Below are 72,089 nucleotides of genomic sequence, written 5' to 3' on the forward strand. Positions count from 1 at the left end.
CTGGCTAAAGCTAAAGCTGCCAACTGAATGTCTGTTGAGGAAAACACAGCCTTACTTTTCTGAGCAACGGAAATTGTATATTGGGTTAGAGAAAGCAAAATGGCAAATTACTCTTTGCTGCAAGTAAGGAAAAATGAACCCAGAGCACAGTGAAGCCTGGTCTCCAAAAGCCCCTCAAGCATTTAAAGAACTAAACTTCCTTTCTCTCAGAAGTCTCAGCCACCTGTTGTACCACAAGCAGAAGTCTCTTGTGAGTCATGAGAACCCCCTGGAAAAATATTTACAATTACTATATTGGATCTACATAAAACCCTGTAATTAGCAAAGACTCAATGGGAAATAAACAAAAGAGATGTCCACACTCAAATGTCAAATCCAAAAACCTTGTTTAGGAAAGTCTTACCGAATGAAACGCAAGAATCACCAATTGGGAAGGAATGTATAATACCCCCAAATCAAATCATATTGTTATTTTTGTTAGGGAGAAATTCAGTAGAGGGAACAAACCAAGTATTGTGATGTACCCCGTGGTACTGTGTGAGACACGCCCTCAGGTCCACTGCTACATCATCGTTCTCCGTAACATTTTTTTTTGCAAAAATCTAATATATACTTTTATACCATAAATAATCGCAATCATCCAGAGAGACTTTCTTTTTTTTGCTGAAAGGTCAGCAAAGCTGAAAATAGTTTAAGACCTTTCAAAACAACATTTTCACAGTCCAAAAATGAAAAATAGTAATTGCAGGAGTCACTTAGCTTATTCAGTGTGGTCCAGGTGACTTTTGGTTTTGATATAAATAAAACCCACCAGTCTGAAAAGATTAATATAAACCGAGTACAAGTAAAACCTGAGTGTTGCCAGCAGATGTCATCCTAAGACACAAAATGAAAACCTCTTGCAGACTCAAATTCATCTTTCCCTCTTTCCTTTCTCCATCAAGCTGCAAGATGGTCAGAGAGGTAGAAAATCAGCTAAAAAAAAACAAAACAATACTCACTCTGCTCAAAGTTTAGTTTCTTTATTTATAGGAGAAACTGCATTTAAATTAAAATTCCACAAATAAACAGTTAAAAAGGCAAAGCTCATGACACCTCTGTGACTTCAACATCTTAAACATTTGCATCCTTGACACTGAATTCATCTGTGAAGGAAGAAAAGCAGCTCCTTTCCAGTCCCCTAGAGACAGATGTGAAGTCCAGGCAATTCCTCCCCATTTTCAAACTAAAATGACACCACCAGCATCTATGACAGGTTCTCACTCCCCACCCCAGCAAAACAAGGCTCCCAGAGAACTTTGACAGTCCCGAGTCCAGGTAGGTTGTCATCGTTCTGGGCCAAATATCGTTGGATTATATAGTAACACTATCCCAGCTTTTCTTTCCCTTTTGGAAGGAGGTCGTTCCATCATTCCTAGTTTTCAGTATTGACTTCTACATCATGTACAGAATGAGATACAACTTTGTGACAGTTTCTACAAACTGGATGAGATTGGAGCTAATATAGGTAATGATCAGGAGAAAGGAATATGAAATATGTTGATGGATGAGCTAATAACGAGTACTGAATTACTAAAATCAAATGTAAAGCAATGTAAGTATGTTTTATAAGGGGATAATACTCATGAAATTCTTCTTCAAACATCCAGTCTCACAATTTCCCATGGATGAAGACCCTGCCAGTCACTCACCCTAACACAGGAAAAAGATCGGGTGGGGCCATCAGCTTTTTTCTAGCTTGGACACAAGTTGCATGTGACCCTGGAAAAGGCGATTCCAGTGACTATATCAATCTCTTGATTACGCTAAAATATACAATGATAAAACTCTGCTTTAGCAAGAATAGAAGTTATAATAGCTTATTTCTATATCCCCTCTCTACTGCCGCATGAAACACCGGGAGTGGGAGGCGGCTCTTTGAAGGTGCTTATCCCACGTGCTTATTGCGAATGACTTCCCCTCCTTCTATTTCAATCTGCTCATACAACCACTTGCGGTCACAGCGACACTCCACTCCGCATTTGTTGGAGCCACAGCTGGGACAGGAGTAGAAGCAGCCCAGGCAGTCCTCATCCAGGCAGTCACAAAGGTCCATCCCACTGTACAGTAGCAGCCCGTGGTTATCGTAGACTTTGCTTTTAGAAGGCAGGGTTTGCCTGAAAAACCAGAACAGAGAGCCTAGTTTAATTTCCCGTACAGCCTCCTAACAACTCTAATAAGCAAATAAGTGGACTGAGCCTATGCCAAAAAGTTCTTGATCTCCAAACGTGTCATCAAGCCTCCATCATATGAATGATAAGCCCAGTACTGAATGACTTGAGGATTTAGAGGGTGGGACACTGCAAGTGAAAGCATCCTCTGGGTGGAGAGAGGGAGGGGGCAGGTGGCAAGAGTGGAATGTCCCCAGACTCAGAACCCCAAGAGACTGTCCTCAACTCATGCCCTGAGCTAAAGTTGTGGCTTATGAAACTTTTTCTCCTCAGAATGGTTTGACCGCTGCTTACAAAGGGTAATTATAGAAAACATGATCATGTGCGGTATGGATGAAACAGAGGAGGACTTCTCAAATATGTCTGTATTTTATAACATATATACACCAGGGTAAATTTGTACAGCAAAATTTGCAAGCTTTGGGGGCTGGAACATGAGTTGGTTTCATGATGGCACAGAGGTACCTAGGTTGTCTTTTTTAGGCTTACAATAGGGGCCTTTTTTAGATTTCTCACATGAGCTATATTCCCAAGTTTTACAATCACACTTCAGTGGACCATCTTTGGGCTGGTTTTGAACCTTGAATCCTGCTACTTTCTTTAACTGTGAAGCTGCTCAGCACAAGGGTGAAAAGGCTCCCCAAAGACTGTGGTATTTGGAAATGGAAGGGGGGGGGAGGGGGTAAGCTCTGTTCACAATGAAGAAAAGCAATCGATATCTGGTTTTTCTACTAGTTTCTTTTAATCACAAATTCAGTGCACTAACATTTCTAGGACAGTGTGGCAAGGCATCCCACCTGTCTGAATTCGCAGGCGTGCTTTTCGTTTGGAGTCTCCTCTTTTCCCTTTTACTTGTTTCTGGGGTGAACTCGGTCTGACGACCAGGATTAGCAAACTGCAAACACTTCAAGGCTTTAGCTGTTCTGCCCTAAGCAAAAGAAAAAGTTTTACTACAGGGATCTGCACAGTAAAAATACTTGTAAGAGGGTAATTTCAAGGAGGATACCCACTTGACCATCTCAGAAACCGATGACATTTTTTCAGGGGATATGTTTAGATCTCGAATGATATCCAAAGCTTTGAAGCATGATCTCAACTAGGTCCAGAGTTAGGGGCCCCTTTATTTGGGCCACATCTGCCAAAAGATTCTAAAAAGATGTGATATTTGAATTCAGGCTATGGACAGAACAGCTGGTCAACCTGATTGAAACCCACATTTCAGGCTGGATCCAAACATATTGCTCAGAACAGCAACAGATGGTAAAAATGTTTGTTGCGGAATGTGCAAATGCACGTTTGACTAGTCATGCCTCCTAATCTAGAAGCATCCCAGGGTTAAGAATTTAGGAAACGGAAGAAACTCCCCCCCCCCCCCCCCGCCCCACAATTTTTATTTAAACAATTTTCTATCCTGTTCTCCCAGGGGAGCTCAGAACAGTTTACATGGCATTTTTCCCTGTTTGTCCTTGTAGGCTCACAACCTATCTAATGTACCTGAAGCAATGGGGGGATTAAGTGACTTGCCCAGGGTCACAAGGCAACAGCATGGGTTTGAACCCATAACCTCAGGGTGCTGTGCTTTTTTGTTGATGAGAAAATGTTTGTGCACATTTTTAGCTTTCTGAAGCCATAAATCACAACTGTACATTATCCATCAGAAAGAAGAATTTTTAAGCTATAAAACTCACCTATTTACATTTTAGACCTGTTTTTCTTTTTAAGTTAAGAAAGAACCTCAAAGTTGACCAAATTGCTTACTTCGACATAACTTTATATTAGGAAGATTCTTTATATTCATCTCCACATATATCAAAGTTAATGCTTTTCTGTACTACACTAGATTTGGCGATACTCAAAAACGAGAAAGGACGTCAGAATCAGACAATCCAAAACATGTGTACATATCCTGAGTATTGCTTTTCTTTTAACAGTCCGGCCATTTTTTTCTTTTTCTCCATCTTTGTTATAGAAGATATCAGCTGCTTCTTTTACGCCAACGCAGCCAGTGTTTCGTGGTATTGTTTGTTTTACCACTGCCTCAGGGTATGTTCTTGGCAAAATGGCTTTCTGTCTATACTTTATCCAAACTTTCAAACTACCAGCTGAAAATTTGCATAACATTCTTGTCATCAATTCTGATGAAGCTTTACCTCATTAACAAAAAGCAGAGTGGGCTTAAACATTTCAGCGGCATCCATTGGCTATAGACTCTTCCATTTTCTGAATTCTTAACTCTGAGATGCTTCTAGATTACAAGAGAATGACACAGGGACAAAGTTTGTCTCTGTCCCGTCCCCGCAAACTCAGTCTGATCCCATTCGCAGAAGCCCTGTAATTATGATTGTATATTTAAATCATTTTATTAAAGTATAAAAAGAAAAAATGATATTTACTACAACTGTCATTTTATAAATCACAAATATAGAACAAGGATCGACAAAACCTGTCTCCCTTCTACTATCGGGAAAACTGAATGCTACATAGAAAATTCATCCTAACAGAATACTTTGGTTACACACAGAACACAAATGCCAAATACGAAGTTGACCAAAAAAGCCACACCTTGCATGTTGTACAACGCCAAAGAAATGAAAGATCCATTTCCTCCTATACTGTGCAAACTATAAAGATCACATAAGCCAGGGATGGGTGTTAGGCCAAGCACTGCAATTAGCCCTCCCCCACCCCCCGAGAAAGACATGGTGACCTGTCCCCACAGTAAACTGTGATAAAACTGCTGAAACAGGAAAAAGCTTTGATACTGTACTTAAAGAATGCATTTCTGCAGGTCAGCCTCTAGACGCCTTCCTCCCCAACTCCCCTTCTGACCTTGTGCCTATCCGTACTGGATGGAATTTTAACGTCCAAGATAAATTTTCACAGGTCTGCCTCCATGGCCTTCCTTTAGCTGCATCCCTCCTTCTGATTTAGGGACTTAGGGGGTCATAGGGACACAGAGAAGTGATACTGGACACAAGGGGATGTGCACTGATGCCTATTCTTGTCCACTTTCTGTCTTGACTAGATTGTAGGCTCTTTTGAGCAGGTACTGTCTCTTCTGTGTTGTGATGTACAGCATTGCATATGTCTAATAGCATTACAGAAATGATTAATAGTAGTATGTTAGGGACATAGAATGGTGATGATGATGAAGACAGGGAGAAGGGCATGGGGGAAATACTAGAAAGGGAAGTATAGGAAACAGAAGGGAGATGTCCCCAGACTCAGAACCCTAAGAGACTGTCCTCAACTCATGGCTGAAATCTCACTTTTGCCCTGAGCTATGGTTTGAGCAGAAGAATTTCTGGCTTATGAAACTCTTTCTCCACAGAATGGTTTGTGACCAACTTTGTTTTACCAACTTTGTGGCTGCCGAGTGATCCCACAAAGCATCTGTTGATGTTCTAAGCAGTATGTTTGGATTCAACCTAAAAAGTTGTCCTAGAAATCTGGCTTTCACCCTGGTTGACCAACTGTTCTTTCCACGTTGAATTCAAAGCTGACATCTTTTTAGCATCTTCTGCAGATAGAAGAATCTGGCCCAAATAAAGGGGCCCCTAATTCTGGACCTAGCTGAGATCATGCTCTAAAACTTTGGATATCTTCATTAGAGATCCCAACATTTCCACTGAAAAAAAAATGTCATGAATTTCTGAAATGGTCGAGCTCTGGACCACTTGACATGGAATGAGGGCACTATGGTATCTCTTTGGAAAAAGATCCCACTGCATTTAAGAAAAACAAACAAAAAACCCCCAAAATATGATTTATTTGAAACTGGCTGGACATTAATTTCTTGAAGGTTCACTTTTCTGTGTTGACAGGCTTAAATAACCATTCCACCCCATTATTTCATAAAGTTCTACCATATCCCTTCTAGCCTCTGTTCTCCAAGCTGAAAAGCCCTGTTTACCACCTCTTGCTAAAGGACTGGTTCCATCCCTCTTTTTCATTTTTTGTTACCCTTCTCCCCAACCCTCACTGGCTGATCCAGAAAGCTGATGCCATGCAATAATGTGTGGAATTTTAAAAATTCTGAGCTCATATTATATTGCTGCATTTTTAAAATAGTATTCTTAATTCTAAATAGTTTACACTGAATAGTAACCAGGCGCTCTTAAGTATTTTCCCCACTTGTCCTGGCAGGGTCATAATCTAACTGGCACCTGGAGTGATAGAGGGTTAAGTAACTTGACCAGAGTCAGAGGGAACAATTTTCACTGAGGCCCTGATGCACCAAAACTTTCCATAGCAGCATGACTTGTTAAAAGTCTTACTGTTGCAGAAAGCTCACCTCCTGATGCACAAAAAGGTTCTCTGTAGCTGCTACCGATCCTTGTAGCAGCCACTGAAAACCCTAAGCAAATGCATCACAAGGAGCTCATTCATATTAAAATGCAATGCACAGAATGTTTGCAGTTGTTCTGTGTGTGTTGTGTGAGGCACAGAACAGCAGTGTCCATTAAAACAAATCATATGTTGAGGCTGGCTGGGAGAGCAGGGGCTGCAACCTTGGCTATGGCTGGCTTTTTTTTTTTAATGGATACAGCTATTGTGTGTGTGCTGTGCCCTTCTTGCAAAAAAAAAAAAAAAGGCAAAGCTGATTGCGGCTCTGGAGCTGCCATCTGAAAGGAAAATGGTGGCTACAAGCAGGATCTGTGCCTAGAAGTGCTGCCCGATTTCTGATTCGATTCACCAATATACTTCGGGTGAATCGATTTGGGGTTGTTGTTTTTTTTAAATCAGCCTGGCTGATTCGGTGACCAACCCTCCTCCCTGTGCCTTCTAAAACAGGAGTGGCAGCGCTGCCTCTTGGTGGTTGTCCACTGCCGTTCCTGCATTAGGGAACTGCTGCAGCGTGCCACCGCTAACGTGTGCTTCCCCTTAGACAGGCACTGGGCGGCTGATGGCTTCCCATTGGTGGAGACCTCATGCGCCACTGCTGATGTGTGCTTTTCCTTGGCCTCCATCCCTGATCTGCATAGAGCCCCCTATGCCCTTGTTGCTTTCTGCCTCCTGTTTGCTTTAGGAAGTTGTTTCTGAAATGATGGGAGTGGCTGGCAGAGAACTGTGGCATGCTATTTTTCTTTCTATTGGTTTCTGTTATGGTGGTACTGGTGGCTTGAGCAGGCCTAAGGAAGTAGGTAAAGCCTTCTGAATGTTGCTGAAAATAAATTACAACAGGCTGGAAGCTGTAAAGTGTGGGAATAGGATCTGCAGGTGGTATCCTCGCTAACGTTTAGCCGCGATTGGGACAATTTTGCACTTGGCTTCTGCATCCCGTGAACTTTCGTTTTTGCAAACACCTACATCTTCCAAATCCTAAGAGGTTTAGAACGGGTAAATGTGAATCACGAGTTTTCTTCTTCCATCAAGTCCTACAAGTGACATTTTCAATTCAAGCTGTTGTTTGAATTAGCTATGGTCCCTGCCAGTCTTTTGCTATCAGTGACCAACGCTAGCTATCCCCAGCTGAAGAACCCACTCCATCAAGGCACTCGCCTAGGCCCCACTGCGTCCCCTCCTCTGCCTTTACTACATGCTTTGCAGGAGAAGACTCAACAGTTTAGGACCTGGGCGACTCAGCTACATGATACTGCTACGATTTGAGGCGAATCAAGTTTGAATTTTGCAACGGTTTTCTAAGGAAGGGGAGTCTGAAAGCTTCCTCCCAGAAGCACTTAGGCCGGGCTTTAAAGGGCGTGCGCGGATATGGACGTGATGAAGTCATAGGCAGAGGGCGGGGCCAATTCGACCGCTATTGCGCTGAGCATCACCCGCAGGGGAAATGACTGCGCAAGACTGTGGCCGGCGCATGCGCGGCAGCCGACCAATGGGCGTCGCCGCTCAGGCCGGCGAGCGTCGGCACGCAAGAAAGGACGCACGCAAAGCCGCAGAACAGGAGCTGCGCAGGCGCAGGACGACGCGACACTCTCGTAGCGAGCCGCCACGGTCGGCGAGCACGAGCTCGCGGGAGCGGCCGTCCCCCCCCCCCGACGAGCCGCCACTCACCTTGCTATGGCCTTTCTTCCGGCTTTGCAGGCCGCCGCCAAAGACGGCGGAGCTCGGCTCGCGCATAGCCGCCATGAAGGAGCCTGCTCCGGCGCCTGCGCAATGCCGGCTCCTGACGTACCTCCACGTCATAGGTCACTGGAGACCGGAAGGCTCAGAGCGACTGCGCCACGCCCCTTCCGTTTTCCTGCAAAACATAGCTAAGCACTGCTGGGCATCATATGCACTGTATTGCCCCCTCAGCACCTTCCCTGCAGCATTGGTGCAAACAGCAGTGGCCTCATTTGCATAAAAGTTGGACTAGGTTGGGGCTGAAAAACAGGCCACTCGTGCATTAAAACAGTGTTCTTCAACCTTTTTACACCTGTGGACCGGCAGAAAAAAAAGAATTATTTTGTGGACCGGCAAACTACTAGGACTAAAATTTAAAAACCCCGTTTCCGCCCCACCTCCGCGAGCTCAGTCCCCACAAATCATCTGATCCCATCCACACAAGCCTTAGTTATGATTTTATATTGAATGTATTTTATTAAAGTATAAAAAGAAACAATATTCTATACAATTGTCATTTTATAAATACAAATAATTCAGAGCAAGGATCAACAAAACCCCTGTCTCCCCTCCCCTTCACATATATCCCCTCTACTATCAAGAAAACTGAACAAGCCAAATTATTACAGAATGCTACACAGAAATATCATGCTAACAGAATACTGAAGTCACACATGACAGGAATAGTTTTAGGGGAGTGCAACTAGGGCAACTGCCCCCTGGTCAGAGAGCACCATAAGCTAGCTGGAAGCTAAAGAAGCACTGCCTGGGTTTTGCAGTCCCCAGTTATGTCTAACACCAGCTCTAGCAGGATATATATTTCAAATCTGATATATTCTAAACACAAAATAGAAATAAATTTTTTTTTCTACCTTTTGTTGTCTCTGGTTTCTGCTTTCAATCTTCTTTTCACTCTCTTCCTTCCAGCGTCTGCCCTCTCTGTCTCTTCAATCCAGCATCTGCCCCTTCCATCCACTGTCTGTCCTCTCCCCCTTCCATATGGTATCTGTCTTCTTTCTATGCCCCTCTCCCCTTTCCATCCAGCTTGTGCCCCCTCTCTCCTTTTTCATTCCAGCTTCACTGCTCTCTTCATTTTTATCTCTCCTACACCAGATCTATCATCGTTGTCCCTCTCTGCTTATTTTTCTGCTGACCCCTTCCTATCATCAATCTCTCTACTTTCTCATGCCTGTTTCTCCCCTTCCTCTCCTCTAATCTCTCTGCCAGCTGTTTCCTTCCTTTTTTCATTTTCCCATCCCTCCTCCTCCTGTCCAGCAGTAACTCTCTTCCCTTCCTCTCCTCCCAGCAGCATCTCTCCTTCTCCCTCTCCAGTAGCAGCTGTCCCTTTTTTTTCCTTGCCCAGCAGCTTCCCAGATTCCTTTCCCTCCTTCCCTCCCAGAAGCATCTCTCCTTTTCCTTATCCCTCTCCAGTAGCAGCTGTCCCTTTTTTCCCCTGCCCAGCAGCTTCCCAGACTCTGATAGTGGTTTTCTCCCCTCCCAGCAGCTCTTCTTACTTCCCAGCGCAGCGATTCACGAAGGCAGCCTCGGGTCCTTTGTTGGGTCGCGCCACCTCTGAGGAAAGAGGAAGTTGCATCATCAGAGGCAGCTGCGACTCAGCAAAAGCCCCGAGGCTGCCTTCGTGAATCGCTGCGCTGGGAAGTAAAGGAGAGCTGCAGAGAGGGGAGAAAGCCACTGTCAGAGGCTCCCCAAGATCTCTCCGGCCCAGCGCACGCTTCAGATGTTGATCTTGCCGGCCCTGCGCGGACCGGCAGGAAGTTGAAGTGAGTCAATCTTGCAGACCTGTGCAGACCGGCAAAAATTTCCTGCGGACCAGCGGTTGAAGAACTGCATTAAAATGTTCAAAACAGTCTTCAGTCTCCCATGCTAAACTCCCTCCTCAAAGTGCCCCACTTCCATCCCTCCTTCTCTCTCTTTCCCCAGGCTATGGCTGATTACTTCCATGACAAGGTCGCCCTTGAATTCACTACAAGGTCACATCCTTTGCCCCTATTCACCATCCATTCTCCTGAACTTCAAATTCGCACCACCATCCTGCACCCAAACAACTCGGGAAGCTTCTATCTCGTCCCACCCCATTGATCCTCCATCAACTACCGCTGACTTTTCTTCCTTGTGTGTCGTGACTGTTTTCTTCTTTGTGATTCTGCGAATGTCTGATACTACTATAGAAATAGTAGTACTAGTTGCTCTTCACAGTTTATAATCTAGTCAATGGACAAACAAGACAAGTAGAGGATTGGGAGTAGAGAATGACACGGTGACAAAATTCATCACCGTTCCCGTCCCTTCGGATAACCGCGGTAAACCATCTTCATGTCATTCTTTAAGGAGAGAGGGAAGAATCAGAGTATGAATGGCCACAACCACTGACCCTCAAGCTTTGCTTTGAAGAATGCTGGTGTAGAAGGCTGAAATAGACACTAGAAAATGACATAGGATTATTTCCCGCGGTTATCCGCGGGGACGGTGATGAATTTTGTCACCGTGTCATTCTCTAATTGGGAGTTTCTCAGGCAGGCATGACACACATTGACACACACACATATATCTATACATCCTCTTGTGTGCACAACTGGGGCCATAGTGAAAAACAATGCAGAGGATGCTTAAAAAGTCAAAGATCTCTGCATGAGGAGCCAGGGAAGCCACATACTTGGTTTCTCCAGTTGCTGATATTTTTGTAAAATCATTTTCTTTATTTCTTTCCCCCCTGATAGAATTCCTACGAGCATTGGAGCATTTAGCGTACCAGGCCACAATAGAAACCTCTACCACGTCTTAGTAAAAGAGGGCCTTTGTATTATATACGTTATTTATCCTGAGAAGTAAGATTTGCACTTCTGGGTGCACCTGAATGTTCTTTCTATGTTATCTGATTTTTCCTTACCTAGATTTAAGGAAACAAAACCAAAAGCAATTCCAGTTAATACAGGTTTTATTCATGTGATATAATGCCATCTAGTGGTGTTTAAATAGTAAAATCTGACATTCTCTACTGTTTGATAGGCTCTTTTGGACCTATACTGTATATTTCACAGAAGAATCTCTCAATTAATGAATAATGCCTTGTACTTTTTATTATATTACCTGCATAGACCTTTATTTATTTTGCACACTGTTAGCTAAAGTCATGATTAATGTAGCCATCTGATCCCACATACCAGACTGTTTCAGAGTCAGCTGCAATGTCTTTTATTGATCTATTCTTAACTTTCCTTTTCCTTGGTAAATAGTGAACTCGTACAATATTTGGAAAATAATCTATCAATAAAAAAAAGTTTCCTTTAAATAAAATTCAAACATGTTTTAGGTGACACATGTAATGTAAGGCCAAGCTGGAGCAGTAGAAGTTTTGAATCTGGGCTTGGAGACTTCAGGCCCGAACAATATATCTGGCCTTCATCCTTCTGGGCTCAATTTCAGCAGGCAAAGGAATCTATAGGACCTGATTTGTGTGGGAAAGAAACTGCAGAGAGTTTTGCCTTTAGTTCACTTTTTTGTTTCCCCATTTTGTGAAGAAAACCAGTAAAAAGCCAGCTAAAGAGGTTGATGTTGGACGGTGACTTTCATGCATCGGCCATCTTGGAAACTATACTTTAAAGTCTTTGTGACTATAGTACATAAGAACATAAGCAATGCCTCCACTGGGTCAGACCTTAGGTACATCGTGCCCAGCAGTCCGCTCTCGCAGCGGCCCAACAGGTCCAGAACCTGTGCAGTAATCCTCTATCTATAACCCTCTATCCCTTTTTCAAGCAGGAAATTATCCAATCCTTTCTTGAACCCCAGTACCGTACTTTGTCCTATTACGCCCTCTGGAAGCGCATTCCAGGTGTCCACCACATGTTGGGTAAAGAAAAACTTCCTAGCATTCGTTTTGAATCTGTCTCCTTTCAACTTTTCCGAATGCCCTCTTGTTTTTTTATGTTTTGAAAGTTTGAAGAATCTGTCCCTCTCTACTCTCTTTATGCCCTTCATGATCTTGTAGGTTTCTATCATGTCTCCTCTGAGTCTCCGCTTTTCCAGGGAGAAGAGCCCCAGTCTCTCCAATCTTTCAGTGTATGAAAGGTTTTCCATGCCCTTAATCATTCGTGTTGCTCTCCTCTGGACCCTCTCAAATATTGCCATATCCTTCTTAAGGTACGGTGACCAATACTGAACACAGTACTCCAGGTGCGGGCACACCATTTCCCGATACAACGGAAGGATGACTTCTTTCGTTCTGGTCGTAATACCCTTCTTAATAATACCCAACATTCTGTTTGCCTTCTTCGCAGCTGCTGCGCATTGTGCTGTTGACTTCATTGTTGTGTCCACCAGTACACCCAAATCTCTTTCAAGGTTACTTCCCTCTAATACTAATCCCCCCATTTGGTAGCTGAACATTGGGTTGTTTTTCCCTATATGTATAACCTTGCATTTCCCTACATTGAAGTTCATCTGCCATTTATTTGCCCACTCCTCCAGTTTGTTTAGGTCCCTTTGTAGGTCCTCACACTCTTAAACATGTCTAAAAACCTACCCAAGTCGGCCCTTGGACGACCTAAAAGACAGGTTGTCCAAGTGCCTCTAATCAAACCAACTTTCTGGACGTATCTCGGGACTTTTTATACCTGTGAATGCCGCTATGCGTCCAGAGCTGAAGGGGGTGTATCTGGCGGAGTGGTTAAGGCAGTATGTGGGCAGGACAGGGGCTGACCTAGACTTAGTCATCCTGCAGTGATAATGAAATGTTTTACTAGATATTCTGGACAAAACATAGATGTTGTGAGTTAGACAATGTAAAAACAGGTATAAGTGCCAAAAAGGTATCCAGAGTGACCAGATAACTACTACAGAGACAAAGTAAAGACCCCCACACACTCCCCCAGTGTTCACTGACCCCCTCATACCTCCACAAAGATCAGAATAAAAAAGTACATACCTGTATCCAGAACATCAGCACCTGGTATAGGAAAGCCGAGTAGATCTGCACAGAGGTGTCTTAAATAGCCTGGGGGGTGGACTAGTGAACCATAGAGAAGAGGACCCTGGCCCATAAGCCACTCTAACATCGCTGTAAATGTACAGTCTCTTCCTCTGTTAACCGCTCTGAATTGCCATGGTAGTGCGGTATACAAAAATAAAGTTATTGTTATTACATGTGGGTGAAACATATGCATCCCCCAACCCTACTCTACTGCCATATAGTTGCCACCTGTAGCCATGAGGGCTATTGGGGTTGTAGACAGGTGGGTATAGTGGTATAGTGAGATGTTTAGCTGGCACCCTATTTGGGAAGTTCACAGCAGTACCCTGCTCTGTTGCCATGTCTGGATGGCCAGTCCATTACAAGATTGGCCCCTCACACATCCAAATGGTCTTGTGGGTGTTTGGGACTTGGATGAAATTTTGGTCGAAAATGTGGTATAAAGGTTCTGGCAATCTGGACGAACAATAGTCTGGATGTCTAAATAGGTGATTTGGGGGGAAAAAAATTCTAGATATTTTTTATGAAAATGGGCATTTTCCCACTGCCGACTTTGGGCATCTAGTGCCATACTCCCAAATTGGACTTAGTATGTTTTGATTATGCCCCACCACGTGTAAGTGAGGAGGGTTGGTGGGTCAGCACCGCTGCTGCTGCTGCTTCGGGGGCTGGAGGGAAGACATTTTTTTTCTGCTGGTTGCTTGAGTTCCGGATAATCGGGATTCTACTGTATTTTGGAATCAGGTCAATAGATGTGCTCTGAGCCTCATTCCGTCCTCTCTCTCACCCCTGTCCTGGCACTGCCCCTCTCTTGCATATCCTGCAGTCTGATGATTCATTTTTTGACTGTTCCACTTCTATTTGCTGCACTGAAACTGCTTATAGTGCAGTGTTAGTTATATATATATATATATATATATATATAAAGTTCTGATTAACTTAAATGAATTACAAATTAAAGGAATAAACTAATTCACAGCTGCATCAGATGCAGTCAGTGGTTGTGTTTTTATTTATCCTCTGTGGAAGAAGCTGGATGATGTGAATTCTTTTTGCCCTGAAATTCAATCAGACGTTTCTAGCCTTGAAAGCCCTGCTGCTTGGTTGTCTCTGTGGCCCTGGACTTCTAAAATTTCATCAACATTTCACTCTTTAAATTCCCCCGGCTATAATTTATCTAGTGCAGCAAATAAGGTGATATTTTAAAAGGTTAAGCACAGCAGACAGGATGTCCTCTATACACTGTAATGACACATTTTGGCGTGATTCTGTTCTGCATCAGAGTTCACTGCTGGGGTAGACAGACATATGTGGTTATTAGCTAGCCAGTGATGCCCCACAATTCATACAAAATTACTAACCCAAAACGCACATTCAAACAGTTCTGAATTCCTGTTCTATACGAGCTATTACTGCCCTGACGAAATAGCAGTGTGGCTGAAGAAGGGTGACTTCACTTTCCAAAATGCAACTCTGTCAGTGAACTACAGTGAAGGCTACAAACCTCACCTGAGTAGTTGGAGTACTGAAGCTTCTGGATATGCATTTAGGATCCTCAGAATTCATCTGCATAGATTATATATCCTCATCAAGAATCCGCATGAGGCAGAAATAATGAGAATGGATTAGAAACAATGCTGCTAAGCTTGAATGTGAACCTTGTTTGTCCCATAACGTCACAGCCTGGTTCTTCTGCTCCCACAGTCGCACACGTATGAACTCATTCATCCAGACAATGAGACATCAGCTTGGCCCCCCATTGGTTCTCCTCACTAAAGCAGAATTTAATGAGGCTCTTTTCTTATTTTCAGAATTACTTTTGGAAAGTGCAGAGGCTGAGGAATCAATGGTACGTGTTGTCAAAACAACAACCCAGGAGAGCCACTAAAAATTTGCGGGTAACGTTTCAGTGGGATAGTGACTATATAACTTTATATGGATAACTATTCTGTATAAAATTATAAGTGCACAAATGCCAGAGTTGGATAAAGTTAAATCTGCTGTTTAGGTGCCTAAGTTACACGGAGAGCGGCTGTTTCCTTTGTACATTTTTTCTTGTCCATACATTTATTTTTTTCAAATTCTTGACATACCACTGAATGCTAATTGGCAAGAAATAAAAGGAAAACTTACCCATAAAGAGTAAAGGATGCCCTCAAAATGAGGGATAACATGTATGTCTGATAGTTGTAATGTTCAAGAAATCATACCTGCCTTTACATTCTCTCTGGAGCACATAGAAATGTAACATAGTAGATGATGGCAGATAAAGACTCGAATGATCCATCCACTCTGCCCAACCTGATTCAATTTAAATGGCCTATTTGTAAGTACGCATGTGCATTGATTCATTTTGTAATCTCCGTGCATGCAAACTCCACCCTGCACATGCTATCATGTCAAACCCATGGCATTATTGAAGATTAACATAACATAACTTTATTCTTCTATACCGCCATTATCAAACAATTTCTAGGCAGTTTACACAAAAGAAGGCTGGACAATCAGCGAAATATAATACAAATAATTAAAATACAACAAGTTTCTTAAATATGTTCAATGTAAAATTTTGTTAACAGTAATAGCCACATTTAGGAAATGAATTTATCAAACAACGCTGACTTAATTACTTTTCAAAATGCACCATAAGACAGCATAACTCCACCAATACAATTACCCCACCAGGACTGCTGCTTACTTGCTTGAAATGCAAGAGTCCTATCCAAAAAAGTCTTGCATCTGCAGCCAGTCATTTTTGGATAAGCAAATAGATTGGAATTCCTAGTTATCCTCGTTGGGCTGTATAACACGAAATGAGATAAAAGGTAAGTTGGGGCAAATCCCCAAACCAGCTTAAAACAGATGCAAAAGAATCTGAATAATACTCATGCCTCCACTGGGAGCCAATGCAACAGTTGGTAGTAAGGACTAATATGATCATTTTTCTTCAACCTAAATCGGACAGCCGTATTCTGTACTATTATCAGGATTTTCTTTGGAGCTCCCAAATAAACAATATTGTAGTAATCCAGTATGGATAAGACTAGTGTCTGCACTAATAGTCTAAAGGATAGATGATCAAAATATTTTTTAATGGTCTTTAGTTTCCATAGTGCAAAAAAGCACTTCTTTACCACTAAGTTCGTATGTTCTGCCATGGTTAGATGCGAGTCTAGTGTGACTCCCGATATTTTTATAGATTTTGAAATCGGATAATCATGACCATTTAAACAAAGCGATGGTCTGGTTATTTTGTGTTTTGGGCTGGCCAGAAAAAATTTAGTCTTTTCTGTATTGAATTTCAATTTAAAATTGATTGTCCATTGCTCTATCTTGGTCATGATATGAGAGATTTGTTTTAAAGTATCATTAGTTAAATCATTTAAAAGAATTAAAATAGAAATCTTGTCAGCATATATATAAAAGTTTAGATTTAAATTTTGCAGTAAATGTCCTAAAGACGAAACATAGAAATTAAATAGCGTAGGTGATAATGGGGAACCCTGAGGTACCCCGGATGGAATACTCCAAGAATGAGAGTAATTACCATCACAAACCACTCAGGATGACCTTTTCGTCAAGAAACCCTGAAACCAATTCCAAACTTTTCCTGAAAGTCCCACATGATCAAAAAGATGTGAAGAGAATGGAGTCGATCCAGAGAATGGCCACTAGGATGATCTCAGGACTTAAAGACATCACATAAGACTGCACTTATATTCTCTCGAGGAGCGCAGAGAAAGAGGGGACATGATAGAAACATTCAAATATATTACGGGTCGCATTGAAGTGGAGGAAGAATTATTTTTTCTTACGGGCCCCACGGCAACAAGAGGGCATCCGCTAAAACTTAAGGGGGGAAGATTTCATGGTGACACCAGGAAATACTTCTTCACCGAACGGGTGATTGGTCGATGGAATAAACTTCCACGCCTTGTGGTCGAGGCTAGTAGCGTGCTCGACTTCAAAAGTCAATGGGACAAACAGGTGGGGGTGCTACACAGTTATGCATAAAGGATGGGTACACCAGGGAGGGAGGGTCCTCGAGTGGGCAGACTTGTTGGGCTGCCGGCCCTCTTCTGCCGTCTTATTCTATGTTTCTATGTTTCTATTGCATCCAAGCAACTCAACATTATTTTATGGTCCACTAAATCAAAAGCACTGCTAAAATCCAATTGCAAGATTAAGGCACTAGTACCTTTACTAAAAAGAACATGAAGATGATCAAGGATTGAGGCTAAAACTATCTCTGTACTAAAACCTTTTCTAAATCCTGACTGATGTTCATTAAGGATATTAAATTTATCTAGATAATTCACCAATTCTAAATTAACCAATCCTTCCAAAAGCTTGGTAAACAAGGGATTGCTCGTTATAGGTCTATAATTGGATTTCAGTGATGTGATTTTAACAGGTGCATGTTCAGATCACACCAAACAAGCCTGTAGACATCTAGAACCCCGAATGATACACCAAACAGCCAATCATTTGTCACAGTGCCTGGAGCAGCTGCAGAACCATCTAAGAAAGGCAATTTCCCCAGACCATAAGAATAACCATACTGGGTCAGATCAATAGTCCATCTAGCCCAATTTCCTGTTTCCAACAGTGGCCAATCCAGGTCTCAAGTTCCTGACAGAAACCCAAATAGTAGCAACATATCTATGGAAAATTTACTGAGTAAAACTCATAGCCTATTCTGTCTTGCTGCTTGATATGCATGTTCAGGTAAATGATTTTGAAACTAATTCTCATATAATAAATCTTAATCTCAACCTTGAAGCAAAAGGTCAGCGTTGTCCTACTGCAATACATCTGTTTACGATACATATTTTATTGTTTGGGTTAGATTTCGTGCTGCCCCTGAACCAAATGTCAGCGCCCACAATTAGATCAGTTTCCAGACATCCTAATCCTCTGCTTAAAGGGTGCTCAGATGCTAGAGACTGGGAGATGTCCTCTCTCTCATATATGTGCTGTGGAGACTGAGCTCTAAAGCTAAGGAAATCTTGCTGAAGGATGTTTGTTGCTGTCTTATAAGTAAGATGCAAAAGGTTTAATTTAGTAGTTGGTTTGTCTTCTTATGGATCTATTCAGCTTGTCCTTGAGGATGGGGGAGGCTGGTGAGGACTGGAAGAAGGTAAAAATTATCCTGATACTCAAAAAACCTGCAGACAAACACAGACCATGGGTAAAACTATGAAAATCTTATAGGAATTGATAGCCCAGCCTCCTGGTGCTGGTACTTGTACGAGAGAAGAAACAGGAAGTGTAACAGAAACTTTCAAAACACCTGATGGGTTTCAATAACGTATATGAACTCCCACCCCAGGTGCTGAGAAAAGAAAGGCGGAGGCTATTGCTGATGGCTGGAATAAACTGCCAGCTCAGGAGAGCAGAAGATCCATCAATAGGCAATTGCTGTGCCCACTGTGGAGGGACTGCAAGAGGGTGGGAGATGCAAAGAACCCACATACCACTATTATGGACATGCTAGGCACATGCAGTCATTTGCAATGGCCTAGGAAATGCTCAAGGCCGTTTCAAGTGGCTGTGGTGTCCTGAGCTAACTTATGCATCAGTGCCCCCTCCCCCCATCATCTAGTACCTCCCCCTTCATGTCAAGTCTCCACCCCTAGTGCCTCAAATGCTGAATTTCAATTCAGCATCTCTCCCTCCCTGCCTGCAGAAGGGAGGAAAGAGAGAGGGAGAGATGCTGGATTGGTTTTTGGTGCCCTTTAATGCTGGCGCCCTGGGCCAGGGCTTCACCTGGTCCGTAGGCTGAGTCAGCCCTAGAAATGCCAATGACATATCCCATGTTTTTTGCTCATCATTAACAAATGAAAAGAAGCAGAAAAGAAGCACAACATTTTGTGTTTTTGACATTACAGCAAATCAAAATGAACAATGATACAAAAAACACATGATACAAAACAAATGAAAAAAATTTGGGGCTGCCCGTCTCTATTACAGGGACAGACTCCTGCATGGGTCCTACTGGACTCAGGCCCAGGGGACCAAAGGACTGGGGTGGGTGGGGAGCCTTCTCATTACTAAGGTTGGCTTTCCATAGCGGCTACCTGTACAGTCTGGTGGTTGTGTTTTTCAGGACGGTGATAAATCTATTTATAAACTCTGCTAAAACCCTGACATCTACCATTTACAATACCCTGTACCACTAACAGTAACTTGGACAAACAAAATAAGTTTGACACTTCCATGTACAATATCTACGTAGACTGTCAGGGGCATAATGAAAACTACGAGACATCCAAAAACATGGACATTTTGCAGGATGTCCTAGATCGAACTTAGATTTGTTGGGTTAGACTTATTTTAAGCACTAAAAGGGTACTCAAACTGACCAGAGGATCACTGACTTCCTCCCAGCCCCCTAAAGATCTGAATGAAAAGTACATACCTGTCTCTAGAACACTGTCTCAAACTTTGTTTAGCTCTGGCACAATAAATGGAGCAAATGTTTTTTTGCAGCACATAATTGCAACAAAAAAATTGGAGAGTTATTTATTTAACGTTCTTTAAGCTATCTGGAGTAATTGTAACAACGGTAAAACTAAAGTAGATAGGATAGATGGATGTGCTTGTTTTGGAGTGCAAATTAACTCAAAACGTGGCTCAACAAGCAAACACGCATTTCATCATCCACCATCTGCAGGCATTCTCTTTTTTTTTTTAATCAATTTAATTTCTGTCAGAGCTGAAAATCTAAGTTCGTAAAGATAAGAAGATTCAAATGGTGACAAAGCCTTGATTGCTTTGTTGCTCAAATGACTTGCCATAGTTTTCAAGGACCAATCACGTCAAAGAATGATGCTTGTCTGGGCAGTTGTATCCTTGCGCACACTGACTCTTGTGACCTCCTAATCTGGAGTTTCTCCTGCTCCAGCCAAATCCACTTTGGTACTTTCCTCTCTCACTGTCATGTCCCCTGCTACTTGAGTATTGTAATTCCATTGATTTAGGTTTGCTGAAATGTGTCCTGCGCGCATTGCAGTTGGCACAAAATGCAACTGCACGCCTTATTGTACATGCTTCGAAATTCGATCACATTACTCTGATACTTCGAGAGCTTCATTGGCTACCTATTGGTACGTGGGTCGAATCGAAGGTCCTTTGCGTGATGTATAAAGTGCTTCAGCATAATTGCCCGTCGAGTGTCCGCTCTCTTTTTCAGTGGCATTGTCCTTCTTGTGAGCTGTGGTCCTCGGACAGTTTGAAACTAGAAATTCCATCACTAATGGCCGTAAGGCTTCCGGGGAACCACAAATCCATGTTTTCTGTGCAGGGACCGGTACTTTGGAATGCCTTACCTGTAGTGTTGCGCCAATCGAACATTCTTTGGCATTTTAGAAAGGGGTGAAAACTGTCTTATTTGAGCGCTTTTTTGGTGCTAGCCATGTGACAACGTGAGTTGGAGCTGCTTGTTTCTTTTATTATGATGGGCAGACTATATGGGCCATTTGGCCTTTATTTGCCATCATATTTCTATGTGTATATGCTTATTGTACTCTGCCTAGATTTGTGGCTAGACAGGTTATAAATAATTTAAATAAAATAAATACATGAGCTTTGTGCCTGAGGCTGCAGTGAGGGAGGGGTGTCTCTTGGGGCCAGGCTAGGTGTAGCTCAGGAGTGGAAACCTCAGACCTTGAGGGCCACAATCCAGTCAGGTTTTCAGGGTTTCCCCTCAGAACTGCTTCCATTGTATGCAAATAGATTTCATGCATATTCATTGTGGAAATCCTGAAAAGCCATCTGGGTTGATCCTCGAGGCAACTAAGTTGCTCATCCTATTCTAGCTCACGGAAACTCTCAGGTTCTCCCAGATTTCAAGTGGCTTCAAGCGAGGCACTTTCAGAATCCTCGGCCTCAGCTTAAAGCAGTTGCTGATCCATCGGGCTTGCCAAGATTTCTCCCTTTCCACTTGCCCATTTCAAAAAAGCACCTGTTAATAGTTCCTTAGGAAATACAGAGCTGTCATCTGTGACCCTTTCTACTTTATAACTATGCAGGTTGTATTTAACCCTATCCTCTCACTCCCAAATGTTCCCGTAGCAGTGAAACTTTCCATCACAACTTAAAAGCATCCTCCAACTTGGGTAAATCAAAAAGAAAATACTGCTCCTAATGGTTCTTCCTCTCAGCCTCTGGAGCTAGGGTGAAATAGCTCTATTTTTAACACCCAACCCCCAGACCATTTTGCATCCTTAACACAAATTAAGTAACACACATACACCTTGTTAATGAGATGGTAACAACTTGGCCGCTACTTGATAGCCGAGCCAAACGGTAAGCTCTTAAAAACAACAAATAATTTACCTAGTCTACCACCATTTGCAAGACTGACACTCCTGCAAGGTCCAAACCAGGTGCAGCGTACTATCTGCACCAACAGTAACTTGATGAATTGTGACATGCAAGGGATGGATGTGTGGGTGGGGTAAGCTGTCCTCATTTGTGCCTCTGGGGATAGAGAGGGCTCGTATGGAAAACTTACAGGCTTTAAGCCCTGGAGGGATGTCAGTGCCTTCATTCCAAGCAGGGAGCCCAGCTTTGATGCAAAACGTCTTTTCTGGCCACCAGAGCTCCCTAACTCTTTGTAGTCCCCTTTCCACCCAAGGACTTGGGTGTGCTAATGTACAGTGCCTTTTTAAGGTTAGCTTCATGCACACTGGTCCTTCGCCTCAATATATTTCCTCACTTTATTCCTATTGGATTGGACTGAATGACTCATTAACTCCATAATTCACAAAAGGGTTTCTGAGATTCTCTTCAACATTCTCCATGGATGGTGGTATCTTCTGTTGGGCTAGCACAGGAATAATTTCTAGAAATTCTGTTTTATTTTTATTGTAGGTATTCTGCCCTATTTGTCAGTAACGGGTTAAAGATGCCAGTTTGAATTAAATTATATGATCCAGAAATGATGACTGCACCTGAGTTTTTCTTGGATACCTTCTGTAGGCGCTTTAATATCAGAATAACTGTTACATCTTTGCATTAGAGAATGAGGCCATGACAAAACATTAAAATAAATATTTAGTTCATAGGTTGTTTATTATAAGGAGTGTCTCATTGAGACTCACACCGGGCATGTTTCACACAGGCCACGGTGCTTCCAGACCCAAGGATGCTTCCTGCAGCGCTAAAAACTAGGGATATACATTTCTTTCAGCTGTTTTGGATCTGTTAATGAATGCATGCTAAATGAATGTAAGATGCATTAGCCTACAAATGAATGCACTGTAAGTCAATTTAAACACATTAAAATGTTTTAATATGAACCAAAAAGTTTCTGTTAAAGTAAATACATTAAACAAACTGAAGAAAATCCTGCTTGAATATTGGGAGAAAGGCCAGACTGAGATTTTTGCCTGATTTTCAAGGGAAAACTTAGGAGCAGGGAATGAGGTGCAAAGCACTCTTGTCATTTTGAAATCCCTCCCCAGATATAAACCCACCCACTCTTACCATGGTTAAATGCATGCATACTTTTTCCTGCACTAAGGTGGGGGGTCATGTTTTATAAGAGCAAACTTAAGTTTACCAGCATAAAATCTTGTCCATTTACATGTTATTACTCGGCTTTGGTATTTTCCTTCCATAGAGGGCTTCCAGTCTAATTTGTACTGGAGGCCTCTGGGGTCTCAAGCAGCATCAATGGGAGCAATGCTGGAGGCCTATCCCTAGCTCCACCCAAAGCCGCAAACAATCGTCAAACTCAAGGAAGCGCCTGCCACCAGGGATCGATCGACAAGACTTTTGTGAACTTCCCAAAGTGACTGAAGGCCTGGGCTAAAGCTTTGGGGGGGGGAATTCTTTAAGAGGTGCCTAGCTTACCGACGCTTATAAGATTCCTATGATGTCATGTTACTGTTTCAGCTCAAACCTTTTTTTAACATGCAAAAATCACTAGGTAGTAATGCTAGAAAGTCAGTAACATCGACCTAGCTTAAGGTAATGAAAAGTGTTTAATAGTAATATGTAAGAATGATGACTAAATTTGTAAAATTTCTCATTGAAATTCAGAGTGGTTGCTGAGAAATGGCAAAACAGTCCAGGGGGCTCAGAGGTGCCTTATAGGGACATAGGTCTATAAATAAAAGTAGGCGTGTGGCTTCCTTTCATGGCATATGAGCTTAACCCAGTGAATTGATGTGTCTGTGTGCTTAGGTGTGAGCACTTTTACTAGCCATAGAGCTGGTGTGCAAGCTGACACCTCAGTTTTGGCATTACACATGTAATGTCTAGTGTTCTAGAAGTTACACGTGTAAAACATATTTTTGTCTTCTTCTGGAATTACCCCCATGTGTTCCAAGGGAAAATGGAGGTATACTTTTGAAAATGCAAAACATATATGCCTGAGTGCAAGCGTGCCCCACCCCAGGCTTGGAAACGCCTCTTCTCACTGTGAGGAGACGGGCACAGCTTGCTTAACTTTACCCACACAAAGAGTGGCAATGTTCAAACAGCCCATCTCCACACATACATTATTTTATCCACAGGCATTATAAATCTCTACTGGAAAATAAGATCACAGTAGACATGCTTCATTCACTATAATAAGTAGAATTTCTCTATCATAATACTGTTATTTGAAAGAGTAGGAGAATGCACTGGGGCTAGAGAAGCATGAGTGAAATTATTTGAGGTGTTTCAACACATTAACTCCCCCCAAATAATGAACGCCTCTCTCCAGGCTTTCAGGGCTTGACTTTTTTCCGCTCGCGGTTGGAAATTCATGGTCTCTTATCCTTTACTCTTTCTTTCCGCTGAAGCTGCAATAGTCAGGTCCTAAGCCCTGAACTGTGCAGTCCGTGCTGTCAGTATCACAGGTCCCGCACTGGCAGCCAGTGGCGACTGGATATGTGTAGAAGGAGTCGGCGTGGTCAGCACAGCCAGGGATCTTCACTGTTTCATACACTAAGTCCTTGAAAGTGCAGATCTCTTGAGCTGAAGACACTAGTGGATGTTTAAACACAGGATCCTGAAACATTGAAAGATAAATTATTGTAAGAGCCTCACTTCGATGGAAAAGCTTGGTTCCTTGTAATTGAGAGTTTAATCTGGTGCAAGATGGGTAAGTTTTCAGGAAGAAGGCATGGGGAACAAGGGTTTTTAGTCGGTTGGCTTTGCTGGAGTGGAACAAACTGCCGGATGAAATGATACAGAATTAAGTTTAAGGTATATATGGTCATGCTCCTAAACAACGAACATCTCTTTCATGCATTCCATCTAATTTTACGAGTTTTTCAGCTCGTATTACTACACGGATGTAGTTTTAAAATTCAGTTTCCAACTGTTTTTAGAGTAATTGGGATAAGTCAACGAGTACGATTGTTTTATTATCAGGCAGCTCAACTGTGGAACAGTTTTCCTTTAGAAATAAGAAGCCAGAATTTGTATATTATTTTTTATAAAGTTCTAAAGATCTCATTTTTAAGTATACGTGCTCCCTTTCTTGTAATCTGCTCTGAATCTAAATTGAAAAATAGCGGAATATAAGACTACGGATTAGATTAGCAGCATATATCATCTCGTTATGGCTTTAGAAAAGCTCGGAAAAACTATTTCTGTTCTAGTTTGATATGATGTTTTATTTTATTGGTGGTTGAGACAGTATTACACTGATATGCCTAGGCCACCTGAGTAGGGTTACCAGATTTTCGTATACAAAAATCTGGACCCATGGTCCCGCCCCCAGGCCTGCTCCCTCAATCTGTTTGCTTGTTGGGATGGCATCTGCGCATGCGCTGGTGTGATGCCGTACGGACCCCTGGTAACCCTACACCTGAGTTCTGCTTCTGTGTGGAAACAGGAAGTTGAGTCAGAGAGGGGCGGGACGAGTTACAGGGAGCGCTCTGGAGCAGATCTCTGGCAGTCCAGGTGCAGCTGCTGCAGTGGCAGTGCTCTGGGGAAGAGAGATTCAGAATACATGATGAACAAAAGTCATGGTTACCATTTTCCAACAATGGAACAGAAAAACCCTTAATGCTAAACTTTAAAGGGTATTTTGAAAATGAGCTCTTCATTGTTGTACTGGGGGAAGATTGTCAATATGGTTTTTGGTTTTTTAAAAAGACATGCTTGTGAGGTGCAGCAGAGAGGTCATGCTGGATGTGAGGCAGGGAGAAGTGTAAACCACTGAGAACTCTGAGCAAGATTCAACGGTATATTGAATGTGAATAAACATACCAGGGAGAGAAAGATCTATTGAGTTGGGGGGGGGGGCAGGGGGGGTGGGAATTTGGCTCTGTTTGTGGCCTTGACTTACATACGGGTCATACTGATCTTGGCCATTTTTAGACCCCCAAACTACCACAGATTATACACAAAATTGACTTATAGATTACTCGCCTCCCCCCCCCCCCCCTTTTACAAAACAGAAACATGTTTTTTGGGGCCAATTGGAGTGGTAACATAGGAATTCTACGAGTGTCAGAGCTGTTACCGCCGTGACTGGCGCTAAAACACTAGCACAGTTTTATAGAAAAGGGGGGAGGAGTGGGTAAATAAATTCGGATTCCGGGCAGGTAAAATGAATTCACGGTTATGTCCTATCATTCCTCAGGTTCATTCATACATGTCCTTCAGGGAGCTGCGATAAATTTGTAAATTGATGTCTTGAATCTTGACTGGTAAATTGTATATTGATTTTAAATTGTTTATTTTAGTTTGATTTTAATGAATTTTAAGTCAATTGTATTTTACGTATTGATTGTATAATTTTTCTCTATATGTGAACCGCCTAGAGCTATGTAGTGTGGCAGTATTCAAAAATAAAATGATTATTATAATGTACAGACAGACAAATGATCACAAAACACCTTAACATGTTAATCGTGGACCAGCACTTCACGTGGTTTTGCAAAATCTAGCAGAAAATGGAAACTCTACATCTCCTCTAGAAACTCTGCATTCTAGGGTAACGTCTGCACAACCATTCTCAAGTTTTCTACTGCGCAGTGCGGTCCCCCGCTAGCATTTTTGTCTTATTTCCGCTCATCCTCACCTTTGTGAGACAGTATCCGGAGCACCACGTCGCGTTGACATAAATGCACAGCCCACAGCCCTCGCTTTCCAGGGCTATCGTGATGTTCGAGAGCTCACACATAATACTGACATGCACTTTACAGGAAAGCAGCAGCAGGCCGAAATAAACAGTCTTCATCCTGGCAAATGAGATATTTCTTTATAAGAAGTTTACGATACTACAATAGTCATCTTTCTGTCACTGGTGAAAATTACATAGCCCTACACCTTCCCTAGTAATTCTGATTTTAGGCAAAAGGAAAGTTTATACCCAATATATATATATACATTCTTCTTCCTAAGATGTAAGTGGTTTTCTTTAATTGCAACATCCTACTAAGTCTAACCTCACTTCCAGGCAAACATGAATGGAGAAAAGTCATACCTGTAGCGCAGGGAGAGAGGCAAGTGCAGAAACAGATGCTCATTGGAGAAATCCCAGGCTCTTTTATACTCAATTATGTCGGCTGTAACATATACCTGGAGGATTTTGCTCACATCACTTCATAGTCGCTGCTAGCAGAGCGAGGATTAATGTTTGACCAGACAATGAGAAGAAAGCCTTGTAAAATGGTAACTCAATCACTTCTGTATTCATCAAGGATTTCTCACTGAGATTCACCTTTTCCAAGGCCTTTGCTCAGCTGTTCTTTAGATAGCCTTTACCTGAGAGATCTCACATGCTTGTCCCAAGTTTTCTTGAATTCAGATACTGTCTTCGTCTCCACCAGGATATCAATCCATGCATCCACCATCCTTTCTGCAAAGACATTCTCTGGATAGTCTTAGTGAATATGCTTGGCAGGCAAATCTCTCTCTCTCCTGCATATTCACCGAAAACCCAATGAGCTTTGGTGTATCCCTAAGGGCTAGGCTGAGAAGCCTCGACTTCGATTACTTCGTAGTCTCTCCCCTTTCACTTTCCTATGCCCCTCCTCATTCCAGAGATTCCTTTCAATTGAAAGAGCTTCACCTTTTGTACATGTATGCTCTGTTAGGTACCATCGGCTCGAGTTTGAGTCCTAGTGATTTGATGAACATCAAGTTTTCATGGCAGAATACAGAAGTAGATTGCCGGGCCTTTCTTCTGCACAGTATAAATTCAATGTTGTCACTTTGGGGATTCCGGAATCTTCCTACTCTATGGGGATTTCTCATGGAATGTTGCTACGTTTTGGGTTTCTGCCAGGTACTTGTGACCTGGATTGACCACTTTGGAAACAGGTCTGACCCAGTAGGGTTATTCTTCTGTTCTTTTGTTTACCTTGCCTCTAGTAAAGCTTCCTGTAGTGTATGTAGTGCTCTCCCTGCCTCCTGCTGCTGTTTAGGGCCATTTTTTTTTTTTTTTTTTTTTTTTAGCACATCATCATATCTTAGTTGTGATGCCAAAGAGATCAGTTGTCAGAGAGCCTGAAGCAGGCTTATTTCCAGAAAGGTCCTGCTCTCTTTACTCTCAGCTGCTTCTAACTGGCTGTATGTATATTTTGTTTTTGATCAGGCTCAGCTTTTCAACCACCACAAGGCATGTGTTGTAATGACCCTTCACTTTTCCCTGGAATGGCACCTCCAAGCTAAGACGCCTTTCTTGAAAATCAGAGCACCTCTTCCTCAGCACCAGAAGTTTAAACTTATTGACCACTGGAATCTCCCATTGATACCACAGCCACAATGACATCTTTCCAGCTTGAGGCTGTAGCCTTATCATGGACCTCCATTTGCAAACACATGAGACTTCTTCTGGTTTATTTTTGACAGTCACTGCAATGCTGGTCCTGACCTCACTTCCTGAACCGTTGCTGTCTCCGACATTCCTGCAGTCATGATTCAAGTGTACTCTCTTGTTCTCCAGAGGCTGTGGACACTGTCACTGAGCCTCCAGACTATTTTCTCCCCTATCAAATCATCTCTGTGATCTCTGCTGATCTCACAGGCCTCTGGACCATGAAGCTGCGGCTTTAGCCATCATCCTCTGCCGGTCCTGCATCATTCATTTCTAGGTCTACTCGAGAAAGTTCCAGGAGGATTAATTCTACCTTTTTTTGCAGTCTGGAATTTCTTACTGAAAACAGCAACAACAAAAGATTATGAAGGAGAGAACGAGTTGAACTGGGATTAATGAGCCATTACAGATGATTGATTCGATTCTTTGGATTTCTGGAGCCGCATTTGCACGCTGAAGTGTAACTCGCTCATTCTCTCTGCATTACACCGACGGTTAACTAGGTCCACTCTCTCCACTGTGCGTCATGATTTGTGTCTGAAGGATTCCTGTTTCTAATGCTAAGCCCCGGGTCATCTTCTGTGAGATAAATTTGTCTCATGTGCACGGAATCTGGAGGGAAGAAAGAGATAGCAAGATATGTGGTATTGATTGATCACAACATGCAAATATGGCCATCTTCATCTCAGAAATGTAAATGAAGAAAAGGAAACTTTTGTTCAATTACACTCAAAGCACTATTTAGCTCTTCTGAGATATTCATGATATTCCCTAAGTCTTTTTTTTTTCATGCAGAGCATAGTTAAGATGAAGGAGATTTGGATTTAGCTCACACATTTCTAGTCTGTCCTTTTTTTTGTTGGTTTCATTATTTATTTATTTAGGGGAATGAAATAAACATAAGAAAAACCCTGAAATGAAACATCAGGCCTATGGTTTGTCTTCCCCCTTGTAAAAACCAGAGTACCATCAAGTCCTCTTGGGTCCCTCTTTATACCCATCCTTCTTTGATCTTGATTGCTAAAGTCTAAATGTAGCAGCCCCTGTTTCAAAATGTCATGGCCAGTTTCATGCAGGAACTGTAAAGTGGTGAACCTCTGTCCAGGGCTGGCCGGTGTCATTTTGCAACAGGTATTCAGCATGACTGCTCTAGTTCAGTTCTGGTGACCCTCACAGATGGGGAGAGAGAGTGGACTGGGGCTGATGGCTAACATCATTAATGAAAAGAGAAGAAAAACCAAATAAAATGGGTGTTGATTTTCTTTAGTTTTGCTTTTATTGAAATTTCCAGTTTAGTTTGAAGTCTAGGGTTACCATTGAGACATCCAGGTTTTACTTCCATTGCTTTCAACGGAAATAAGATCAGATGTCTCTATCTGTCCTCCTTTTTCTGGAGCCATATTGTAACCCTAGTTTAAACCAAAGCACATCTCAGCTTGCCGAGAAGAAATTACATTTGAAGAGGACTCCCCTGGCTTGGTGTAGTTTCTTCCCATATCATGATTCTCTGGACAGAGAGGAAAGGCTCCAGGGCTGGTGGGAGGCAGAATGTGTTACACTCTGCTGATGCTAGCAAAAGCAGATTTGAAGTCTTGGAGGGGGGGGGGGGGACATGCTGAACTAGCAGGGTAAAGAGAGAGACAGACAGTGTTGCAAACACTTTTGTAACCTCCAAGAACATCAGGGCTTCAGTGACCATGCCAACACTGTGTACTGCTCAGTTATCCCCCCTACCTCCAGGGTGTCGCTAATCAGAGGGCAGGGATTCTCTGGAAGTGGTATTTGAACCTAGTTCCTGATAGCTGACTTTTCTTTTTCTTCTTTTGTTTTTTTCCCTATGATATCGTAACCTCTTTCTGCCCTGGTGTCCAGTTTTGTCTATTTCCCCTGTCTTTCTTTATGGACTTTTTAGTCCCTGATCTCCTGAAGAAGCTTTGGGCGAAACGGGCTCCATTGGGATCAGAGATCAGACATGTATTGATTTGATTTCAAGTTTACAAACTAAGTCCTTATTTCAAGACTTTTTTGCATGTTTAGTTATTGGAGGGGGTGGTGGACTCAAGATTGAAAAGACAAACTCATGGAACAGGACAGCATTTGGGTCGTCTGAGGTCTGTCCACCTTTTTTCAAAATTTTCATAATTGATTCAAGTGATTAATTTGAATCTTTAATGCCAACTTAGGTTTTTATATCACAAGATTTTTCCCAGATATATTGGAAAGGAATCTACGATATTTAATATATTTTGCTCTACTTTTGAAGTTTATCTTGATGATAGTCTGGTGGAGTAGATTGTCTTTTTTGGTTTATTGATTTTTAACTATTGCCCATTGTTTTTACTTTTTGTAAATCGCTTTGACTTAACTTTTTTGGGTTAAAAAATTGCAGTGCAGCACTCTGGGGTTGTGGGTTTGAAATCTGTTCCTTGTGACCCTGACCAAGTCACTTAATCCCCATTGCTCCACGTGTGAGCCCAGTTAGGGAAAAATGCTTGAGTATCTGAATAATTTGTAATCCGCACAGAATCGTAGGATATGTGGAATATAAAATTTAAAAAAAACCAAAAACTGTAAATGGACTAGTGACCTAAACCCAACTGATTTAACCCTCAGCCCAGAAATTATGCACACCTGGTAGTCACGGGGGCTTAGATGATCACAACCTAGAAAAACTCCAGTTTGGTGCAGGAGCAACACGTCTGCGAGAGCAGAAATTATTCCTGGCTTTCAGACTCCAGATGAGAATTTGCTGCGTTATTATGTGCTAGCAAGCATCTCTTGAAGCATCTCAGTGGAGACAGAACAACAGTTGTTACTTATGCTCAGCCGACACTCCGTCTTCAAACACTTTTGTGCTTGAAAACACTTCTTCAAGACCTGCCATCCATATTTATCTGACTCTTAAATATAAATATTGCACAAGTATCTGTATGTCTGAAGTCAGTTACTCTACAACAAAGTGAAATATTAATGAATCTTTCTTCCAGAAGCTCCTGCACAAAAAGATTAAAGGCCACTTCCAGTGCTTGAATTCTTTCTCGTTTTCTTTCTTAGCTAAAAGGGGTGTCCCACATATAGAAACCTCACCCCCTAGTGGTACTTTGAGATATTACCACAAGAAGCCTCAGCAGCCATTTTGGATTGGCCTGAGATATGAGGCAGCAGAGTTAGGGTTACCAGATGTCTGGATTTCCCCAGATATGTCCTCCTGTTCGAGGACATGTCCGGGAGTCCGGACAGCGTTCCAAAACCTGGCACTTTGTCTGGGTTTTACAAAGCTTCCAGCTGACATCGATGTCGGGACGGTATCTGCACATAGTCATTGTGTTGCATCAGCACATGCACAGATGCCCTCCCAACAAGCGACCAGGTTGAGGGACGGGGCTGGGGGTGGGACCATGGGTCCAAATTTTCATTCCCCAAAATCTGGTAACCCTAAGCAGAGTGTAGGCATCACTCCCATCCCAATAGACAAAAGGGGTTGCTTGAGTGCACAGATGCCCTCCCAACAAGCGACCAGGTTGAGGGACGGGGCTGGGGGTGGGACCATGGGTCCAAATTTTCATTCCCCAAAATCTGGTAACCCTAAGCAGAGTGTAGGCATCACTCCCATCCCAATAGACAAAAGGGGTTGCTTGAGTGCCATTTAGGGGGTTTGGATGTTACTGAGGGTAGTGTTTTTTTTCCGGGAGGGAGGGGGTGCTGACATCATGGGTACCTACACCTCTACAAAAGGGGAATGGGACTGGGACTTGTATACCACCTTTTTGTAATTATACAACCACATTCAAAGCAGTTTATAGACAGTGGAAGATTAAGTGACTTGCCCAGGGTCACAGGGAGCATCTCAGGGGGCTGAGGCTGTAGCTCTAACCACCGTGCCATACTATCCTCCAGGCACTTAGATGTGCCTCAGGGCAGGTGTAAATATGAACATCCTGGATTCCCTACGTGAACTAGAGACCACATGCCTCTCCTTCTCTCTGCCCTCCTCATGCCACTTTACCATCTGAACTTACTCAGCTTCTTCACATGTGAATGGCTCCTGTTTTGAAATGGCATTTACATGTCTGGGCCTTTCCAGATGCGTACATGCCTGCCATTTGGAAGTGGAGAAGCTTCTAGAATAACTGGCACAGTCGCTATGTAAAACTGGGCTTTGAGTATCTTTAAATACAATTAACTGAATGAATTTAAACAGGGTAAAGATATTGTATGCATTATCTAAGGACAGAACTCATGAATAAAAGACAAATCACAATTATCAGGGCCAATTATTGTAAATGTGAATGATGCACTTATACATTTCAAGTTAAGAGACAACGGATCGCTGAATCTCTGCACCTTCTTTAGGGTCGATGCATCATTTCCACTTCCTGGGATTTATGAGGGGGCCACATGCAAAAACTGTATGGGAACATTCTGATCATTTGCATGATATATTATAGATACAGGAGCCACAAATAAGGGGCGGATCATATCAGGTGATGAAGTCGTGTGTATTTGTCTGAAGGTCAAATTATTCTTAGGTGCATTTAAAAAAAGTGGACACCTGGGACATTTGCAATACTGGTCTCAGTTTTGGAGGAGTGTGTGGCGCAGTGGTTGGATCTACAGCCTCAGCACCCTGGGGTTGTGGGTTCAAACCCCGCGCTGCTCCTTGTGACCCTGGGCAAGTCACTTAATCCTCCATAGCCCCAGGTACGTTAGATAGATTGTGAGCCCACCGGGACAGAGAGGGAAAATGCTTGAGTACCTGATTGTAAAAAACCGCTTAGATAACCTTGATAGGCGGTATATAAAATCCTAATAAACTAGTTAAACTAAACAGACTTCCAGATAACACACCATTCCAAATTCAAACTATGCCGCTTAGCATGTAAAACGCCATTCAGAGCTGCCCTAATGCCTTTCTCAGATTTACTGAACTATTGGCTGGATCTATTGATCAACGTAACTCTACCATATTTAAAAAAAAGTACAATATGAAAATCTACTTTCTTCGTACCAAAAGCACAAGTTTATGATACAAACTTTCCAATCATTCGACTCGTTTTGCCACCGCTACATATAAAGCTAGAGCTGATGAAACAATTTGTTACCTGGACTTACCATGGAGAAACTGAAGGCCGGAAATCGTAGGCGTCTGCAGTGTAGGCCAGGGTTTTACCTAAGTTCTTTTGAGAATCACATCTAACTCCATCCCTCACTACGCCTACTGTGACCTTAGGCGTGATTACGGCGCCTACTTTTTAAATGAGTTTTTAATCAGTTTCTAACAGCGCAGTCAATTACCTTGCCGATTAAAACCAATTAAGTTTGGTGGTGGAGCAGCACCTATCCAGTGTATCAGGAAACTTTCAGACAAACATACTGTGAATTCCAATTTGTACAAACTAATTGGCCTTTTTTTTCCCCCCACAGATTGGATTTTTTAAATCAAGATTAAAGAAATGGAAATAGTGGTGCTTTTTTCACTTGCATTTCTGACATGAATGTCAGTAGAGGAATTTAGTGGTGGTGGCCAAGCTTAATGTACCCTGTCACTGGAGACCTCAGAGCATCCCATCATGAATACGTAGTTTGGCAAGCATTTACTATGGAAATTATCAATGCTTATATTTAACACAGAATAATGTGGAAATCTTTTCATTAGAGGGCAAGATTGTTGTTTACAAATATCAATCTAACAGATAAGCTCTCAAAGTAGCTATTTCAAGACCAGTTCTCTTAAGATTATCTCCCATTCCGTACCTATGGCAGTGGTTCCCAGTGGGATCACAGAAAGTGGACTCTTCCCTCCTCTTCTAGACCTTGACTATGACCTATTGGCCATGTTCTCATCGTCCTCAGAAACACTGCACTTCAGCACATCCTGTAGCACAAAGTATAGTGCTGTGCAGACTTTCTGAAAACAGAGCTGCTGCACACCCTCTGTTAGAACTAGGAGAGGGGAGGGAAGGTAGATCCCCAGCCCATGTCCAGCAACAGGACCCTCCTCGGTAGTGGAGATCTCAGTATTGTCGCCACACTGGAAAAGCCTAACCAGCCCCCAGGTCTTGCCGATGCTGAACTTGCCTTGATATTGGAGACTACAGCAATACTTGGCTGCATCTCGACAGTGGCTCTGGAAGCCCAGAACTATTTTCTCATTCACATTCCCTGCCTCATTGTGGCTCAGCTCAAAGGGGTCCTGGATATTGAGGGCTCCCAGTTTCAGCCTACTGTTTGTTTCTGAAGCCAGGATATCTTTTAGTGGAAAAGCCTGGCCCTCTCGTAGTGAAATCCCAGTGCTGGCAAAAGTCATAATCAGTAAAGACATGGAAAAACTCAGCAAGGAGGGAGCGCAGGTTCTCCAAGTTACAGCTGGGCTCCACATTGGAAGAGTCTTTAGGGAAGCTGCAGTCCCAACCATCTATAACAGCTTTCTCCCCTTCATCTGCCAACTTCTTCAACTGGGCAACTGCAGGAAGAAGAGTACCAGCAGTGTCAATGCGTAATTATTCAGTAGAGGACCTCCTCCAAAGGGGTTTCCAGCAAGCTCCTTCTGCTTGGCCCAGTAGTGCAGTGTGTACACCAAGGGTCGGACCCTATCATCCACTTCTGCATACAGTTGCAGCAGGCGTGTGTTACAAAAGGCAAGCCTGTTATTGATAGAAATGTCACCTTGCAGCAAAGACTCTTTGTGATGGAATTTGGCAACCGTGCAGGTGTCAGTGCTTGCACACCATGCACGCCAGGGACACACTGTCGTAGTACTGCTGCTATCAACTGCAGGATCTCTGATGTAGATTCCAGGTCCACATCACTCAAAATGGAGCCCTGAGATAGAGTATCCAATGCAGCATTGTGCTCACTCTTCTCTTTCTGCGGCTTCCTAGCATTTGCCTGGAAAGTTTTTGTGTGCTCCAAACCCAGAAACAAATCTAAGTCACAGCCATGTACTTCAAAGCTGTTCACCGAGGAGCCAAAAGGGAGGACCTCACAGCCAGGAAAGAACTCAGAGAAAACCTCCTGAAGCAACGTGACCAGCAGCTCATCCACATCACTGCAAAGACACAGTGCCTGGGCCAGTTTCTCTGAGCTCAGCTCTTGAGCCCCCTGCTTTCTGGGAGGGGTGGACTAAAAATCTCTCTTGTGACGAGGCTTCACACGCATTTTCTGTCCCTCCAGGCTGTGTCGGGGGTGGGAGAGGACTTCGTGCATCGCCGCCCGGTCCTGGAGCTCTACGATCGCATAGATTCCCTTTCCTTTATCCATTACTATGCTGGTGACAGGTGCAAAGTTTGAGAAATACTCCGACAGCTGCAGCTCTGATGTTTCTCGGTGGAAGCTGGTGACGAAGATGCTCTTCTCCTCCCGAGACGTCCTCCGAGCCTGAACTTCGCTGAGCTTCCGGTGCTTCTTCCCTCGCAAGTGATCGGCCAGGCTCGCTCGATTCGCCACCTGCAACCTGCAAAGGCGGCAGCGGAATCCACCTCGTGGTAGCAGCTCAACGTCGGCCTCCAGCTCCATCTTTCCGCGACGAAAAACGTGCGGCAGCTTCGAGTTGAAACGAGCAGCATGGAGAAGAAGGCCTGCCCCCCCGGAAGTCGTCATTGTACTTCCGGGGCAGGCGTACTCATTGAAGTTGCGTGGCAGCGGCTGCCCGGTCATTTCAAGTGAAAGTCGGGAGGGTGGGAGATGCCATGGCCCCTGCGGCCTCCACTATTCCGACGCCTAGGAAGCTGCTCTCCCCCCCCTCTCCGGCTATACCGGAAATGACGAAAAGGGAAAGCACTTTTGGCAGCACAGCGACCGAAGCCGTGTGGCCAATGGGAAAGAAAACTCAGTAGCTCGACGGCAGGGCACAGGGATGACACCAAAACAAAGAGGGTGCTGCAAGGGCTCCCCTTAATCGCTAGCCATGGTCTCAGACTTGCTAGCCCAGCGGGAGCGGGTCTTCAAGTCACTCTTAACGTCACCCTTCTCCTCCACTGCCAATTCCAGATTTCGCTCCTTTCATCCAGCTGCCCCCTAGGCCTGGAATAAATGACCTGAGTTTGTCCGCCAAGCGCCTTCCCTTGTTTAAAAGCAGACTGAAAACCCACCTTTTTGATCCAGCTTTCAATCCTTAACCCTACTCACCTCTGTCCTCCACCCAGCCACAGATTAACCCTTCCGCTTAACTGTATCTGTGGCATCCTGTTTGTCTGTCTTGTCTGTTTTTTAGATTGTAAGCTCTTTGGAGCAGGGACTGTTTTCTTACTCTTTACTCATTTACACATTACAACAACAAGAAACCATCTTTTTCACAGAGACTGCACACTTTTTTTGTTCTTCAAGGGTGCCCATCCTATCCATTTCTGCTGATTAATTTGCTCACTGTCATGTGTTTTATTGCTCTTATAAAAATCAGATACAATTTTAGATTAAAATAATGCTTATCTGCATTTACTGTGCCATCCATTAGACTCCATTCTTAAATAAGTAATATTCTTCCTGTACAGTACGACACTGGTCTTGATCAGTTCCTCTCTCTCGCTCTCATTATCAGGACTTTAAAATCTTGCTTTCAGCATCACCATCCTGATCAATTACACAAGTACTAAAAACCTTCTAATGGGAGTGGGGATTTAAAATGGGTTTTCTTGTTCGTAAGTAGTGGAAGCAAACTTTGAGTCCAGAATGCACTTAGCATGAATTCAGTATATTAATCTCAGGCAGGTTAACATTTTCAAAACTATCACAAATCATTTTGTTTTTGTGACTGAAGAACAGGTCTGAAAAATAAGACTTCTGCACACAAGGGTCAGGCCCTGATCACCAGAATAAGGCCATTGGCGAGGATATGCAGCAAGCACCAGATCCCTTGAGCGCTGCTCTGACCTTCCCCTCGATAAGCTCTTCAAAACAGGATACCTGCAGCAAAGTTCATCATCTAGCCTCAGTCCTGGCTGTTACCATTAATTGGACATTCTTCCATAACTGATGGATCTTTCAGTCTATGTTATCGCCAGGTCCTTAACTTTACAGCAGGTCTCAGATATTTTAACCGAAAAGAGAATAATGGATAGGAAAATTGTAATTTTATAGACTGGCCAGAACAGTAAATTACAGAATTTTCAGTCCCCAGAGCCCATTTTCAATCTATAGTAATTCCATAATTATTTCAAATGTTTGGCCTGGCAGTTTTTCATGGTCCTTCAGGACTTCAGCTCAATCAGTTGATAGCGGATAGTGTGGCTGGTTTTAAGAAAGGTTTGGACAATTTCCTGGAGGAAAAGACATGGGGAAGCCACTGCTTGCCCTGGATCGGTAGCATGGAAAGTTGCTACTCTGGGGATTCCAGAATCTTTCTACTATTTGAGGATTCTGGATGGAATGCTGCTACTCTTTGGGGATTCTGCTTGGAATGTTGCTATTCTTTGGGGATTCTGCATGGAATGATGCTACTCTTTGGAGATTCTGCATGGAATGCTGCTACTCTTTGGGAATGCTGCTTCTATTTCAGGATTCTGCATGGAATGCTGCTATTATTTGGGGATTCTGGATGGAATGCTGCTACTCTTTGGGGATTCTGCTTGGAATGTTGCTATTCTTTGGGGATTCTGCATGGAATGATGCTACTCTTTGGAGATTCTGCATGGAATGCTGCTACTCTTTGGGAATGCTGCTTCTATTTCAGGATTCTGCATGGAATGCTGCTATTATTTGGGGATTCTGGATGGAATGCTGCTACTCTTTGGGGATTCTGCTTGGAATGTTGCTATTCTTTGGGGATTCTGCATGGAATGATGCTACTCTTTGGAGATTCTGCATGGAATGCTGCTACTCTTTGGGAATGCTGCTTCTATTTCAGGATTCTGCATGGAATGCTGCTATTATTTGGGGATTCTGGATGGAATGCTGCTACTCTTTGGGGATTCTGCTTGGAATGTTGCTATTCTTTGGGGATTCTGCATGGAATGCTGCTACTATTTGTGGATTCTGCATGGAATGTTGCAACTATTTGGGGATTCTGCATGGAATGTTGCAACTATTTGGGGATTCTGCATGGAATGCTGCTATTATTTGGGGATTCTGCATGGAATGTTGCAACTATTTGGGAATTCTGCATGGAATGCTGTATCTATTTGGGGATTCTACATGGAATGCTGCTACTCTTTGGGGATTCTGCATGGAATGTTGCTACTCTTTGGGGATTCTGCATGGAATGCTGCTACTCTTTGGGAATGCTGCTTCTATTTCAGGATTCTTCATGGAATGCTGCTATTATTTGGGGATTCTGCATGGAATGATGCTATTATTTGGGGATTCTGCATGGAATGATGCTACTCCTTGGGTTTTATCAAGAAAAAAGGGGGTTATAAAGGATAATTATACAAAATCTAATTCAATAAATTAATTTACTATACATCGGTGTCTGGCTACTTTTTTGTAAATAATCTATCATCACTGAACCCCATTTTTTATCATATAGAGAGCAACCGTTTTATTAACATGTTTACCCCAGTGTGTAAATTAAGAGGCTGAAGTATCATAAAGGATGCATGGTTCTCAGTAAAGAGACTTCTTATAACTTAGATGTTATTTCAAGTCTTCATCCTGAATGCAAGTAATATAATCATTTACTTCAGACCTCCTTCCTACCTCAAATTTGTTTTTATTAATTGTATTATTTAATTAAGTTAAAAGACTAATTAACTAAGAGTGCAAAGCCTATCCTTATCTTTTATTTAAATTAATTAATAAATAAATATATGTTGTTAACTTAATTTAATTTAATATCCTAACTTAAAATCATATGATTCAACTTATCATCATTATAATATTATAATTTGAAGTCATTTTATTCAACTTATCACATTACTAATAAATTTAATTATAATATCTAACATTCAAATTGATTCATTCAATCAATCAAATATAATTCAATATGTTAGAGAAGAACAACACTTATCTTAATGGCTTCCTGGCCAAAACCAACGTTGGTGGGTTTGTGAACTACCCGACACTCAGAAACTATTTTAGAGTGTTTCAGCTATTGACTAGGCTTCATCGGGGGACAATATTGCTTCTGTACCACTACTTGGTTACTCATCCTCCTTGGGTTTTGGCCAGGTACTAGGGACCTGGATTGGCCACCGTGAGAACGGGCTACTGGGCTTGATGGACCATTGATTTGACCCGGTATGGCTATTCTTATGTTCTTAAATATCCCAATATGAGGTGAGTCTCTTTTAATTGAGAGGAAGTTCTGGAATGAGGGGAACACAGAATGAAGGAAATAGTGGTGAATGCTTGGAATGGCCTCCTGAGACAAAAAGTGTATCTGAGATCAAGGAAGCTTGGGACAAGTACGTTGGATCTGTAAAGGCAAGGAGGGGAAGTGGATGCCGTAGTTAGGCAGACTAGAGAGGCCATATGGTCTTTATCTGCTGTTATTGTTCTAGGCTTCTATCAATAGTGTCAGCGACTGATTGACTTGTTCTTAACTGCACTATTTACTAATAAATATTTGGCAAATGTGGACATTTAAGGGCTCTACTGATATAGAATATTTATTGCTAAACAGGTCCTTGTGTTTCTAGTATGAACAATGATCCGTACAAGCCAACCTGTACTTTGGTCAGCCTGTGCTAAGTGGAATAAGTCTTGGTAGAGCTTATTAGAGGGAAGGATGAATTATACAGTACAGCAGTACCCTGTAGGCTCGGAGGTAAGATCTATCTCTTCCTTTTTTAATAAAGCATCCACTTTAAAAATTGAAAATCGCATTTTAATTTTTTTAACAAAGAGCAGCTGGTGATTATTTTTCTATTTCACGAAGCTGAGTAGATTTCATTTGGATTTGATGCAAGAAAGTGTGGGCTCTAGAAAGACCAGATTTGCAACCAAAAAATTCAGAAAAAGAATACATTGCTAGAAATACAGTAATCACTTTTCTATGTTCTTAAACATAAATCAGAAAAAGAAGTTGTTCTGCTTTTGCCAGTTTCACCAGAGCAGATCAGAACAAGACATCTGTCACCAAGAGCATTGATTTCACCACACGGCCATGTTTCACCCACTTCTGGGCTATGTCAGGGGCTCATCAATAACTAAGCAGTGTCGTAGTTGAAGGCACCATTTTTCTATTTCCACAGCAGTGAGAGAGATTTTCACCAGCACCGTCCACAGATAGTGAACTTATACTGCGAAGTGTAAGCATCCATTTGAATACCGAGCATAAGGATTTCAGGGGCACCTGTATGATACATATATATATATATATATATACTGTATATCTCTGAAAGATGTTAAATGTAGTCGGCATATCACTTTACTGCAGTAAGAGGTTTTTGCTAAAAAAAAAAAAAAAAATCCAATTCCAGATAAATATCTTAAGGGTTAGGGAACAGTTGCTTATTTTTCATTACCCATAAGGAATATGGAAAGTGGCTCTTTTTCAGGAACGGAGTACTTTCAAGGGGTTTGACAGTCGATTCTTTCTGGCATAAACTCTAAACAGCTTTGAGGCTCTCTCTAGAGCCCAAGAACAGATATTTTAAAGGCCTCTCCTAGCAGCTAATCAGTGGCATGGATAGAGGCCAGAGGCGTTGCTTTCTGACGCGGAACCGCAGCTGGGGGATGGGTGCAAGCTTTAGCTTGGTTATATTACAGCAGCAACACACATTATATAATTTGCTGATCAATGAAAGTCAATCAAAACAGTGCACTTCTTTTTCATTTTCTTTTAGAAAGCTCATTGTGTTCCAGAAAGTCTCATTAGGACTGTGCAGGAGGCCAGAAGATGGAAGATCACATGTCGAGTACATTTTTAGCTGGACATCGCCTTGTCAGAGATTCATAGTTTGAGGAGTGACCTTCAGCCTCCTCTGGTCGCTTACCTGGCTGTAATAGAACTTTCTGGAAACTGATTCAGCCTGAGATGATAACATCTGGCAGCCATATTAGTGAGCCAGCTCTGTGGGGTTTTGAGCGCCCCCAGTATTGAATAAGCTCCATGGCTGCGTCCAGGGAGGGGTAATTTTGATTGGGTTTAGCACCCACAGCCATTTGAAAAGTTGGCCTCTATGGCAGCAGTTTCACAGACTCAGCACCTTGAGGTTGTGGGTTCAAAGCCACGCTGCTCCTTGTGACCCTGGGCAAGTCACTTAATCCCCCCATTGCCCCAGGTACGTTAGATAGATTGTAAGCCCAAAGGGACAGACAGGGAAAAATGCTGAATATATATGCTCTGAAAGCAATATAATTTGTCAAATTAAATGTAATGTAATGCTACTCGGTGTAATATCCTTATCAACCATATATACTGGTAATGAAAGATAACTTCGTTTTCATGTAAATGTCATTGCACCTTCCCTAAAACCTCCTCCAATAAAATCCTTTGCAGAATGTACTGTATTAAAAAATAAATGATACTTATCTTGAGTTCAACGCTGTTATCAAAGTCCATTACCAGAAGTATTCCAAATTACTCAAGGGCCCTCATTGTGCAATTCCTGGGCTCAGATCAAAATGAATATATCCAAATGTCCAAATAAAATAATCCTTTCACTAATCACCTTTTTTCTTTATATCAAATACTAATACTTAATTCAACACATAGCTGATGTGGTTAAGTGAACACTCAGACCCACAGCTGAGGTCCCAGTGAAAAATCACGGAGCAGCTGTATAGGAGACCATCATAGTTGTTCACAGTCTCCTCCACCATACAAAGACTGAATAACAATAAATCAAAAATGCAACAAAACTTCAACTTAACTTTGAATGGTGTGGGTAATAAGCACAACTGCTCCGGGCTCCTCCTTTATTCTCAATACCGACCCCCCAACCTAGGTTTCACCCGCTGGCTTCTTCAGGAGGGGTGCTGAAATTACAAGATGACTCAAATCAACACTAAACCCAACAGCTTACTTTCTACCTTCTCAATAAACTTGAAAACATTGTAAATACTTGGTATACACATACACTCTACAACTTACTGGCACAAACACTCCATACTGCACACAGACACGCTACTGACGACGGGATACATCCCAGCAGGCCACGCTTTATATACACCCCCCCCCCTTATTTTTCAACTCCTCTCTACTGACTTCGACGTCATCACTCCTTACGTCAAAAAATAAAAAAACTACAATTGAAACCAAATAAAATAATCGTCAAAAAACTTCAGGCTCTTCTCCAGTGGCATATCTAGCATATGTGACACCCGGGGCCAATCATTTTTAACACCCCCCTCCTCTATTTGAAGAACAGCAAGATTCCATAATCCCCAAAAGTAACAAGATTTCTGAATCTAAAGAGGAGTAAGATTCTTGAATCCCATATGAGATGGATTTGCATGCACTGCCTCCTTGAGATGCAAATCTATCTCATGCATATTTATTGTGGATATCCTGAAAACCTGACCTGCCTGTGGCTCTCGAGGACCGGAGTTGCCTACCCTTGATCCAGAACATTAGGGACTCCTTGGTGGCCGTTGAGAACCAATACTGAAGACCACTGTACTTGGCTACATCTTCTGGTTTTATGCAGATCCTGTATCACGTGTGTTAATAGACTTATGAATGATATTTGTGCATTTTTTTTAAAGACTAATAGCCTGTTTTATATTTAAAAAATTCCAAGCAGGGTACAAACATATATAATATTAACAGACAAACAAATAAGACAGCAGTGTAATATCATGAAAATAACATGAGCTGCTCTAAGTGAACTTACAATTTCACAACACATAATTAGACCAGTTTTCAGATGAAGTTTGTCACAGTAAAATAAGGAAAAGAGAGATTCATTAATTAGAGAAAGGGAAAAGGGGTTGGAGTTTGTAAACACAGAAAGACAGTATATTAATCATAGTAATGGCAGATAAAGACCCAAATGGTCCATCCAGTCTGTCCAAGCATACAGGCTCCATAAATTAATCAGTTTGTAATTTAAATGGTCCTTTTTCTTAGATATTTCTGGGCCAGAAACCCAGTGCTTAGGTTCCATCTACTGGAGTCTCTGTCAAAGCTCACTCCAGCCCAAGTTAACCATCCCAGCCATCGAAGCCCTCCCTCAATTTTCAGAAGGCGTTCGACAAGGTCCTGCATGAACGACTACTTCCAAAAATTGCGAGCCATGGGATCGAGGGTGAAATACTCACGTGGATTAAAAACTGATTGGCGGATAGGAAACAGAAAGTGGGGGTAAATGGACAATGCTCGGACTGGAAAAGCATCACGAATGGATTTCCTCAGGGTTCGGTGCTTGGACCCGTGCTCTTCAACATATTTATAAATGATCTGGAAATTGGTACGACGAGCGAAGTGATTAAATTTGCGGATGATACAAAGTTATTCAGAGTGGTGAAGATGCAGAAGGATTGCAAAGACCCCCAGGAAAGAGACCTGAGAGTACTTGTTGACAAGTTGATGAAGCCGTCCGTGCAATGCGCGGCGGCAGTTGCGAAAAGGGCGAACAGAATGTTAGGAATGATTAAGAAGAGGATCACAAGCTGATCAGAGAAGGTTATCATGTATTGTACCGGGCCATGGTACACCCCCACCTGGAATACTGCGTCCAGCACTGGTCACCGTACATGAAGAAGGACACGGTACTACTTGAAAGGGTCCAGAGAAGAGTGACTAAAATGGTTAAGGGGCTGGAGGAGTTGCCGTATAGCAAGAGATTAGAGAAACCGGGCCTCTTCTTCCATGAAAAGAGGAGACTGAGAGGGGACATGATTGAAGCATTCAAGATAATGAAGGGAATAGACTTAGTAGATAAAGACAGATTTTTCACCCTCTCCAAGGTAGAGAGAACGAGAGGGCACTCTCTGAAGTTAAAAAGGAATAGATTCCGTACAAACATAAGGAAGTTCTTCACCCAGAGAGTGGTAGAAAACTGGAACGCTCTTCCGGAGTCTGTCATAGGGGAAAACACCCTCCAAGGATTCAAGACAAAGTTAGACAAGTTCCTGCTGAACCAGAACGAACGCAGGTAAAGCTAGAATCGGCCTTAGTTCCTTCAAAAATCAAAGCGGTTTACATATTATATACAGGTATTTCTTTTGCACCTGGTGAAATGACTCTCCCTGAGTCACAGGGAGCTGCATTGGGAATTGAACCCCCTTCCCCTGAAATTCCTTGTAGTTCTATTGGCTATTGGTCGTATCCACAAAGGTACATTATGCCTTAATGCATGAATATGGAGTATTATTTAATGCAATAGGCTTTAATTATGCACAGTCTCTCATATTTACATGTAATGAATTTTTGAAAATGGGTTTTCTACCATTTCATTTCTAATGGAAGTGAATTATGAATTAAATTCTGCAAAGAGCCATAAGTTTCTCCCTGTACGATAGTGCTAATGATTACAGAGACTTCCTTGGTCTGCCAGTAGCTGGAACAGATGATTAGGAGGTTGACCCGAGCATTTGTAGGATAAGATCTTGCAACATTATTACAACATTAAGGTATTTAAAAAAACTGGAATCATTCAAAGTGCATTTAATATGCATGAGACGTTCTTGGTAGTACAGCTGAGTAACAGAATAAGTGCAATTCTAAAATAAAATAGCATTTATTTATTTCCTAAGGAGGAGTTGCAAGGCTTTGCTAAATGTTAATTTGTCCTTGCTGTACATGATGGATAGATCAAGTTTTTTTAAAGTATATTTTATTCATTTTCATGTTCAACCATTACACAAATCATTGCACGTTTGGCAATAAAAGAGTGAACTGATTCTGCATTGAAATGATTTATGTGGAAGACATTGGAATATGCTTTTTTTTCTTAGTTTTGGTTTCAATTTATCCTGGTTTACGAATGGATATGAACTGCAATACACTTCAGAGGGTATGTGGAATTCATAAAGATAGTATGAGTTGGAGAGAACTGTGCTCATGTGCATTTCAGTCAAGGGAGGGCCAGGGACAGGGTAAGAGGAGGCAGTAGGGTGGGAAGGGAAGGGAGCAGTTCAAAAGCAGATCAATACAAATTTCATGACTCTTTGTGATCCGAAGCATCTCACATTTCAGATAAGATGTGAAGAATTGCCACTGTAACTGAGACTTAGAAAGTGATGGGAGGAGTTGCTGTACAGTGAGAGATTAGAGAAACTGGGCCTCTTCTCCCTTGAAAAGAGGGGACATGATCAAAACATTTAAGGTACTGAAGGGAATAGACTTAGTAGATAGAGACAGGTTATTAACCCTCTCCAAGGTAGGGAGAACAAGAGGGCACTCTCTAAAGTTGAAAGGGGATAGATTCCGGACAAACGTAAGGAAGTTCTTCTTCACCCAGAGAGTGGTAGAAAGCTGGAACGCTCTTCCAGAGGCTGTTATAGGGGAAAACACCCTCCAAGGATTCAAGACAAAGTTAGACATGTTCCTGCTGAACCGGAATGTAAGCAGGTAGGGCTGGTCTCAGGGCACTGGTCTTTGACCTGGGGGCCACCATGGGAGTGGACTTCTGGGCACGATGGACCACTGGTCTGACCCAGCAGTGGCAAATTCTTATGTTCTTAAGAAACGCACCTCTTCATCCTATCCCTTATCTTCAAGCCATCCCACACATCAACCTTTCAACTTCCTCCCTCCACAATTGTACATTATGTGAGACAAACTAACCCAGACCTGGTGTGAGCCTATTACAGGCTGGAAATTATAGAGGCTAATTCTAGAAAAGGATGACTTAGGTTGAGAGACCAGTTTTAAGCCTATTTGTAAAATACCAGCTCCAAAGCAGCTGAAATCATAGCTAAAATGCTGATATGTTGATGTGTACACTTGAAGCCAATGTACGAGTTTGCTTTGCCAAGTGCACATATGCGTACTCTGTGACTCCACCTGCACTCTGCCCAAGCTCCTCCCCCAAATACCACTATACCAGAGCTATATAGACATCTACTACAGTAGGTATAGCATGCACTTGCATAGGGGGATCATTTTAGAAGAGGCATCAGAAAATCCTTTCTATCCCTCTCCTCCCACAAAAACTAAGTCCCTCCACTCATTGGAGTAAAACTATAACTGGATTTCATACTGTGTATCTGGATTTTTTTTTGAAGGTATTTGACAACGTACTCATGAATAACTTTTGAGGAAACTTAAAACATTATGGGAAAGAAGACAGTTCCTATTATGAATTATGAACTGGTTAAAAGAAAAGCGAAAGTAGGGTTGAATGATCAATATTCTCAATGGAGAAGGGTAAAGAGTACGGTTTCTAAGGGATCGGTGCTGAACCACTGATTTTTTAAAAACATATTTATAAGTGATCTAGAAATGGGAATAAGAGGTGAGATGATTACATTCACTGATGACACAAAACTGGGAGACTGGGCATCCAAATAGTAGATGACGTTTAATGTGAGCAATTGCAAAGTGATGTCTGTAGGGAAAAGGAACCCAAACTATAACCACAGACACAGGGTTCCACGTTAGGAGTCACCGCCCAGGCAAAGGATCTAGATGTCATCATTATATGTTAAACCAAAAGCTTTAAAACTCCTAGTGAAAATATTCACCAGCGTTTGAGCTACTGACAAAAAATCTTAATAATGGTGGGACTTCAGTATGGGCTCAGTCTGCCCGAATTTAGCCCCGGGCAAATGTTTATTGGTGCCTCGCACCAAACCAATGAAGTCTAAATAAACACTGCCCCGTCCATCATAACATCCCTAGAAAATGTTTTCAAGAATAAATAATTATACCAATAAATGCAAAGACGCTGAATGTAATTTCAGAGCAGGAGAAAAAAGACTGAGAAGTGCTTCAAACCCCCCAAAAGACAAACTTCAAAAACAGTCAATGGAATGAAGAATTAGAAAGTGCAAAAATCAATGCATAAACTTGGACCAATGTGGCTAAGATATAATTCAACTTAGCTGAGTCCCATCGGGTTCATTTCGCCGCTCTATCTCCACTCGACAGAGCCTCGTTTCGGAATCGTCAGGAGTAGGGATGGAAAAATACTGATCATTATATGTTGAAAACCAGCAGACAAGGAAGCAAATAGAATGTTAGGAATTTTTGGGAAAGGAATGGCGATGAAAACTGAAAATATTGCTCCATAGTATGACTGGAAGATATAGCAGAATTAGAAAAGGTACAGAGAAAGGTGATGAAAATGATAAAGGGCATGGGGCAAAGGGGCTAAGGCTCTTTAGATGGAGAAGAGATGACTTAGGGACGATATGACAGAAGTCTATGAAATACTGAGTGGAGTGGAAAGGGTACTAGGTGTACGGGGCATGCGATGAAGCTTCTAAGTAGTAGATATAAAGCAAACTGGAGAAAATATGTCTTCACTCTGAAATTAAAAACTCTGTAATTCATTGCCAGAGAGTGTGGTAAATGCAATTAGTTTAGCAAGGTTTAAAAATGGATTTGACAAATTTCTAAAAGAAAAGTCCGAAAACCTTTATTCAGATGGATTTGGGAAAATCCACTTAATTTTCCTGGGATACATAGCAACTCTTTTGGGATCTTATCAGGTACTTGTGACTTGTATTGGTCATTGCTGGAAACAGGACTCTGAGCTTGAGGGACCTTCAATCTCTCCCAGTATGACAATGCTTATATATTTATGGACGTCTGTCCTTTCAAACATAAAATAATTGGCAAACTAACTCTTAATACAGATTTGTCTTCTAACTATCCTATAGATTTATACTGTAGAGGAACTCAACACTCCTTGGGCTAACTTCCTCCCTCTTCCACCTCCAGGTTCTGCCTCCTGTGACTTCTAGATTCTTGTCTTCTGATTTCTCACTCTTGGGGCACTAGGCCCCACTTCCTGCGATTTCCCATACCTCCTGTGAATTATTTATTTAGATTTATATCCCGTCCTCTCCAAAGAGCTCAGAAAGGGTTACAGTTTACATTCACAGTGTTATAATATAGGGTTTAGCTCTGACATGAGCAGGTAGGCTGTTCCAGAGGATTGGTAAGAAATGGGAATAGGATCGATCAAGGCTGTCCGGAGTTGGAGGGAGTGTCCTCATGGTGTATGTAGGCGTATTTCGTCATGGGAGCATAGCGTTCAATTTGGGGTGTAGAGGGGAAGTTTTCTGAGAAGTAGAGGGATTTATAGGCCTATGAAAATACAGAGTTTGGTTTTGGGAAGCTTCATAGATTTCCTTTCTCCCAGCATGCTTTTCTGGTTCAGAATGGAAAAGTGTGCCGTGGTAAATGAGCAGCCATTTCTCAAACAGGAACTGTTTTGTCACAGATGGGGAGAAAGAGAACAAATGCAGATCACCCCTAGGGAGGAAAGTAGAGTTACAGCCTCAGCACCCTGAGCTTGTGGGTTCAAAGAACCCCCCACTGCTCCTTGTGGCCCAGGGCAATCCTCCACTGCCCCAGGCCCATTATTTCTACTGTTTTTCAGGTCTGAAAGCATTTGTCCCTGTCTGTCCTGGTGGGGTCACAATCTAGCTAATGTATCTGGGGCACTGGGGGGATTAAGTGACTTGGCCAAGGTCACAAGGAGCAGCGTGGGTTTGGAGCCACAAGCTCAGGGGGCTGAGGCTGGAGCTTTAACCACTGCCATACTGTCCCCTAGATAGATTGTGAGTCCAGCAGGGACCGAGTGTGGAGGCAAAACAAGTCCCAATCTCTTCCCCAAATATCCAAGGAAGGAATGTCAAAATGTGACCAATTAATGGCGGTTGTGAAGTTTGGTCCCTGTGTGTTTTTTCCGTAAACAAAACCTGAAAGCGCAGGGAGGGCTGGCGGCCAGCAGGGGCCGCTGTCGAGCCCTGGAGATAAAGCGCAGGAGCTGCGATCGCCCTTCAGTGGTCCAGACGGGGCTGGCAATTCAGGAGCCCGGAGAGGCGAGCGAGCCCGTGTTCCTTGCGAGCAGAAGGAAGCCCGGACGGATGCTCCGAGAGCGGGCAGCAAGTGAAGCGGCCAGCCGAGGCCAGGGCTAGCAAGTCCTGCTTGCACCTGACATCAGCAAGGTAAGATGGCAAATGGGGATCTGGAACAGGCAGGAGAAGTTTCGGCTCATGCACTTGGGGAGAATTTCATGTCAAAAGAAGCAGCAGTCAGTGCCAACACTTTTCCTATTCTGTGCCTTTCAGGTCTTCCCGGTTCCAGCAGAAATGTTGCTCCCATTCAGACTGAGAGATCTGAAAATGAGGGCATCATTTGAATCTCCTAAATTTGGGAGCCTAAAATGGACTTAGGGCCGGGAAAAAGTTAGGAGCTTAACCCTGATTTTCAGCACTAAGTTCGACAACTAGGTTCAGATGAGCATCATTTTTAAGCTCCTAACTTAGGTTATGTTTGCCTGAGGGCCCGAAATATTTTTTTGCTTCAGCAGTCTAGGTAGCACTTTCCTGATGAGTTTCCCCCCTCCCATGTAAGCCATGGCCCCACTGGGTGTGCATCGAGAAACCGTTCTCCCTAGTCTTGCATTTGAAAAGATCCCACTTCCTGCACCATCTCTATTCAGAGGGAGGCAGGGAATGGGAGAATTCATGATACAATACTGAAAGATTTGAAACGGCATGACAAGAACCGTGCCGCTGAAAATCTCTGTCTACAAAGCGATGGGCCTAAATGAAGACCTAGTTAGATGTACAGTGGCACCTCTATAAAGTGCTGGCTGCCCACGGTGTCGAACATTTAGAAACATAGAAGCATGATGGCAGATAAAGGCCAAACAGCCCATCCAGTCTGCCCATTCGCAGTAACCATTATCTCTTTCTCTGAGAGATCCCATGTGCCTATCCCAGCCAGCATGTTAAAAAAACAGGATCTGTTTTTCTTGTTTGGTTAATATAATTCAGCATTTCTCATGCCTCAAACTTCTTCCCAGATCTCTCCACTTCTCCTCAACATGTAACATGTACACAGTCTCAGCATCCTATACTCCTGGCCCTCCCTCCATCCCCAACCCCACAATCTGAGCATATTACATACACACTTGTTGGATCATACATGCATATAACATAGTCTTAATAGCACTTGTGTTTATATACAGCTCTGGATCATACATGTGTATGCACAGCCTGAGTATCACATGTGTGTATGCACAGCCTCTGGATCATAGATACATGTGTATGCACAGCCTGAATATCACGTGTGTGTATGCACAGCCTCTGGATCATAGATACATGTGTATGCACAGCCTGAGTATCACGTGTGTGTATGCACAGCCTGAGTATCACGTGTGTGTATGCACAGCCTGAGTATCACGTGTGTGTATGCACAGCCTCTGGATCATAGATACATGTGTATGCACAGCCTGAGTATCACGTGTGTGTATGCACAGCCTCTGGATCAGAGATACATGTGTATGCACAGCCTGAGTATCACATTTGTGTATGCACAGCCTCTGGATCAGAGATACATGTGTATGCACAGCCTGAGTATCACGTGTGTGTATGCACAGCCTCTGGATCAGAGATACATGTGTATGCACAGCCTGAGTATCACGTGTGTGTATGCACAGCCTGAGTATCACGTGTGTGTATGCACAGCCTGAGTATCACGTGTGTGTATGCACAGCCTGAGTATCACGTGTGTGTATGCACAGCCTCTGGATCAGAGATACATGTGTATGCACAGCCTGAGTATCACGTGTGTGTATGCACAGCCTCTGGATCAGAGATACATGTGTATGCACAGCCTGAGTATCACTTGTGTGTATGCACAGCCTGAGTATCACGTGTGTGTATGCACAGCCTGAGTATCACGTGTGTGTATGCACAGCCTGAGTATCACGTGTGTGTATGCACAGCCTCTGGATCAGAGATACATGTGTATGCACAGCCTGAGTATCACGTGTGTGTATGCACAGCTTGAGTATCACGTGTGTGTATGCACAGCCTCTGGATCAGAGATACATGTGTATGCACAGCTTGAGTATCATGTGTGTGTATGCACAGCCTGAGTATCACGTGTGTGTATGCACAGCCTCTGGATCATAGATACATGTGTATGCACAGCCTGAGTATCACGTGTGTGTATGCACAGCCTCTGGATCAGAGATACATGTGTATGCACAGCCTGAGTATCACGTGTGTGTATGCACAGCCTCTGGATCATAGATACATGTGTATGCACAGCCTGAGTATCACGTGTGTGTATGCACAGCCTCTGGATCAGAGATACATGTGTATGCACAGCCTGAGTATCACGTGTGTGTATGCACAGCCTATCATGTATGTTTATTCACATCCTCTGGATCATAGATACATGTACCAGCCTGAGTGTCATGGATCATTGTTTCCCATCTGGTGCGGTTCAGCCCTGATCAGGTGTGCCATGGAAAGAAATCTCTAGTCTTGATGTTCAGGTCCTGATCAGCACCTGGGGTCTGCTGTCAGTACTTCACAGTGACAAGAGAAAGAAGTGGCTTCCTTTCTGCAAAATGTGTAATCCCTCAGGCCTCTCCCCGTCCTAGACCCAGCACAGAAATAACAGGCAGCACGTAAGGCACAGAGAGTTGGCCCTGCTTTGTATAGATGAGTTTTTTATTTATTGACGTTATTTAAATAATGCTTATCAACGGAGGTTGTCAAAGCGATTTACATTCAGGTACGGAAGCATTTTTCCCTCTCAGTCGAACGGAGGATTAAGTGGCATGTCCAGGGTCACAAAGAGCAGCGTGGGGCTTGAACCCACAACCTCAGGGTGCTGTAGATGTCATCTAACCACTACCATCAAGTGGTCTTCCTCTTCCCCCTCAACTGCCTCCTCCATGGGTCCTCTGTCCACACTGCCCTGTTCTTGAGAGAGTTTAGCAAGGGACATACATGGGTCATTCACACTTATCCTGCTTGTACAGGTCACTTTGTTTCAGCAGTACTGATCCGGAACGTTCTACTTTTTACCATCCATCTCATCTCATATTGTTTTGTAGACCCCGCAAATGTCAACTGGGAATCATTGCGGCTTATATAAGATTAATAAGGTTAGCAACATAGATATTATGAAGCCTGGCAACCTTTTTCTCATTCCTCATCAAAGGGAAATATTTCTGTCTTTCTGGTCCTTATAATGATCCTCTTGACACAGCCACCCTGCATGCCCTCCTAACCTTGCTAGATTCTCTGGGCGTCTTCCTTGTTCCTCATGTATGGAAGCACAAAATGGACATGTCAGCTAAAATTGCAGTCTCCAGTTTCTTCCGCCTCTGCCCATTCTCTTTGTAAGGCTTCAAATGACCCTTCACCCTGGCACTTTTGGGCAAATAAACAACTCTATTTGCAAAATGTACTCAGAGACATCACATTTCACATTATAACATTGTCTTCAAAGGAGCATCCCAAGTCTTTCCAGTAGATTTACAAACAGATGGGTTTTGTCAACATGCAAATGGCCTTTTTATAACCATTTTTACTGAGAAAACAACGCTGGATCAGTCTATGAAAGGGGAACATGTCCCACCAATGCGTAAGAGGTTGTAGGGCATACATTGTCCCCTCTTGGTGGCGGACTCTTACTGGGTAGACTTAGGATTTTATGCATCTTGGATAATTTCTATCTTTTTCTGGTCTCATAAATAGTATTTAATCTAAAATGACAACAAAAATACACCAAGCAAGGCAAGGCTGTGGTCTTTTCCTTCTCAAGATGTGTTAAAAATGTTATGGTCATGCTGTGACTCATTTGCTTATCTTCTTCCAGTAAAATGCTCAGTTGTTTCATGGTCACTTCATGCCATAGCTGAAAAATTTTCCAGATTTTCCTCATTACACTTTACTCAGGAAGAAAATAGAGACTGAACTCCATTAATCACTTTTCTTATACCGAGAATGTATAAAAACAAGGCTTGATATTGGGTGTAGTGGCAAAGAACAGATGTCTAAGCTTGCGAACACAAATAAAGCCTGAATCTTCAGCACTGCCAGCACTCCCCCCCCCCCCCAGCAGACTCAGAACTCCCCAATGCTGCCAGTGCACTCCCCCGTACAGAATCAGAGGCTCTCTACATTGCCAGAGCCCCCAAAATGCCAGAGCTCTCCCCCACAGAATCCGACTGCCAACACTGTCAGATTCATCCACCAGAAACAGAATCTCACATGGACTGCCACATCCATCCGCTGGATCCAGAGCCTCCATTCACCATCAGAATCCCTATTTGCTTCCAGATCTGTCCATCATTCAGAATCTCCGTTCACTGCCAGAGTTCTTCTCCTTGCCCAAATGACCAGATCCTTTGCCTCCCGTGACTAGAGTTCCATCTCAACACATCCACGGTTAGAGTCCCATCAATTCTGTGATTTGCTCCACCTTTTGCAGACTTCAATGGCTCAAGTGTAGACCTTTAGTGCAATTGGCATTTTACTTAACAAAGAGGTTTGTTGATTTGATTGACAAGTCTCTTTTTTAAGAAATATGTACATTTTACTATACAGAGTGCTAAATATGATACAGCACAGAATGTGTGATAGAAGAAAATCAAGAACATTTGTTTTGAGAGTGTAAATCTTTTTTCCTGTCTGCTCTCTTGTTTCAGGCCGAGCCCATGCACGCAATGATCACAGAAGAGAGGCTGGTCCTCTGCCTCCTACTGTTCTTTGCATCCCTGCCTCCTGTCTGGTTTGGTGATGGGCTGAAGAGAGATTATGGACAAACAATGACAGAATTGGTGTGCTCTAAGTGATGGCTGGAAGTTGCTTCAGATTACCATATAATATTACTCGGCAGAGTCTGTCCCACACATCTCAGAGACAAATAATGTTAATATTGACTGTTATTAAATGAACTGCAAATTCACCATCCTAAAGTACTGTGAACCAGTTGGAAGAGCCAGACATGAGAGCAGACTCAGTATCCCACTGCCCATCGCATCATTTCTTACTGCTACGTAAACGGCCTCTGACTTTCCAGAGCAAAGATCAGCGGGCTTCTTTTCTCCTGACATTTATGTGAACGTAAATGTCTGAATGGCTTTGGAGATTGAGAGGAAAGGATAATGAGGAGTTTACGAAAGAATAGCACATTTGAACACTTGCCTGCTGCAACTCGGTGTCTTGGAATTAAACCTGATGTGGAGTAAAGTCCTCTTGTTTCTAAAAGCATGCACATTGCATGAGGAAGTAATCACCCAAAAAATACACACAAACACATCTTAAGAACATGGAGGTTGCTATGGTAAGTGCAGAAAGTTCCGGGTGCAACAGTCACCTTCCTTATGGATATGCCCAGGCACGAGCCGCTGCCCGGGAGAGGGAGCGGGAACGTCTTGCACACTCACGTGTGGTGGCGGAAGGGACCTCTGGAGGTGTAAATCAGCAGCAACCGCAGTTCCAGCAACAGGAGTCCCAGAGGAAAAAGGACAAGAAAAAGAAGTGCTGGTCCCTGAAGGAGGACAGGAAGCTGAACCATCTCCAGGTGAACCAATGCAGCGGCACTTTCCCCTCGGATCTGGTGGCCAGTGGCTCTGAGGAGATGATGTTGAAGGACAACGAGGAGCCTGAGGAAGAAAGAAAGTTTTATTCATGCAGCTTACACGAGGAGGAGACAGATGAGGCATCCTCGTTGACGGGCAAGCCACCTCAGGAGAGCTACAACTCGGTGTACAGCGAATTTGAATGCTGTGAGCGAGTGGTCATCAACGTTTCTGGCTTGAAGTTTGAGACCCAGCTGAAGACTCTGACTCAGTTTCCAGAAACGTTGCTGGGAGATCCTGACAAGAGGATGAGATACTTCGACCCCTTGAGGAACGAGTATTTTTTTGATCGAAACCGTCCAAGTTTTGATGCAATCCTCTATTATTACCAGTCAGGAGGGAGACTAAAGAGACCTATTAATGTCCCCTTTGACATTTTCTCAGAGGAGGTGAAGTTTTATGAACTTGGAGATGAAGTGATTCTAAAATACAGGGAAGATGAAGGGTTTGTGAAAGAAGAAGAAAAGGCTTTGCCAGCCAATGAGTTCAAAAGGCAAATCTGGCTACTTTTTGAATACCCTGAAAGTTCAAGTCCAGCCAGGATAATTGCTATTGTTTCGGTTTTAGTCATTTTAATATCCATTGTCATTTTCTGTTTGGAAACATTACCAGAGTTTCGAGATTATAAAGATCTTGTATTATCCCTGAAGGATGGGGCATTAAATGAAACGTTACCTTTGGATGGTGGACACACAGTATTCAATGACCCTTTTTTCATCGTGGAAACCGTGTGCATAATCTGGTTTTCTTTTGAGTTTACAGTGCGTTTCTTTGCATGTCCCAGCATGACCAGTTTCTTCAAAAATATCATGAACATTATTGACATTGTGTCCATTTTGCCTTACTTCATCACCCTTGGCACAGACCTGGCAGAACAGCAGAGCAGTGGACAGCAGGCCATGACCTTTGCCATCCTAAGAATTATTCGTCTGGTCAGAGTGTTTCGCATCTTTAAGCTTTCCAGACATTCCAAGGGTTTACAGATCTTGGGGCACACCTTGCGGGCCAGTATGAGGGAGCTGGGACTTCTCATTTTCTTTCTTTTCATTGGGGTCATTTTGTTTTCCAGTGCCGTCTACTTTGCAGAGGCCGATGAACCATCTACCCACTTTCAAAGCATCCCAGATGCCTTCTGGTGGGCCGTGGTCACCATGACGACAGTGGGCTACGGGGATATGAAGCCTATCACTGTTGGGGGCAAGATAGTTGGGTCTCTGTGTGCCATCGCAGGTGTTTTAACCATTGCATTGCCAGTGCCAGTTATCGTCTCCAACTTTAACTACTTTTATCACCGAGAGACTGAGAATGATGACCAGACTCAGTTGCCCCCAAATGTAATGACTTGTCCCTACCTCCCAACCAACATGCTGAGGAAGGTCAGGAACTCCACATCCTCCTCCCTGGGGGATAAATCTGAGTATCTGGAGATGGAGGAAGGTGTAAAAGAGTCTCTTTGTGTCAAAGAGAGTCGATGCCAGGGGGCAGGGAGCAGAAATGATGCTATTAAGAAAAATTGTTTGAACTTGAAATCATTGGAAACTGATGTGTGAATTTTTTTTTTTTTGCTGTGCTAAATTGTCTTATATTCGGCATTATCTCCAGAGGATTCATCATGGATTACAGCAAGGCAGCATTCTAACATTAAAACAATGCAAAAGTAAATAGATAAAAATAATCTGTGTAAGCCAAAAAATATCAGAAAGTTTGAGAGGCCCATCTCCCAAATATTTATTTATTTAAAAATTTACATAGCCAGAGTCATAAATAAAGAATGGACAATACATACAGATTAAATGGTTACAAAAAACCTTTGCTATAAGATTCAAATCATCAATCTAATAAAGCATATATTAGTTAAAGTCTCAACATAGGAATTCCATTTTCAGCATTTTCTTAAAACCCAATCTAACAGTGCATAATTGCAATTTACAAAAAAGATGCTGATGACCTAATATTGATTCCAAATCTTTGCTCAAATGCAGGGGTGTCAAAGTCCCTCCTCAAGGGCCAAAATCCAGTCGAGTTTTCAGGATTTCCCCAATGAATATGCATGAGATCTATTTGCATGCACTGCTTTCATTGTATGCTAATAGATCTCATGCATATTCATTGGGGAAATCCTGAAAACCCGACTGGATTGCAGCCCTCGAGGAGGGACTTTGACACCCATGCTCTAATGTAACCAAAAGACAATTGATAACACTTATTATTTTTAACCTTTTTTAAATGAAGGAATAACTAACATCTTTCTACTAGTCCTCGATTCACCTCAGTTTTGCAAAAAAAAGGCACTGATTGAAAATTGCTGATGGTCTCTGCGCTGATAAAGACTTTTACAAAGCTGCAGTAGAGGTTTCTACTGCGGGTTGGCGAGGTAAACGCTTCGATGCTGAATGAACTCTATGAGTATAAGAGCATTTGCATCACCGGGCCACAGTTAAAACCTCTACCATGGCCTTGTAAAAGGAGCCCTTAAAGACAAAACAAACGAATTTGGATTAGGTAAATTGAGCTTGTACAAATACGAAAACAAACACTGAATTTAACAAGTGTTAATCCAGGCGTATGTAGCTCTTAATACCAGAGTAGGATTTTCAAGGGGCCACTGAAAAGTTCTCAGCCCAACCAAGATGAGAATGGTTTAGAGCCATGAAACTTACGGGTTATTCCACACTTTTCTTTTCAATGAGGCAAATGCATCTAGTAAATGGGCACAAGTATAGGGAAACCAAGCCATTGTGACATCACCAATGAGGTTGGCTCTTAGGCATTGGTGGAATGAGGCATTATGACATCACAATAGGAGGGGCCACTGAAAAGTTCTCAGCCCAACCAAGAAGAGAATGATGTGGAGCCCTGAAACTTGCAAGTTATTCCGGACTTTTCTTTTCATTTCATATTATTGAAATGAAAACTGTCAAGAAAAGGGTGGAATAACTTGGCTTCACATCATTCTCTTCTTGGTTGGGCTGAGCAGACCCTTGTAGACAATTGCAATAATCTAACCACCTCCCCCTCCCCCCTTTTTATAAAGCTGTGCTGCTCAGTAGTGCAGCTTGATAAAAGAGGGGGTAAGTGAGGTAACAGGGTAGCCTGCAAAATCATCGCAGGCTAGAGGGATCTAGAGATGGTCATCCTTGGAAAGCTTTGCATCCAGGATAACACCCCAAACTTTAAGACTGATTTTCTACGTGAAGAATCTCCAAGCAAAATTCTTACTTGAGATATCAAAGCTATCAAACCATACAATGTTGGTCTTTTGTTTATTTAATTTAAGAAAGTTATCTACAATACTTACATTTCTAATTAACATTTCAAGAGTATATTTATTGATGAGTGTAGTGATAAACATGAATTATGCAGTCCTTAAACAGAGAAGTTACCAGTTATAAATAAAATGCAATGGATTCCTTGTATAAGAATATCTTTTCCTGGGACCAGGGCACAATAATTTTTGTACAAATATTGCGTGTGACGCAGTTAAGTATTCAGACATGGGTTTGTTCTATGTTAATCCATGATATGACGCTACATTGCACTTGTCAGAGCCGTTTCTCTGACTTTGTTTTTAAAGTAACTCTTTCCAATCCGCACATTTGCACTTCATCTTTAGTTATGATCAGGTTGTAAAAGAAGTTCTTGGTCTTTTTAATATGCAAAAGTCTATACTGTAGATAAGATGGTGGCGTCTTCCTCATCTCAGAAAAAAACAATGGAAAAATAAAAGAAAAGAAAGTTGTGCTTTCTAATTTGTGTCTGTGTTTCCGTTTGCAGCTGTTGTAAGAGGCCAGAGCATTCACCACTGTCCTCTCCTCCCCTCTCTAATTGACCAAGGGCCACAGACCGTCGGTTTTCATTTTGAGTTGTTTCCCGTGTCTTCATCACCAATTTTTGTTGTATTCAGAAGGTTTTGGCCATTGTGTCATTTAAAGTTCAGGCTCTTTCCAAAAAGTGCACACCGTTATCAGTACATGAAAAACCACAAAATATCATGGTATTCTGCTAGTTTTCATTTGTTAATGACGTACAATGACTTGGGATATGTTGTTGACACTTACCATGTCATTACAAAGACAGCTCATAATTTATTGGATTCAATATTTGTCCACTGGAGGAGCTGTTGAGTATGGTCTGGTTCTCCCTCTCCCACTGGCTGGTATCTTTGTTGCCGTCTAGTGCAGTGTCTCAAACTCAAACCCTTTGGATTTGTAGGTACTTGGAGGGCCTCAGAAAAAATAGATACCCCCTCTTCTATTAAACTGCGCTAGCAGTTTCTAGCACAGAGAGCCGTGCTGAATGGCCTACACTGCTCCCGACGCTCATAGGAATTCTGTGAGCGTCGGGAGCAGTGCGGGCCATTCAGCGTGGCTCCCCACGCTAGAAACTGCTAGTGCAGTTTAATAAAAGAGGCCCATAATGTCTCATTAAAGAAATGACAATTTTGCATATTGTAATTTATGGCTAAAGAGAAGTATGATCAAGAAACTGTTTTATTTTACTTTTGTGATTATGATAAACATACCCATGTCCTCAAAATAGTACCTGGTGGGCTGCATGTGGCCCCCGGGCCGCGAGTTTGAGATCACTGGTCTAGTGGCTCTATCAGTCTAGGGAGTAGAAGTCAGGCCTGGAAATTGAGTCCTGGTCTTCTGTATAGCCACATACAGCTACTGAGCTATTAGGCCAGTATATGAATCTAAATTTTCAAATGTCTGTCTTAATTCTTTATCTTACCCTTAATGTGAACCTTGTTGTGGCTTAAAAGGCCATTATTTGTGTTATTGGAAAGATATGAAAGCTCTTTTAATAAGCATGCTAGTCTGGCTGGAAAATGTACTGTTGTTGATGGGACCAATGAACGCAACCTTTGCACTAAATCAACGAAATGTACACATGAACAAATCCACTTCCCAGCCTAAGTCTGAAACTCAGCATATGCAAGTTTATTAAAAAGTTTCAAGTTTATTCAAATTTGATGTGTACGCAATGTCAAATATTTCAAAGCGTATTACAGATACATTCTGTTTGAAAATCATCTACTTCTAAAATGTTCCTTCCTGAAATTGTGTATTTAGAAACAAAAGTATTATTTAATGAGGAGGGATGTGGCCAAGATAATTCGAGTCTTTGTATTTAAATGATCTAGAATGTTTCTGGATACTGTGACGAGCTTCCCTGGTGGAAGCAATTCAGCAAAAAGGGTCAAATTAGAGGTGGATTTATTGGCCTGACCATCGAGTATATTTTGCTGTAGATGGAGACAAGCTCCTGCCTAATTTTAATGCACATCAACAATTCGTGAGAAAGTATTTCCATTGTCTTATGACTGGGCACTCTCCCCCCCCCCCCAATTCTTTATGTAGTACTAAAAATTGCGGGCAAAATTTGAGATTGTGTCCAAATTGGACACGCAGTTTAATTGCTTACCCCGCCCTTGGTGGTAATATCTCTGACCCTCAAAGGAATTCTTTGAGCATCAGAGCTGTTACTGCCATGACCAGCGATAAAAATGCTAGCATGGTTTTGTAAAAAAAAAAAAAGGTGGGAGGGAGTTAATGAGGCAATTGGGGGCTAATTGTCAACAATTGGAATTTACATAAGAATATAAGAATAGCCTTCCTGGGTCAGACCAATGATCCATCAAGCCCAGTAGCCGGTTCTCACGGTGGCCAATCCAGGTCCCTAGTACCTGGCCAAAACCCAAGGTGTAGCAAGATTCCAGAACCCCAAAGAGTAGCAACATTCCATGCGGAATCCCCAGAGTAGCAACATTCCATGCAAGCAGTGGCTTCCCCATGTTTTTCTCAATAACAGACTATGGACTTTTCCTCCAGGAACTTGTCTAAACCTTTCTTAAAACCATGTGCATCTTTGTAGTTGCTATTCTATAAAGGTGTGTACATAAAAATTTCCATATGGATCTGAAAAGGGGGTGTGCTGATGGGTGGGTGAGGAGTGTTTCTAGGACTTGTGTGCAGTATTAAAGAAGTCTGGGGATCCACACCTAATTTAGGTTGATGGAAATCCTCACAGCCAAAATTGGGTGTGGATCCTGCTGCTCATTGCAATTGCGCATTGGTTGTGGCAGCATTTACAGAATTGAGTCCTTTGTGTTTCAGGGATGAAAAGTGTCGAAAAGAACCCATGTGGCCTCTTCACATGGATTGTCCTGTAACCCAAGGTCAGCTGCCACCAGGGTAGGAGTGAGTTGCTTGGCAAAAAATCAACAGCTTTCATTTTTTTTCTCTCTCTCTTTGCCTTTTTTTGCAAACTTCTGCCTCAGCGAGCACTTTGTATGCTTTACACCGTAGCCACTCGTTAACAGGTAATTTGCATAAAATGTCTTGAGTGAACATTGACTACAAAGAAGCCCAAACGGACTTTCTGTGGAAAATAGCATTTTTGGCATGTGAACCCCACTTGTGCAAAATCATTGCATAATTTAGTACATCAGTGTACATCAAAGAGCCCTTTGGCCAGTGTGTAAGTAATAATTCCAGATTGCCAGAGGCTCTCCCTCTGGTGAAACTCTTTTTGCAATTCTGTCCAGCATTTCCAACCTGAATTATTTCAGACTCCTGATTTTAAAGCAGAGCCAGATCTTATTGTTCAGCCTCGGCCTCTGTTTGGAAACCCAGCAAAAGTCCCTTGGACCCTGAGTGTCCAGAACCCTTTTCCCATGTTTATTTCCAGAGCTGCACTTCTGCCTCCGTGAATACTGGAGCAATTCATAAAAATGTTAAGCACCCGAGGACCTGATTTACAACAGGGTAGAAAACGGCTTTGCGTTTGTGGTTTTCATTCAATAAAACTGACCGTGTGTTAAATTGCATTGACTAGAGTGAGGATATTATTTAAGCTTGCATGTGTTAAGTCTCGCTCCCTTTTATATGGTAGAGGGATTTTAGCTCACAAAAACCCAATAATTTTATCTTCCCGTTAGCTCGAGGATGATTGAGGCGTTGTTATGTAGACAAATGGTTTTCTTTTCAGGCAGTGCAGTTATGGGAGGAATTATTGAGTGGTTGTTTTTTGTTTTGTTTTTTTGAGATTTCGGTTCATATTTGGCTTTTAGGCGACAGGTGAAAGCTGATCTGTTTGAAAAATCTCTTATACAAGGGGGTGCTGAAAAGTGCTCAGCCCAACTAACCAACTTCCTTAATTCTGAGCGTTATTCTGCCTTTGTAGCTGAAAAGCGTGTTCTCTTATTTCCTTAGGTGCCAATTTGCAGAAATGAAATTCTCTGTTTTGACATTGTTTCAGATCATTGATTGAACTATATCCACGTTATTCTGTTCTTGGTTGGGTTGAGAACTCTTCAGCACCCCTTCGTATGTGCAGTGCATTGACTATTGTAATGATTGAATGTGTGTGTATATTCCCGGTGTTCACTTTTTAAAATTTATTATAAACTGCTGTGAACTATGTGGTTATTGCAGTAAATACCGGTAAATAAATGATTATCATTAAGGAGAAAATCATTGGGCAATAGGGGGGAAGTTAGGTATTTTGATGCTGAGTGAAGAAGTAGCATCGATTAATCAGAAACTGGAAAAAATTAAAACATGGTTAGACACAAAAAGGCTGTCCCTCAATATCTAATCTAATCTAATCCTTAGGTTTGTATACCGCATCATCTCCACGTTCGTAGAGCTCAATGCGGTTTACAGTAGGAGAAATAGGAAGGAACTACAACAGAGGGTTAGAGGTGAAGTGAAGTGTGAAGAAAATTTAGAGGACTTGGGATGCCAAGATAGAAGAGTTTCCTTGATTCCTAAGTTGGAGGGAGACTTACATTTTTTGAGAAAAGCCAGGTTTTCAGATGTTTGCGGAAAACTTGGAGAGAGCTCAAGTTCTGAAGAGGGGAGGTAAGGTTGTTCCAGAGCTCAGTGATTTTGAAGTGGAGGGAGGTCCCTAGCTTTCCTGTGTGGGAAATGCCTTTTAGCGAGGGGAAGGATAGTTTTAATTTGTGGGAGGATCCTTTCAAAGATGGATTAGCTTTACAGGCCCCCTTGAAACTTGAGTCCCTATCCATCAAAATTGAACTCACTTTAAAGCTACGAGAGATTACCTTTGGCAGTAAGTTTACTTACCACATTCATATTAGTAACAGTTCTTCAGAAATGCTTTCATCAACTTAGAATGATTTGCTCTTTTTCAAAACTGCTTGAACCTGCTTCTTTGAATACTTTGATCCACTCTCTTGTGATTTCCTGCATAGACTACTGTAACGCCCTTTACAAGGGCATAACAAAAAAGGAAATAAGACGCCTCCAGATTTTGCAGAACGCAGCGAGTATGATCACGAAAGCACACTGGCTACCTGTTGAACATAGAATCAGCTACAAAATCCTACTTCTAACCTTTCAAATCCGTTCAAGTAACCAGCCAGAATTCATTGATAGACTTTTAATCCCTTATAGCCCATCAAAATCACTTCGCTCTATGTCCCAAAATCTCCTCGCCATACCTTCTTTAAAGTTAATCAACACCTTGAGATCTAATGATGTCGCTGTCACCACACCCTCCCTCTGGAACTCGCTGCCCAATTACTTAACGCATAGAGTCTGCACTAAGCCAATTTAAATCCAAGTTAAAAACCTTCTTGTTCCAGGATGCATTTGGACAATAATTGCCCTTCTAAGGACTAAAACAGTGCTCTTCTGTTCTTCTTCCCTTATCTTTGTTCTTTTCTCCAAAGATTGTAGTTCTTGCCCTTTTCCCATTTGTTGTACTAACATACCCTGGTACTGTCTTGCGCTGTTAGTTTTTAATCTGTTTTTATGGTATCTTTGTTTATTATATAGCATCTTTGTACATCGTCTTGAAGTCTGATTAGGCGGTATAAGAGATTTTAAATAAACTTGAAACTATAATGCATCTGTGCACTGGGCAATAGAATATTAGCCTACGTCGGCATTGGTTCACCCACATTTAGGCATGACGGCAAGAGCAAAAGGCAAATCTAAGCCCGCCATGCTAGGCACAATAAGTTCCATGTGTAAGTTGGAGACACATCTCTGCTTCTCCCATGTGCCCCTGGATGTTGATACCTTATGGAACAGACACTAGTGCATGAAAAACACAGATTAGTGCTCGCACCATTTGTAAACTTGCCCTTTAGGTACCTGAGATCAGGGCTGGTGCAAGCGTATTAGGTGCCCTAGCCAAACTTTAGGGGCTCCCCTACCATCACGCTAGTATCAGCTCTTCCAGAATAGTCTGAAAACGTCCTCTCTCCTGGGTCCCTTGTGGGGTTGTCAGGAACTCCTCTTTTGCCTGGACTGCGGCTACTCTTTGGTGCATCACAGACGCTGCTCTAGGCACATGCCTAGTCTGCTTATGATTAGTCATTAGGTACCTAAGTGTTACTGCTGTTTTACTGTGGAATGCATACGTCCAAAGCACTAGCTGTAAAGGAATTATTATTATTATTTTTTACTAGAAAACTCAGAATGAGACAAAAATGATATCAGGATTTCACCAAGAGACATATGAGAAGAGACTTGTATACCCCAGAGGGAAGAAGGGATAGAGGAGATATGATACAGACATTTAAATACATGAATTGTATTAATCTGCAAACAAATGTTTTCCAGAGCTGAGAAGGACGTAAGTTGATACTGAAAGGTGGTAAACATAGGAGCAATGACGGGAGCTACTTTTTCACGGAGAGGGACAGACACGAAGGATCCTTCCATAGAAAGAAGAGGATATCAAAATGAAACTTAACACGTCTCTTTATGATGGACAGGGGCAGCACTTAGATGGCGATTCCAGCGGTGGGGAAGTGAGGCCCAGTGCCGGACGGATCAGGATGGACTGGAGAGGACTCTGATGGCAATTCCAGTAGCTGGGAAACTGGGCCAGTGTCAGGCAGATTTTTACAGGCTGAACCCTGAAAATGGCAAGGACGGATCGGGATTCAAGTACGTGTATTTTATGCCACATGCATATTGTATGTTATGAATATAAGTGCTATATGTCTCAGCGAGGGAGGGGAAGACATCTTAACGTGGAACTTAGTGAGAAAGAGGTTGTAAATAATGTTCTTGGATTGAGAATGAATGTCATTGGGCCACGCAGGTCTTTACTATGGGCTAGATTCACTAAGGACACCGACCACTTTGCGATCCAATTCATTAACCTTGTGGCCGATCATCCAATCCAATCCAATCCGCGCATGCAAATGAGTGGAAACGGCATGTAAGGTAGGCAGGCAGCGATTCACTAACAAAAAACTGGAACAGCGACTGGGCTGGCCAATCAAGAAACAAGTGACTGCTGGGGACCAGTCGCTCACGTCCTTTCCAACTGCATCTCCTGCTCTCTGCCCCGATCTCCGCCCCAACTCTCCTTGCCTTCCCCGCAGTGCGAGCTCGTGGTTTTAACCGCGGGTTAAAACCACGGGCTTGTGAAAAAGTAAAAAACAAAAATGAAAAGTTTTTTTCCCAGCTTTGCCGGGCGCATGCATCGAGATCACTAGAGTGCGATCCGTGTGGTCGGTTGGGGGCATGATTCCAAAATGAGGCGCTTCGTGAATCAGCCCCCTGGCCACGGATAGGATCTGATCCGTTGCCTTAGTGAATCTAGCCCTATGTTACTACTACTAAGGGCTTCAGGCCAATTCAGGCCAGTATCGCATAGCAATTCTGCCCTGTATACCTATGAAATGTGAAAGGAATCCAAACAACAGGCTGATTAAAAATTAAAATGTTCCATTGTTCCATAGTTTTGTTATGCATTATAGTCCTTAGCTTGCGGAGCCTGTGCTGAGGCAGTAACAAGGCCCAGTATGATGTTCCCAGGACCGTTTATTGGAAGAGATACTGGTTTCTAAGAAGGAGGCGTTAGATACGAGTGTCCTAGACCAGGGGTAGTCAATTCTGGTCCTCGAGAGCAGGAGCCAGGTCAGGTTTTCAGGATATCCACAATGAGTATGTATGAGATGGATTTGCATGCATTGTCTCCATGAGATGCAAATCTATCTCATGCATATTTATTGTGGAGATCCTGGAAACCTGACCTGGCTCCGGCTCTCGAGGACCGGAGTTGCCTACCCCTGTCCTAGACCCAGCAGAAGCTCTTATGGCAAATCAGGGCAGTGCATGCTCTGCATTTTAATTGCCTGACAGAATTTTCTTAGAATTTCGTGCAGAAGAATGCCAAAGCAAATGTAATCATTGCTCCTGTATTGGGCGAATGGAAATCTTCTGCCCCAAGTGGGTGCTTGTCTTGCCTACTCCTTCCAACAGCCCTGCTTGCATGAGTCTTTTTTTTTTTTTTTTTTTAGATTCAGTAGATGGTTAGTAGACTTTGAGAAATTAAAATCATATTGTTGGCCATGAATTCTCCGCCCTTTTCCAAAGTTCCATTGTTAACCTTTCTGTTAAATTCATCTATTCTTTGTTTCTAATACTGATAACTCCTTGCCGTGTGCTATTCGAGACTTCTTTGCTAGTTGGGAAACTAGAGAATGACAAAATTCATCACCGTTCCCGTCCCTGCGGATAACCGCGGGAAGCCATCTTCATGTCATTCTTTAAGGAGAGAGGGAAGAATCAGAGTATGAATGGCCACAACCACTGACCCGCAAGCTTTATTTTGAAGAATGCTGGTATAGAAGGACTGAGGCTGAAATAGACGCTAAAAAATGACATAGGATTATTTCCCGCGGTTATCTGCAGGGACGGGAACGGTGATGAATTTTGTCACCGTGTCATTCTCTATTGGGAAACTACTTGGGTATAGCAGAAGAGCTGTGTGGACAGATCTTTCCAGAATAAGCCCTGTGCATGGGATATCTTGCTGGACTGGGGGGCTGTACATTGTCTCTTTGTTGAGTTCAGTAGGAACAAGATGTCATTAATTTTATTTGACCTTCAGTGGATCAAGATGCTGCTGAGATTCTTTTTGAAGCCTAATTTGCTCATTTAAATCTTGAAGCCAGTGTTGCTAAGGAAATTAATGCATAATTAAGCTGAAAATGAAACGAGTCTTTCATTAGCACCAGACAGCTCTGGCCCGAGATAGTTTCAGAAAAGAAAAGGCTTTTTCATGGCTGGTCGTTCCTGCTTTCTTCTCCCCATTTGAGCCCAGTCAGAATGAGGCTCTAGTTACAAATTCTCAGAGGCTGCTCTGCTGACCTCAGAAATATCCCGAGCCCTGGCCTTATTTAGGGCGCCTTGACTGTTTTGTTTCTTGCATTGTCACTGGAAACCTGATGCATGAATGCAAAGTATTAGTTTAAAAGCTTCTTCCATCTGATTAGGTGGTCATTTACAATATTGAGTTTGTAAGCTGCGTTGTTTGTTCCTTTATGCATTACATTTGTAATCTCACTGCCATATTTTTGTAGGATGTTATGCTGTGGGAAATGGAATTTGATCTGACCACACAGTTCTCTAATTGTCTGTGGTTTTCTCACATCTTACAGAGGGTTTAATGCAGTGAATTGATAGCTATGAGTATCTCTCAGCTTCTTCCAGTGCATCTCACTACAAAAGAAACAGACATTCCTCAGATTCTGTCACTTGAAATCGCCCTTCAATCTATTTCACTTTTATTTCCTTGAGTGGAATAGTTGCAAATCTGGTTGACTTATACCAATATTTCAAGAAAGCCTGGGTTAAGCACATGGGATCTCTTAGAGAGAGGAAGAGATAATGGTTACTGCGGAAGGGCCATTTGGCCATTATCTACCATCGTGTTTCTATAACCATAAATAGTTCAATTTCTTGTTAAAATATCCAAACAGAATCTTATTATCTTCTTGAGGATACTTTGGTGTTTAAAGATTTGAAAATTCTTTCTGGATACCTCCAACTTTATGACTCTAGGTAGATCAAGGATTTGTGTTGCACTGAACATATTAACCCCACATGGAGGAAGGATCCTGCCAACATGACCATCCAAAGCAGTGTGAAACAAATTAGAGGGACCATGAACAAGCTCATTCCTAGAAATGAGCAGAAGAGTTCCCACACATAGGAAGCCTTCAGGTTGATAGGGGCCCTTGCCAGGGACTGCAGCTCTCGCAGGACATGAGTTGGCTGACCTAGAACTACATAAGTCAGTTCATCAGTTGCCTTGAACTGTTCAAGCGACTGACCATTTCATTACTCAGCCAGGTGTAAGAAGCCAGGAAGGTAGGGGCCTCTGTTCTGGAGTCGTCAGCAATGGGTTGGTTGATATTTCATCTGTCTGGCTCAGCATAGATTTTAAACTGTGATGGAGGTGAAAGCATTTGCCATCAAGCTGGATCTGGTAGGATGGTATATGAAGCTTTTATACATTGCAGACTTTTGCAAAGGGAGAACTTTGCTTCAATCTCAGTTGCAATTATCTCATTACAATGATTAGATTTGTTAAAGAGAGGTAGGATGAAGCTCATTTGCAAATTGCTTGCTTCCATCCTACTCAGATAACAATAGCTCTGCTGGAAGGGGCATGCAAGACGAGACTTCGTTAACTCTCTTGCTTCTTTCACAGGGGGGGGGAGAGGGGTGTACATATTCACCTTTATGTTCAAGGTCTTGCCCTTTGTGTAACCTTACATTTCCAGAGCGTAGGATGTCAATGTTCAGGCTCATAGCATCCATTCTCTTGTAAAATAGGGTTGTAAAGAGTGGAACATTTTGCTAATGCGGTACTGTGCCTGTCTCAAGGGCTGCTTCATGCCAGTCCATGGTTTCCTACATACTGGAGCTGGAGCTACTGATCATTCATGCTGCAAAAGATTCCTTTTAGTGATTAGCAGAGTTTGACAGACATTTTCCCAACTGGGCATATCTGCACAAGTAAGACAAATCACTGCTGGCCAGACTGGAAGGGTCACACTTTGGTCTTCATTTATCATGTGACTCAAAAGCTGCTTATCCACCTTATGACTATTCAACTTATCTTAGCATGTAATTAATAGATGAATTGCAATTCAGCAGTTCCATGCATGAGTGTCCCTTTGAAGGACCTTGGATGAAGTTTGGCAACTTTAAGGTCACACAAAGAGTGGCCTGGGTTTTGAATATTGCCACAAATAAACACAAATCTGATACATAGTGCCCAGCTCGGGGTACCCGATTTGCGCCTACTGAAACCTTGTTGCCCAAGTTGAGTTTGGAAACCCAATGTCCTATAACTTTACATGCAACTTTTTGGAACCCCCTAACCCACCTGTGCCCTTTCCGTGGCCACGCCCCTTTGGAATTCAGGCAACCAGCTTCTAATTAATATCCATTATTAGTTGTTAAGCATCGAATCATTGAAGTTTGCCAAAAAGTGGGCCCCATATACAGTATAGAAGCCAGGGGCTTATGTACAAGAAATGAAAGCCCTATAACTTGCCTTCAGTTTTAATAATCCTTAAGAACAAGGCGTAAGGAGTCTGGGAGGCCATTCTAAATGGTAATTATACAGCCACTGAGTTAATGAAATTATTTCTGTATTCTTTCTAAGATGATTCATAATTTATGTGATAAGAACATAAGAATAGCTATACTGAGTCAGACCAATAGTCCATCAATCCTAGTATCCTGTTTCCAAGTGACCAGTCCAGGTCACAAGTACCTGGCAGAATCCCAAAGAGTAGCAACATTCCTTGCTACCGATCCCAGGGCAAGCTGTGGCTTCCCCCATGTCAATCTCAATAGCCGATTATGGACTTTTCCTCCAGGAATTTGTCCAAACCTTTCTTAAACCCAGCTGTGCTAACCACTGTTACCACATCCTCCGGCAACGAGTTACAGAGCTCAAATATTCTTTGAGGGGAAAACTTTAGGAACTTAGCGCTGATTTTCATCACTAAGCTTATGAATTGGTCTCATGAATGTAGGCAAATGAATGGCTGTACTACATATATAAGCATAACTTTTAAGCTCCTAAATTAAAATAAATTTCAGCTGAAACCAGAAAAAAATTGAAGAGCATAATTTAGGAGCATATATGTCAGAGCGCGGCTTTTTTTAAAATGTTGGGCTCTTGGTAAACCAAGTTCAAGGTGTGTTATGTGAAATGTGATGAAAATTAAGTTGATATGGTATGTGACATACGTGTGGTTTGCTGGAGACTGGGGAAGTGACATGAAAAGACTGTGTGTTTGGTTGGATAATATAACGTAAGAATTTATTTCTAGACAACTAGTACCAGAGAGTTCAATGCGGTTTACAAAAGATTAGCTATAATACATAATTCAGAATGTCAGCAAGAGAGTTTTTAAGAACTGAAGAACTTTGAAAACACAAAAGTTTTCAATTGCTTTCTATAATGAAGATAAGAGACAGACTAATAACAACCGTTTAAAATCTATGTCCCATAATGCAACCTGGAGAGAGAGAGTTCTGTTATGGTGTCTTTTGTACCTGGTGGAAAAACAAGAAAAGCTTTGGTACTATGAACACAGTGTAGAGAAGAGTAACAAAACGGATCTGTCAAGTGGGAAGGAACCAAACCCATTGCTACCTTGTAATAAACACATCCCTATTTAAAAAGGGTTTGTGCCTCAACAGACAACCAGTTTGCGATGTTATATGATCATATAAGTTTGGCGGGAAACAGTGTGGCACTGAGCGTGGAGTACTGAGTGTTCCTGTGACTTTGTCTGATCTCCGTTTTGGAATACAAAGCAATTTTTTGCTGCCAAAGCACCAGATTGACATGGAGGTTGCCAGCTTCTGTTTTTGTCGTCCTCTCGAGCAACACACTCCGCATGCGTTTGATAAGGATGTGAATCTGAAGAGAAGGGCACCATGTGGAGTAACCATGGAAAACGTTTGGTGAGGAAGGGTCTATGGGCGGTGGCCGTGACTGACCTTTTTCATCGTAGGCCAATTGACAACTGCACGGTAGCCCAAATCTTGAAAAATAGTTGAAGTGTTTTTTTTTTTTAATATTGTTTAAAAATAAACTTTGAGAAAAATCTAGTTGCATCTTAAATGAATTTCTTATTAATTTATGATTAAAATCATGGAGGGGTAAATTGGTGAGGGGAGAGGAGAAAGATGTCCAAATACTGAATTTACAAATCTATGTGCACAACTTTCCAGGGCTCCAGGGTATTTAGTTGAACATTTTAATTTCTCTAGTTCTTGACGTTTTTATGAATTTCAACAATACTTGATTTTCCACCGGTTAGGGGATGCCGTTACAAAAGATTTTGCAACAGATTTAGCCAGAAAATATTCAATCCTTCTAAAAGGGCCACCTGTATGTGTCTTCACTAGTGACAAACTTCCCCCATGAAAATTGATGAATTAGAGAAATACTTTCTTCATTTTTTCTTTTTATTTCTAATCTTTACATTCGGCTAACTCTTTATGTAATAATAGAAATCATTAATATACCATAGGTCATATGTATTAAATGTTGATATAGAAACCTCAAGTGCTCGCAGCAGTTTGATGTTAAGAACTGTCTATTGCGGGCTGTCATTGGTTCTTTTTGTAATATATATCCCCCTATACTGGCTATATCTTTCTATTTATTTTTTATAGAGTATTAGTCCTTCTTTCATGATCCCAATCACCATCTTATTTTTAAGGCTGAACAATAATGATGTAGCCACTACTTATGGGTTCCAAAGGCTTTCAGTGTTTCTATGTACTTAGCTTATTCAGCATAGATGCCAACGACTCCCAATAAAGGTGATTGGATGACCCAGTATTTTAGATTTCATAGGTGGTGCCCAGCTTTACGGAGCATCTCCGTTTCACTCACAACTGAGCTTCTTCAGGAGATCGTCAAAACGGGCCTGCATTCAAATCCACCATTTGAGCTTTTTTCATTTTTCCCAAATTTTGATCAACGTGGTTCCTTTCACCGACCTTTCTTAATCGGCCTTCATTAGTGACAGCCATGAATAATTGTGTATTCTGCAGGATTCAAGTTTATTTCAATTTGATAGACTGCCTATCATTAAGTCTAAGTGATTTACAAACAAAGATAAAATAAATATAGAGGTTAGAAGGTATTCAAAGACAAAGATAGATACGAACGACAAAGAACTGCAACGTGATACATAAGGGGTAAAAGAAAGTAAGAGGGAAAGGGTTAAAGAAATTGTTTCAGGTTAGCAGTCGGTCAAAGTTGGCTTATATATCACATGAATTTTTAAGATTTGATTTAAATTTGGATACACAATTGTCTTGTCTGAGAGAGTTGGGTAGGGCATTCCATAAAGTTGATGCAGCGACTGAGAAAATGGTTTATGCATGGCGTCGTAAATTATATGACGGAGTGAAGGGATTGTAAGGAGGTTTTGTTGAGAGCAACGAAGTGGTCTAGAAATAGAATAGGGAAGTAACAATCTATCAATAAATGCCGGAGAATGTTCTATTTTGAATGTTTATACGATGAGATCTAGGAAGCCAAGGAGCGTCTTTTAGTAGGAGAGTGACACGATCAAATTTTTTAGCCTTCTATAGGATTTTTACAGCTAGATTTTGAATGATCACGCATATATATAGATTGCATTACTGTTACTTACATTACTTTTTTAGGTACCTACTTCTGGAATATAAGTTGAAAAAGCTTCCTATGTGGAAACACTGGCTATGCAAAATATACCACCATACTGTATATAAGAACATAAGAAATAAGAAGTTGCCTCCGCTGAGTCAGACCAGAGATCCATCTCGCCCAGCGGTCCGCTCCCACGGCGGCCCATC

The 72,089-nt window shown here is 42.3% G+C and overlaps 3 protein-coding genes and 1 pseudogene across 3 annotated transcripts; 1 reads left to right on the forward strand and 3 right to left on the reverse strand.

Annotated features, from left to right (window-relative positions):
* Positions 1-1,006: 1,006 nt before the first annotated feature.
* Positions 1,007-8,373, reverse strand: ARL14EP (ADP ribosylation factor like GTPase 14 effector protein). Its single transcript, XM_033928848.1, has 3 exons — positions 8,223-8,373; positions 3,008-3,138; positions 1,007-2,156 (listed from the first exon to the last, which is right to left on the reverse strand). The coding sequence occupies exons 1-3, from the start codon at positions 8,352-8,354 to the stop codon at positions 1,928-1,930; spliced, it is 492 nt and encodes a 163-aa protein (XP_033784739.1). The 5' UTR covers positions 8,355-8,373; the 3' UTR covers positions 1,007-1,927.
* A 13,675-nt stretch (positions 8,374-22,048) lies between these two features.
* FSHB (follicle stimulating hormone subunit beta) lies at positions 22,049-32,724 on the reverse strand. Its single transcript, XM_033928217.1, has 3 exons — positions 26,702-32,724; positions 26,297-26,456; positions 22,049-24,271 (listed from the first exon to the last, which is right to left on the reverse strand). Exons 2-3 carry the CDS (start codon positions 26,453-26,455, stop codon positions 24,041-24,043), a joined length of 390 nt encoding a protein of 129 aa, XP_033784108.1. The 5' UTR covers position 26,456; positions 26,702-32,724; the 3' UTR covers positions 22,049-24,040.
* A 4-nt stretch (positions 32,725-32,728) lies between these two features.
* On the reverse strand, positions 32,729-37,373 carry LOC117352097 (annotated as a pseudogene).
* Positions 37,374-48,842: 11,469 nt separating this feature from the next.
* KCNA4 (potassium voltage-gated channel subfamily A member 4) lies at positions 48,843-56,410 on the forward strand. The gene is made up of 2 exons (XM_033927904.1): positions 48,843-48,982; positions 53,494-56,410. The coding sequence occupies exon 2, from the start codon at positions 54,117-54,119 to the stop codon at positions 55,977-55,979; it is 1,863 nt and encodes a 620-aa protein (XP_033783795.1). The 5' UTR covers positions 48,843-48,982; positions 53,494-54,116; the 3' UTR covers positions 55,980-56,410.
* Positions 56,411-72,089: the final 15,679 nt, after the last annotated feature.

Source organism: Geotrypetes seraphini, chromosome 19 (assembly GCF_902459505.1).
Source record: "Geotrypetes seraphini chromosome 19, aGeoSer1.1, whole genome shotgun sequence".
NCBI classification, from domain to species: Eukaryota; Metazoa; Chordata; class Amphibia; order Gymnophiona; family Dermophiidae; genus Geotrypetes; species Geotrypetes seraphini.

Bases quoted from the DNA above. Each gene is read 5' to 3' on its own strand.
- ARL14EP (XM_033928848.1), bottom strand. From the start codon at position 8,354: ATGACGTGGAGGTACGTCAGGAGCCGGCATTGCGCAGGCGCCGGAGCA. The intron at 3,139-8,222 runs GTGAGTGGCGGC...TCTTTTGCTTAG, and splicing joins GGAAGAAAGGCCATAGCAAG to GGCAGAACAGCTAAAGCCTT. The intron at 2,157-3,007 runs GTGGGATGCCTT...CTGGTTTTTCAG, and splicing joins ACGCCTGCGAATTCAGACAG to GCAAACCCTGCCTTCTAAAA.
- FSHB (XM_033928217.1), bottom strand. From the start codon at position 26,455: ATGAAGACTGTTTATTTCGGCCTGCTGCTGCTTTCCTGTAAAGTGCAT. The intron at 24,272-26,296 runs GTGAGGATGAGC...TCAATGTTTCAG, and splicing joins CCGGATACTGTCTCACAAAG to GATCCTGTGTTTAAACATCC.
- KCNA4 (XM_033927904.1), top strand. From the start codon at position 54,117: ATGGAGGTTGCTATGGTAAGTGCAGAAAGTTCCGGGTGCAACAGTCAC.